We start from the raw sequence: 71,866 nt of genomic DNA, 5'->3' as shown, positions 1-71,866 counted from the left end.
TTCAGAGAAGCTGATCCGAGTTAGATCAATCAACTCTGAGTGGACTGATTCGGAGGTGAGCGTGAGCACCGCGACTATAAGAAGCCATTATCAATGGAGCGCAGATATCACGAGTCACCATGGCAACCGTGAAAAAAAGAGGTCTGCATATTTTTCGCCAGCTGAACTTGACGTGCTGCTGCAGAGTTACAGTGAATATGAGCACATATTCCAGAAGAAAAGCAACACCGCTGCATCTGCAAGACAGAGACAGTTAGCGTGGAAAACATAGCTGCTCAAGTTAATGCCTAAGTTTGCATTTATATCATTGTTATAAAATATTGTCTGTAATAACTTTCTAAATAGCGTAAGGAGTGAAATAAAAAATGGTGATATTTAGGAGTACTTTTGAAGTGTTATTCCTGGTGTAAATGCATGAAATGCTGCATAGTATACAGAACCAATCTGGGGGCAAATGCATTTAACGTCGGTAATGTTAAGAGGACTTTTTTGTTAACCTTCCCCTCTTGCAAACGTTGGTCAGTTTAATATTAATACATTCAATTGTAGCCGGCCTCACAAGGTTCGGTGTCGGTAGATGTGAATGAAATTATGGCGCTCAGACACACACGTCTGTTCACTCCACAGTAGAGGGCTGCATTGGGTTGGGTCCCGCCGGGTCCCGCGGGACCCAACCCAAATCTCGCGGGATTGGGCGGTTTGAATTGTGCTGCGGGCGGGAGCGGGCGGCAAAAAATAAACCCCGCGGGATCAGTGCTGCCATGAATATCTCATGAATATATATTAGCGGACTACGTTAGGCTGTGCGGCTGTTGGATTCTTAGGTACTGAAGCTCCGTGAAGGCACCAGGTAGTGACACCCAATGGCCTCTGTCATCTAACCTGATGTTGGGGGTGCGCCCCGCCCCGCCTCTTACTAAGAGCGCGCTTCAGGCCGTCTGTCTGCGCGCGCACACACGCACACTTTTAACCGAACAGGATTTGTGAAAATATATTTAATAATTAAGTTGCACATTACACAAAAGAGGAATGCATGAAAAGAGGAGGCTGGAGGAGGGACATGAATCTCTTTAGTAATAATATCAATACAAATACGTGTTTTTTTCCTGCGGGACGGGAGACGATACAAAATCAATGCATCTCTATTACTGTGCGGGACTAAATTCTATGAGTTTTGCGGGTGCGGGCGGGAGTGGACATACATATTGCGGGAGCGGGCGGGAGTGTAACGCATACGTTGCGGGAGCGGGCGGGATTGGTCAAAAATTCAGCGGGCGCGGGCGGGAGCGGGATGAAGAAAATAGTCCCGCGCAGGGCTCTACTCCACAGGTTTCTTCATTATAAATCTTGCACAGCAGAACACATGCCCCCTACAGTCCCACTACCGTAACTGCAGCAGTAAATGCATGAACATGAGACACTGCATGGGCTGCTACAGAATTGTGTTTTTAAAAGTAAGCTTTTGTCTACCCTTGTATTGATCAACTGGTATAGGTTTATATGGGATTAAGAAAGTAAGCAGTACTAGCAAATTGTGTTTCCAAAAAGTAATTGTTACATTAATCTAATTCAATGTCCCTGATTTCATTTTCATGTAGATGCAATCCTGCAGGAATTAAAAGAACATGGCAGCAGCTAAAAATGAAGTATAAAAACATAATTCAATCAGGTAAATGTGAGCATGTCATGGATGTAGGCTTTGTTGACAATATTTGACATATGAAACATCTACATAGCTATACATATCTAATGTTGCTTTCATTGTATATGTAATTGCAACGAAAAACGGTAACGCTCAAACAAAAACGTATGGGGAAATGACAAAAAAACGAGCCTAGGTATCAAAATCCTCGTACGACGTAAATGTAATTCTCTATGAATTAATGCAGCCTCCTCGTCTATTGGGTCCTCCAAAAAAGGACAAGCCATTCTTGTCACTTAGACCGTCTATGTGTGACGGAAATTTGGGCAATGAAGGTTAAAGCGAAAAATACAGCTTCGTCTTTAAAAAGGGGAGGGGACCGGCAGAAACCTTGAGTTTAGAGAATAAAACCTGCTCCCGACCAGGTTAGGTTCACAGCATAAGTAACCATGGACACTGACTCCGAGTAGAAGTTACCTCTCTTTCAGAAACGGGTTTGACTTACTCTGCTTTCCCTGGTTTAACAAACCTCCCATTCTGAAACGGAAAACCCAGGGTTTCCCTGATTTCAGGGTTAACGCAATCAGAGTTTACACTTAACCTCCTTTCTGAAACAGGCCCCAGACCAACGTTTTCAAACCATTTCCTTTCTATCAACAAACATTTGATTCACTTTGAGACATAAATATGACATTTCAAATGGCAGAAATACAATATTTATTAGGAATTTTCTTCTTTACAACTTAAATTTAGGACATTTTTTATAACTTCTGAATGAGTCCAAAGATTTCCTTATTTTAAAAAGCTGAAAATTAAAGTTTTTTTATGACCTACTCAAATATTACCTTCTATTTCTGCTTCCATGTTTTAATCATTTATCCAAATCCTTTTTTATGACTTACTTTTTCCAAATATGAAGCTTTGGAAAGAAAAGATGTCAAAATATCCACCAACCTGCACAAGTTTGTAGTGAGCCCCAAAAACTCTGTAAAGTAGAAACTTGGAGTATTTTTGTTTGTTTTAGACCCAAATATTTTCATCTCTGTCACAGACTTCATGTTTTGATTCTGTTGGTATTTTTGACAGTAGAAGTTTTTTTCTCAGCTATGAATCAGTAAATGTGCTTTTCTGGACTCTAAAATGATCATTGCTGCTTTTTCTGCAGTGATGTGATGCAGACAGAACAGCTCAGTGTTAGTGACTTGATCTACAGGCAGAAGGGTGAGGGTTCAAATCCCACTGAGAGTCTTTGTTCAGAAGATCATCATTTTTTCTCCGAGTGGAACATCTTCACCTCATCAGAACCACCAGCTGCAGGTCTGGTTCAGACAATAGGATTCAGGAAAAACACAGCTGACCATTAAACACCAGCTTGATGGTTCAAATCCCAACTTTCATCTAAAACATTTCTCAGAGTGTGGAACATCTTCTCTCATCAGAACCACCAGCCGCTCCTCTAAGACAGACTGATGGCTTCAGGGAAATGATGCCTGACCTCAATTCCCAACTGTGAGGGTTCAAATCCCACTGAGTATCTCTGTCATTTTCTTCAAAGTGGAGAACATCTTCACCTTAAATGAGAGACCAGCTGCTGATTTGACACAAGCAGAACAGCTCAGCGTTGTAGAGTTGATCTAACAAGCAGATGAGTGAGGGTTCAAATCCCACCGCATGGATTTGGAAAGAAACTCTCCAAGTTTTTTCAGAGAGTCTGACATCTTCACCTCATCAGAACGAGGAGCTGCAGTTCTGGTCTAGGAAGTATAGCACAGTGGTAGAGAAGAGGCTATTATGGGTGGGAGTGCAGGGTTCAATTCCACTGACCACATTTGTGTTCTTCCTCTCATTTCCTCCTTTGTGGCCAGTTTCCACCCCCCTTCCATTAACCCCCCCTCCACTGACTTACCAATGAATCCTATCATCTGTTTCTTCCTGTTGAATTCTCTTTAGTTCTTGTTTCTAGATGACAGAGGTAAGTTACTGCCTCTGTCTCCAGCTGGGAATTGAACCCTTTTCCTAGTTAATAACCTGCTCTCTACCACTGAGCTATTCTACCTAGACTGGAGCTGCAGCTCCTCGTTCTGATGAGGTGAAGACAGTCTACATTGTGGAAAAACTAGGAGTTTCTTTCCAAAGATACTTAGCAGGATTTGAACCCTCAACCTTTTGCATTGGTGGTCTGATGTGTTTCCACTGAGCCCTCATGGCTGGAACAGAGCAGTAGCTGGTCGTTCTGATGAGGTGAAGACGTTCCAGACTCTGAAAAAACTGTTGATGGATTTAGAAAGACATTAGGAGGGAATTGAACCCTCAGTCTTCTGCTCCCAGGATCAAGTGGTTCCCACTGAGCTGATCTGTCTGCAGCAGATCAGCAGCTGGTCTCTGTTTTGAAGTGAAGATGTTCCACACTCTATTCAAAAAACAGTTTTTTGGACCATACTTTGTGGGATTTGAACCCTCTCTCTTTGATTGAAAGGTCAGCCGTGCCTCCATTGAGCCGTTGTGTCTGCAGCACAGCAGCAGATGGACTCCTAGTTTCTTTTTGTGAACTTGTCCAACAGCTGAGCAAACAGATGAATCTGGGTCAGGAATCTTTAGACACACTAGGTGGAGATTTGAAGAAACTCCTTTTGGAATTTAGACTCAACTTTATTCATCTGACTTCTATTTGGAACATTTTTTTGTTGGAGCGGATGGAAAAGAAAAGGAGGGAAGAAGACAGAGGAGGGGGGGGGGGTAAAACCATGAAGCAGCAGCATGTCTACACTCAAAAAAAGGAAATTACCAGCCAATTAAGTTAACGAAAAAGTAACTTGTCATTTCAACCAGAAAATTTTATGTTTGTAAATCTTACGTGAATGAATCATGTCGATTGTACATAAAAATAATCCATTTAAAAGTTACTAATTTCAATCACGTTGATCCAACATGATACCATTAAATTGGATGCATTAGTAATCGCAAGGAATTGTGGGATACCATTTTCTTTGTCTATCTGGGCAGATTGGGGTATAAGTGTGAGTTTTTGTCCATGGGTTTTATTGTCTAGCTGTTTTACTCTGTTTTAACTAGTGATTTAAAATGTTATGTTTATTTTTTTTTTTGCACCATGAGTTAAAGTTTGGTAGAGGATGATGACCAACCCCCTTGTTTGGCAAACTGTTAATGTTCTAATACTTAACACAGAGTTCGCGGTAATTGAGCTCCTGTCTTGTGATGTGGGACTTTGCTGGGTAATTCATGCCTTTGATGTGAAAATTAAAAGACCCATTGGTTGTAACTTTGGAACAACATATCAATTACAGATGAATAAATAAAATTAAAGAAATAAATAGAAATTCAAGTTAAATAAACTTAATTTACTTAGGTGACCAATTGAAGTGATTCAATTAAATTGGATCAACTTTTTAGAGTGAGCAACAATATCAATTTAAAGTTGGGTGCAACTGCTCTATTTAAATTGAATCAACTTAAATTTATTAGTTTGAACCTAAATACATTAAGTTGAGCCAACCTAAATACATTAAGTTGAGCCAACCTAAATAAATTAAGTAGGACCAACATGATTCATTTTTGTTCAAGTAACGCAATCTAATCATGTGGAAATCCTTTCCATAATTTTTTTATGTTCATTCAAAGTGAACGTTTTTTGAGTGTAGAATCATTACAGTCAGGGTCAGATTAACCCTGGTCTATCCTAGGCACTTTAACGTTGGGAGTGGGTCATCTAGACCCACTAGACAGACGCTGAACCTTTTTTCTTCAATGATTTGTGATCTTCACTGGTGTCCATGGATTCCATGAAATCTTTCCACCTTTATCCACCTTTGTCATGGTAGGGAGAACACCTCAATGGAAGGGGGGGGGGGGGGGGTCATCTAAGATAGCACAAGGGTTAATCCAGATCTAGAAGGGGCGGGGCCTGTCCACACACATACTCAAACGTTGGAAACATACCTGTTGGCTCCAAAAATGTTCACATCCAGACAAGTCTGCATGTCCACCATCCAACTCATGTTCACACACAAACACACAGTTTCAAGGAATTTAGCAACAGTTTCCAGAGAAATTACCCAGAATCCCGTTTGTTTCAGTCCAGATTCTCACTTTCTGACTTTGGACTGAAAAGTTAACAGTTCTGGAAAATAGGAAGAAAGCCTAAAGTCCAGAACTTCATGAGCCGTCTGGCGCCGTTTGGATGGGCCGGCGCTCACCAGTCTGCGGTGGCTGATGGCGTTGAGGCGGTGAGCGATGGCGAGCACCGTGACTCTCTGAACTTCTCCCAGATGCTTTTCTGGATCAGCTGGTCCGTCCTGCGGGGACACAGAGCGCTTACGGTGAGGAGCAGGTGGGCCGCCTTTGGACAAATGGACCCGGAGTCCTGCTGCACCTCGGGTCCACGTTGGCAGCGGCCTGGCCCATGATGACGATGCGGTTCTTCCTCAGACACAGCAGCTGCCTCTGACCTCTGACCTGGTCTAGAGCGTTCCACAGAGCTTCATCTGAGTGTTGGTGGAAAGGATCCAGGTTCTTCCTCATAGTTCCCGTGGAGACAGAAGCTTTTATTTTGGAATTTCTTCATTCAAAGCCTTTCCACATGTTGGATCCTCCCAGGTGTCAATCTTCATCTTCAGTGGATTAACGCCACCATGAAAAACCTCTTCTTTTTGTAAAACAGCAGCTCTGTTTTATTGTTCCAGATTATTCTTCTAATCTCAGATTACCAATGAAATCCAAAAGAAACCAGCACCGGCCGGCTGTCCTCACTGTAGGTGAAGCTGACCTGGTCAAAGGTCACCAAACCTTTGCTTCTGGGTTTCCAGGAGGGGGGCTCGCTCTGGAGATGGGTGTCCTCTTTCCACAGAGGTCATCTGCAAACACAGGCGGAGCCAAACGTCTGCAGCTGCAGCTGCTTGTGCAGCCGTCTGCGCTGCTCCTCACCATGTTCTCCATCTGGGCGCTCTGCCTCACGCCCCACTGGAACACGCCCATCAGCGTGACGGCGTAGGTCAGTGGCACGTCCAGTTCTGAGGAGGAAACAGAAAGGCGGCGTTCAGGAGAAGTTGTGGCGCCCCCTGGTGGAGACCAGCAGTGTTTCTCAGGGTTTGGGAGCAGCAGGACGCCAAAGGTGGTGATGGGGATGAAGATGACGCAGATCCCATGGAGCCGGACGGCAAACCAGCGGGAGGTGGTGAGGAAGAGGAACCACGCTCCTGTGCAGAATCCCAAAAACTCATTTCCAACTATCACAAGTCTGTTTGGTTCTTCTTCCTGACTTTATCCACAAACATGACACAGCAAAATGTTGGGAAAGTCTTCAATATTGACAATTAGGAGCAGTTTTATTCTTCATTTTTGTTTGGGAGTCAACCCCCACAACAATATTGTGCACAAAGCAGCAAAGTGTGTGGGTGACCTGCTGGATGCTCACGTTCTAAGTGTGGTCAACCACAGTTTATCAAAGATTTTTCTCTGCAATGTCTTTCTAATTTTGGTTTAAATAATCTCATTTTCACTATATTCATTTTCTACATTTTGCTATTTTTTTTGGTCTAAGTTTTTTCTCATTTTCACTATTATTTCTGATTTCTGTTGTGTTTTTTTCTGAACTTGCTATCAAATTCAAATTTGGAAGTGTGATCCAATGAGAACTTCATAAAGACACTTTTTTGTTGTATTTGGAACAATATCACAAATCTGAACAAAAATATCTACAAATGAGGCTTTTCACAGCAAATATGAGGTTAGATTCCAAACAGATGAAATCATTCTAGGTCCTGATTAATAAATGGATGGCATGACAGCACTAGTATCAATATGTGGTTTGAATTAGCAGCAGCGTCTCCAACAGTCTGCATGAAATGAGTTTCTTTTTAGATTGGGAAATTCAGTGGCAGCTTATGGAAAACCATTGCTAAATCAGTGTTCAAACCCTAGTAAAGGCTTTTTGGATGAACATTGGAGACACTGATGGGATTTGAACCAGACAACACTTTGTATTGATGCACAAATACAGCAACGTGTTTCCATGGTGATGAGTCACCACCAATTGAAAAGAAAAAAACAACATAGAGACGGGAAAAACAGAAGACATTTGGAAAAAAAATGCATCCAGACAATAAAAGGCAGCAATTTCTCTACTGCCTTTGGTCTGAATGAATTGTTAAATTCCACTGTTGGTTTTTAGAGAACACTTGACATCAGATGGTTCCAAAAACTGAGTGGAACCTGGTGAACGCGTCCTGAGCCGACTCGTCTACATCCTGGATCTCCAGAGGGGAACTGGTTTGGGACTGGATGAGAAGGAGGGTCAAAGGTCACTTTAGTCTGTTCCATTTAGTTTAGCCATTACCTATTGAATTGGATGACTTCATGTACTTTAGGATTTTGTGTTTATTCTACAATTACCGGTAGAATTGAGACGACTGTTGTTGGAATATTGGACTACATCAATCAAAGTGAATAGAATTGAAAGAAGGGGGGTTCATTGACTCTATTGAGTTTCTATTTGGTACATTAGAGTTTCTGGGATTTGGTAAACATTTAATAATAGAATGAATTCAGTTTCTGTTTTGGTTTTTGTTCCCAATAGTACCGTCCTTCCACAAAGAACGTCCCTAAGATTCCCAGTTAAGAAAGGAATAAAGTAGGTTTGTTTCAGAAATGTCATTTAGAAACTCTAAAAGAATTCAATGAAAGCGACTTGCTGATGTCACAGTCTTTAATGAAAACGGTAACCAACTTCCTCAAATGTTTCCAACAACAGTTGTTTTCATTGAAAGCCTTGGGTCTAAAATGAAAGCTGTGAAGACAACAGTTCAACATTTGGAGAAACATCAACCAAAGGACATGGATCAGTTCACTGATCTCAGGATCTGGAAAAAGTCTCAAGTCAATGGAAACTTAACCCTAGCTGGTTCAATGTTTCTGACAGAAAAGGATTTCTGCTTTGACCCAAAGGCAAAAGAGACACAGCCAGTAGAAGCATCTACCAAGCAAGAAGAATCATTCAACAAACATGAGATTTTGGTTTATTCATCTTCACATTCAGCACATTTTTCATCCAGAAAAACAGATTTTTTCATGTTTTTTTTTCCCTTTTATAACAAATGGTATAGATTTTTGTAATGTATGAAAAAAAAACACCTTTTTTAAACGGGTTTCCCTTTGTGATGTCACATTTTCAAGACATTTTTGTTTCTTTCTCTATGAACTCATCAAGCGGCTGTTGATCAAAGTTCTTTGTGTTTGGAAGCCTGTCAATCAAAAGTATTCAAGAGAAAAAACACGCTCAGCCATCACTGACGTGCTTGAAAACATCAATATTCAGGATTTACACCATTTCCAACCAGGAATTTAAGAAAATCAATCTATTTTCTAAAAATATCCATTTTTAACAGATGTTTATCAGACATGACTATAATTTATAGAAAACATTCAAAAAATGAAAACATTTGAAGAGACGGATAAAAACGTGGTAAAAAAAAACCTACAAACTTTGGTCTCAAGTCTTTTCAAAGGTTTCACTGACTTTTCCAACCTTATCTTTAATATTGTTAATAAATACTTCAATATCTTCTCTAAATCCTCTTTAGTGTTAGGTTTCTGACAGAATTTTGTGACATATTGAGAATCCGTTTTGTATTTTCACTTATTGAATTATCAATTTTAATTTGATCCAGACAGGAAGTTACAAGGAGATTAAAACTGCAGGTATACAGGTGACAGCGCCCTCTAGCGGCTGATGTCTCTCACTGCAGAGTCCTTTGGCTTTGGAGACAAACATCATTTCATACAGTTAGAGAGAATCTGGGCTTTCAAAGGTTTGTGGAATTTTGTGGAATAAATATTTCTGTAATTAATAAAAATTAAATGAGGACACTTGGATGAGAAATGTTTCAGAAGCTGCCATGATTCAACGGGACGAAGGAGAAGCTTCATCGTCTCTTTTCAGAAGCATTCTCTGTAAAAGCATGGTGGTGGTGCTATCATGGTGTGTATTCTCCTTTATGTTTTAGCTTTAGAAGGCTTGTGTGGTTTATTAAAATAACACTGACTGTGTTTGAGAATAAAAGAGTGATTGCTGAGCTTAAAAACACTGAAATATTCAGAAATAGAAACGTTCTACCAAAATCTGCTTTGGAATCCCACGTCAAAAAGTCTCCTCTTTTCAGTTTGCTTATTATGGGTAATGTCTGCCACCTGCTGCTGTGATCTGCTGCTGCAGTTTATCAGAGATTTAACCATTTTTGGAGGAAACTTGTTCTCCAAATCAGAAGGAATTTCAACATTAATATATCCGTGACAATCTCTCTACATTAATCCAAAGAATTAAAAAAAAATACTCAATTATTTATACATTTATTTGGAGAAATAAGACCCATTTCATCAGAAAATCTCCACTAATTCAGGAATATTATTAGGGAGGTGTGAAGACGAATGATTTAGAATCAATGGTTGGAACTTTCAGAATCAAATGTTTCAAGACTTTCTAGCTAATCCTGACTCATTCTGGTTTCATTTTCCCAAAAACATCTTCAAAAAAGTCGCTGGATTAGATTTTTGGTTGATGTGACTTTGAAATTTCCAAACTTCCTCTAAAGATTTCAGAATTTCCCCAACAAGTACTTTTCCAGTGGAAAATGCTATGTAGTCCTAGTTTTGGCCTCACTGCGCCCCCCTGTGGAACAACAGAGTAATGACCACAAACAGGAAGACAATGTTTCATCAGAATTGGTTTGACCTCAAGATCATTTTGGAAACGATGTTCTGGATTCAAATGGAGAAATTCTTCAATGAAGAGACTTCAAAAGAAAATTTGATATTTAATGTTCAACCAAGGAATTTCAGAAAACCTGCAGAGAAATTCCAATTGCTTTAATCCATTTAATAAGAAATAGAATATTGTCTTCCAATGTTCAAATTAAACTACCAAATTTGGTCATAGATAAAATAAAACTCACTGAAAAAATGTGATGATAAATATGTAAACAAATCCTTTAAAGGTCAATTCTACCATGACTTTAACAGTAAAGTATCATCAATCTAAAATAACAGACACATCAGGTGATCAACTATGGAACTTCATCAAATGGCCCGTAGTCCCCAAAATGAAAGAAATGCATCCAAATGAAAACAGATCATCTGAATTGACTGTTTGAAATTGAAGTCAGACTGTATTTCTCCTCATTGAATGGATTCAGAACTCAAATCCTTTATTGATGACATTTGGAAATCTGCTACAGAATAGTTACTGATCTAGAGTCCAGATTGTTAAATGCCTTGAAATGTCATTGATGCTGAAAGATTTCTAGATTTTAGACATGTAGACGTTGTTTTGTGTGTGTAGAGCTGTGCCTTGCATCATTGTGTGGTTGTGTCTGAGAGTTTGTAATGATTATATTTCAATAATAATCAAATATAAAAAGAGGGCGTCAGCAGCTTTAGCATCACCCACCAAGCTTTAGTTTGATGTTTTCTACTGGATTTATTTCCTTTTTTGTGAAATAAAGTTGTTTTTAAAACATGATGGCGCTGAAACCAGGGAATTCTGGGATATGTTGGCATGTATAAATGCATACAAACATCCTTCAGACAGAACTCTGTGTTGATTATTTATTTATTCAATCATTCAAACTTTATTGCACATGATGTCATTTTCCAAGGATTCACTTTCAGGTTTGCAATAAGAACATCATTGTAAATAACAAATACACACATGTATAAATCTACTTTAAATGAAACCAAGTCATTATAATTTTCAAAATAAAAGCACGTTGTCCAACAGAGTTGTACTTTTCTAGCTGCAGACGTTTTTCCCGTTTGAAAAAGTTCTCATCTGCTCCAAAACAGCCACCAAAGTGTATTTTGGAGATGTAGCTTCCAGCCTTAAAGGAGGCGGCGCTGTCATGGTGTGGGCTTTCCACTCTGGGATCTGTTTGTTCCCAAAAAGCATCTCAAAGCCATGAGGACTTTTCTGAACTTCCAGTCCCACACAGACACATGAGTTGGTTTGGTTCTCCTGTGTTCTGCAGCAGAGACGTTTTCCTAAACTTGTTGATGACTAAAGTTCTGCTGGGATTTTTCCTCTTCCAAACAGAACCAGAACCTTTTGTAGAGCTGCTTGCTTCAGTGTGTAGAGGAGTGTTTGATTCTCACATCTGGATCTATTTTGGCTAAAGGTGCTGTTTGCTGGTAACCCCCCCGCTGAGGATGTCTTTCTGTATTTGTGCTTCTGTTCATCACTGATTCAATCAACTTTTCCTCTTTTCACGTTGGTGACTCCTTCATTTAACGCAGAAAAACATCATTCAAACTAGTTTTTATGTCTATTTCAGATACATTTGTACATTTTTATTGTTTGATTCTGTGGGTTTTTGTGGATTTCTGGTTTATATCCATCAGATTTAGTAGCTGCAGCGTCACATGACTTTAGAAAACGTAAATAAGTGAAATTATTCAGATAAATGTGTAGAAAAAAACAAAGAAGTGGAGATAAAGAATAACTGGAATTTATTCTAGGAGCATCTTAAATTCAGGGAGAGCCAAGGCGAACACAACAAACAGAACACACCTCTAGTAAACGCAGAAAACAAACTTCCCTCAGATCCTACAAAATAAAAGTCCCAAACCTACATGCTGGCTGTCTGACCACTAAAAGAAACAGGAGAACAAGGATTTGACAGAAAATGGCAGCTCTCCCCTACAAAGTTGACAGTTTCTCTCTCTTCCAAATCAGCCCATGAGCCCAGCCTGATGTCACCACTGTTAGACTGCAGACTGGGGCTGCTATGCTGCTCCAACTCTTCTATCTGATCCTCAATCATCAATACAACCACTGGCACCTGGTCAGGGGCGTGTCCAACCTGAGAGGTAACCATCCATGACAATCCCCTTCACGTTGTAGCAGTGTTTCCAGCTAGAGCTAGGGCCTCCATCCACATCAGTTTAGAGAAACCGTCCAGGTTTACTTTGAACCAAGAGGAAACTTTTTTATTTAAAATGGAAACTAACTGGAGCCAGGTTAGTTTACCAGCTATTTACTGGTTTTTGTTACTAATTCATATCAGAGTTTATTTGCAGGAAACAACCAAACTTCACAACAGAGATAAAAACTGAAGTGAAAAATGTGAATTTGTATTTCAAATATAAATGTTGTGATCCAGAGTTCTGGTTCTGGTGTCTTTTCCTGTTCCAGAGTGTGGAGGTGAACAGGGGATCCATGGTGCTCTTTTGATTATGCATTGACTTGATTCTATATATGCATGAATATTCTATTGTGAAATATGCTGGTTTCCTGCCTGCAGTAACAGATGAGATGTGCCGAGGTCAGCAGCTATTTTATTTACACATTTTCCAGAATTTCTTCAGGTTTATAATGTGAACTTTAGAGTTTAAAACTGTTTTCAAATGTTCAATCTGGTTTTTCGTTCACTTTAAGATGATCCTAACTTGACCCCATAGTGACGTTTCAGAAGTTAGAATTAGAGGAAGTGCAGTTCTCCATCAGTCCACTGGGGGAGCTGCAGCACCATAACTGAGAGACAGTGGAGCTGATCTCAGATCAGTTCCTGCTGCAGCTCTGACACTCATCTCCACTTCCTCTGATTCCTCCATCACTCTGCTCTCCACCTCCCAGGAACACCGTCCAGTCACCACATCTCTGCAGACCAGCTGCTGCTGCTGCTCCTCTCTGCTCCTCCAGGAGGAACATCAGATTCAGAAGCTGCAGAAAGTAGAGAGACAGAGATGAAGGAGTGTCTCCTGATCCTGGTCTGTCAGTCAGTGATGCAGCACAGCAGCAGAAAGAGCAGCAGGAGCTTCAGTCCTGTTCAGAGCAGCAGCTTCCTGTCATCTTCACCTGTTGGAGCTTCTGCTGCTCTGATTGGCTGACTGTTGTCCTGAAGCCTGTCATCATTCTCCTCAGAGCTTCACTGAGAAGCTGCAGCTTCACAGGAAACTCTGCATCTTTGCTGTCAGACTAACTTTAGGACCAAACATCTGGAAGCAGCTGGACTGACTCCAACCCTCTACTGACCTCAGAGTCTGCAGTTTGGAGTTTGGACTCTCCACCAGATCCTGGAGCTGCTGAACATCTGAAGAATGAAGGTTGTTCCAGCTCAGGTCCAGTTCTGTCAGGTGGGACGGGTTGGACTTCAGAGCTGAGACCAGAGCAGCACAGCTGGTCTTTGACAAACTGCAATCCCACAACCTGAATCCAGGATTAAGATTTGAGTTTAAAGACAAAGTTCCTGTTTTTCATCCTTCACTTCTTCTGAAGAGTTCAGAGATGAAGAAGATCAGAAAGTTTAGAAAAAGTCCAAAGATGTGAAGCAACAGCAGCAGATCAGAAGAGTCCAACAGAAGCAGAGAAGAAGAACATTCAGGAACATTCAGGACAACATGCAGCTGCTTCAGGAAAGAAGTCCAGATGTGTGAAAGTCAAACATCAGCCTGTGGCTGCATCCAAACCAACTGATGTTTCTGCAGCAACAGCAGAAAAAGTCCACTTCCTCTTTCTGCTCAGCTCTTTTCCAAACAGCACTGAATCATGGGAGAATTTCAGCAGCAGGATGCTGGAAAGTCTTCCTCCCAGTTTTCAGGAGATGATCTTCCAGTCCTTCTCTGCTGCAGCCCTTCAAGCAGAGACTTTCAGCTCCAACAGATCAAAGCAGAGAGAAGAAGGAAGTGATGAGGAAGAGTCAGCAGCAAATGTTGGACATTGATCCCTGATCAAGCATGACTTCAGCTCTGAATGAAGAGTCAGAAGCTGCTGGGAGCTTTGATGGATGATGTGATGATGTTTGTGGATGAAAAGGTGAGGATGTTTGTGGAGGATGTGTCTGTCAGAGCAGCATCCAGCTGCAGCAGGACTCTGTCACCCTAACCCTTTGGACTCTCAGCTGCATCTGCTGAAACACAGCAGGACTCAGAGTGCATGTGAGCGTGCACGTGAGGCTGCTGCTTCTGCACGCGCTTTAAAGGAGTCTCTTGGACCAAAGACACAGAGCAGAGCTGATGAGCCTCATGGCTGCAGTTCAGTCCTAACACAACTTTGTCATCATATGGATGTGAACACAACTGAAACATGGAGTCTGACCTCAGAGTCTGCAGTCTGCAGTCTGGACTCTCCAGAAAACCACACAGATGAAGAACTCCTGGATCCTGCAGGTTGTTCCAGCTCAGGTTCAGTTCTGTCAGATTGGACGGGTTTTTCTTCAGAGCTGAGACCAGAACTTCACAGCTGATCTCTGACAAACTGCAGTCCTTCAACCTGCAATGAGACAGAAAAGTGTGTTCAGGAGCAGAGATGCAGCTGGAGGTCCAGGAACTTGGTCCATTCAGTCAGGTGGGACCCGCCCTGATGAGACACTGACAGATGACATTTCAGGAGAGATTCTGGAGGAAAAATCATGAAGACCTGGAAATGAAAATGAATTATGCGGGGGCGGGGGGGCTGTTTAGCAATTTATTTTATGACTTAGACCCAAAAACGTGAAGGTGAATGAAAATGCAGTAGATTTACTATAACTTTAAAATGAAATGGAAATGAGAGTTGAAAATGTTTTTTCATCTGAATTATGGAACCAGAAATAACAAGACAGTTTAAAATCCAATAATTTTCAAAGCTTTGATTTCTAAAATTTCAGATTAAATAGTTTTTCTTCATCTTGAATCCTAAATGGCTGGCTTCTGGTTCCGGGTTACAGCAGCAGGACGCGTGGCGTGCCTCTCTGCAAATACAACTATCTTCAAATTACTTAAAAGGTTGATTTTCAAAAAAGAGAGCTGACCATGCCCCCGAAGAAACCCCAGGAATACGAAGACCTCATAAAGTCTCTTGACATTATTCAAGAGACGCTGAAAAGTTTTATGGAACAAGTGTCGGCTAAGTTAACGCCACTTTGGGAGATGATGGAAGAGTTCCGAAGATTTCGGGCTCAAAACGAGCAGCGAGAAAACCGGGTCGAGATTCTGGAGAAAAGACTGGATGATGTGGAACAGCAAGTAAGGATGAATAATGTCATTCTCACTGGATTACCAATCAAGCCTCAAGCGAAGCTGAATGCAGCTGGAGCAAGCACTGCTAATGCTAGCGCAAGCGTAGCTAGCAGTGCTAATACGGAGATCGGGGCAGAGTCTTTGATACAGAAAATACATTCATTTCTCACATCTAAAGGGATTTCCCTGGATCTCAATACCATCGAGACCTGCCACCTGCTCCCCAGGAGAAAGGAGACGGATAAACCAGCGATCCTCATCAGGTTTGTGAATCACAAACAAGCTAGCTTTGATGACCCAAAGGAAACAACTGAAAGGTTCGGCTGCTTATCTGAACGACCATCTGACCAGAAGGAATGCTGAAATCTCCAAACATGCACGGCTTCTCAGGAAGCAGAAGCAGATTGAGAAAACTTGGGTTAAAGGCTGCAGGATTTACGTCAAACCGCTCGGTCCAGAGGACCGGTCCAAGGTTCTGGTTGTGAACACCATGAAGGACTTTGAGAAGTGTTTGATCACGGTCGTCTGAAACAACATGGAGTAATAAACCAAAGAGCCAAATAATTTCAAGAAATATGACGCCTGGATTCCTCACTTTCTCTGTATGTCTGACGTCACCTGAATGACAGCAGAGTTCTGACCTGCAGACAACTTGACCTCAACTTTCACCGTCGCTGATATCAGCTGAAGAAAGATATGGACCTGAATCTAATGTCTGCAGACATAACATGGAAGAGAACTATTAACTGTTTTGAACCCAGAAGATCAGCTGTTATCAGTAAAAGAAGAAATACCAACCTTGGACAATTGACAGTTATGGACCCTTTTTATTTTTCCCCTACAGCATTTCTTTATTATATATAAAAAAAAAATACAAAAGAAATATTAAAAAAAGTAAAACAAATGATTAATCACTTATTGAAAATTGTTAAATTGATTGACTTTTAATGATATTACTTCACTTTCTCCAAAACTTGATAAATTGATTCAAAAATCTTTCCTAATGTAGCATAATTTTGCACGTTTTTAACTTTTGATACTTGATGAAATTTTGCTATGAAAATTCCTGAAACAGTGTTGTATCTACTTTACTGATATAGTATTATGTTTTATTCATATGAATGGCTTTTATAAGTAACATAATCTGCATATATTTCAGATGACTGATCTGCATTTGCCATGTTGATTTCTAAAATAGTTATTTTTGACCTAATACTTAAGTAATTCATCTTTGTCATGTGCTTTATCGATATATTATGATTTTTAATTCTGTCTGATAAAAACTGGGAACCGGATATTGATAAATCATGTAATAAAATGGTTACAGTATAACGGGGTGGGATTATATAAGTTCACTTCCTTCCACTCCCTTTCAAGCAATATTTATTAATATGTCTAATTATCCTAAGTTTGATTAGTTACTGTATGAATGTATAACTGATGATTGTATTGTTGTTGTATATTATTTCTACTGAATTTCTTGAAATAAACCATTTCAAATCAAATCAAATCAAATCAAAATAAATTGTAAAATACATTTTCAAATGACATCACTTTGTAAAATGAATTGTTCATTGTGAATTGAAGATCACTTTGAATTATGGGTAAAAAAAAAATTGGTACCAAAAATTTTTTAATGGATTTGACAAATCAAGAGAATATAGAAAGTTTAAACCTCCTGTAGATATTTTACAGAGGAAGGAGAGAAATGACAGAGCAATGCAATATTGGAGTCTGTCTGAAGGTCACACACACAACAAGCTCTGAAGAATTCAACTTCTGTTGTTCTGAGTAAAGTCAGCCTGCCCACTTCTCACAACAACACAGATGAAAATAGCAGCTAGCAAGCTACACAAGCGCACACCATACAACACAACAAAGAATCACTTGGAGGCAGAATTAGGAACAAAGAGCATTTTCTGTCAATCCCTCTTCTGTCAGAGTAGAAGATCCAGAAAGCAGAAGAGATGAAGAATCAGACACTTCATCAGACGCTTTTCAGCCGTGCAGATATGGAAGTGATGTCATTTCCGGGTGAGCTATTCCCAGTGCTAGTCGTGTGTGACTGCTGTCCTCTTGTTTGGCATTAGCCTGACTACTATTGCTTACTCTAAGGGTTATCTGGGTTAATATTCACATCTAGTACCTTTTATTAGCGAATACACTACTGTTAAACCGCTTGCTGTTCACTTTCTCATTTTGCTAAATAAACCACTCGTCTTTACCTAAACACCGCTAGCCTTAGCTTAGAACCTAGCATGGCCACCACTCTTTCCGCCTCTCCCCCTTTCTCCTGCCCCATGTGCCATATGTTTAGTGATGACCCTGCCTCCTTTAGTGAAGATAGCGGTAGGTGTGTTAAGTGTAGTCTTAGACTTGGAGGCCAGGCTGGAGCAGTTAGAAGCGCGGCTCCGCACAGTGGAAGCTAAGCCGGCTAGCCAGGTCGTTACTCGTAGCGCGGGCCGCACTACCAGGGCTAACTTAGTTAGCACCCCAGCGTCCTCCCAACAGCCGGGAGACAGTCAGGGGTTTGCACCGGTTGGGAGGAAACCTAGTGCTAAACGCAAAAACTTAGAGCACTCGTTCTCTTAAACAAGAAACCCGTAAGTTGGAAAGAGAATGGCGCCGCTCCGGTTCAGAGCAGTCTCTGAATACCTGGAAACATAGCCTTTTAAATTATAAAAAAGCCCTGCGTAGAGCTAGAAGCCAGTACTATTCAACCTTAATATCAGAGAATGGAAATTATCCAAGATTTCTTTTTAGCACTATTGCTAAATTAACTGGCAGTCAGAGCTCAGTAGAACCACATGTTCCTGTTTCTCTCAGCTCTGATGATTTTCTTACAGTTTTCGATAGTAAAATCTCAAATATTAGACATAAGTTAAATCAAGTTATTCCTACTATCAGCCCAGAACAGGCTGAAGCGGTAGAAATGAAGGCATCCATAGAAACCTCTGTAACATTAGACTGCTTCATTATTGTGGATCAAGTGGAAATAGCATCAATTATTACGTCCTCCAAATCCTCAACGTGTCTGTTACACCCAATTCCCACTAGACTTTTTAAAGAAACTTTTGCCCTAATTAATGATCCCATATTAACAATGATAAATACCTCTCTGGAAACGGGTTACGTGCCACAGTCTTTTAAATATGCAGTTGTTAAACCTCTTCTGAAAAAGCCCAGTTTGGATCCTAGCATCTTGGCCAACTAGACCGATATCAAACCTGCCCTTTATTTCTAAAATCCTAGAAAGAGTTGTAGTTAAGCAGCTTTACTGCCACCTACAGGACAACAGCCACTTTGAAGACTTTCAGTCGGGGTTTAGACCTCACCACAGTACGGAAACTGCACTAGTTAGAGTCTCTAATGACTTGTTATTGGCCTCAGAAAAGGGACTACTTTCTATTCTGGTCCTGTTGGACCTCAGTGCAGCCTTTGACACTATCGACCACGGTATTTTACTCCATAGATTAGAGCAGGACACAGGGATCAGAGGATCTGCTCTCCAGTGGTTTAAATCCTATCTGTCCGATAGGTATCAGTTCGTTAATGTAAATGGACATTCCTCTCAGTGCACTCAAGTCAACTATGGAGTCCCACAGGGCTCAGTCTTGGGACCGATCCTGTTTACGCTTTATATGCTACCCCTAGGAAACATAATCAGGAAACACAGCATTAATTTTCATTGTTATGCCGACGATACAGAGTTGTATTTATCCATGAAACCTGACCAGAATGACAAGATAGAGAAACTGAACGCCTGCATCAGAGACATCAAGACCTGGATGACAATTAATTACCTCCTCTTGAACCCAGAAAAAAACTGAGGTCATTATACTAGGCCCTAAAAACCTCAGAGATGCTCTGTCTGCTCAGATAGTCTCCCTGGATGGCATAAGTATAGCCCCCAATTCCACAGTTAGAAACCTTGGGGTTTTATTTGACCAGGATTTATCATTTAAGGCTCACATATCTCAGGCGTGTAGAACTGCCTTTATTCACCTGCGGAATATTGCTAAGATCAGAAATATACTTTCTAAGAGTGATGCTGAAAAACTCATCCATGCATTTGTTACGTTGAGGCTGGATTACTGTAACTCCTTGTTAGCAGCGTGTCCTAAGGGTTCCTTAAGAAGTCTCCAGCTTGTTCAGAACGCAGCAGCTAGATCAGGGGTCGGGAACCTATGGCTCGCGAGCCATATATGGCTCTTTTGATGGTCACATGTGGCTCGCAGACAAATCCTTGAAAATCCTTTACTATTATCTATTATTTCACAGAGTTTGTACCACCCGGAAACCTGTGAATTGCCGTGCCTAAAGCTGCGCGCTCCCGTCTCTGAGGAAGAGCGCATAGTTTCGGGGACGGGATGTGTGAGGAAGAAAGCCGGGGGGGGGGGGGGGGGGGGGGGGGGGGACCGGCAGCAGGTGAATCGCGCAGGGATGGTAAAAACGTAAACCCGCTGCCCGTCACTCACTGCAGCGTGTGAGTGAGTGTTTGGTTCCTTGTCCACATCTAAAGAACATTCAGACCTAAGATCCCGTTTAAAGTCTCAACGCCTGCATGAAGCAGAAACTCACCACGTATCAACTAGACTAGACCATCAGCAAAACTACCACGAGAAATACTCATTTATTAGCAACAGCATAATGAAGTTTTTAAAAAGAATCCACAGACCTATTGTACTTTAAAAATGTTGAAATTACATCAAATGCACACATTCATTTGTATATTTAGTTTCAAACATATTGTCGCGGACTGAGTTTAACTTGGCTGTTGGGCCGCGTTAAAAGTTCTGGAGTTCATGGAACGCATCGATCAAGCAGTGATCTGATTGGCTCTCAGTTCTGTCGCTCAGCCTGTTGTTAGGGAGTTTGGACCAATGGGGTTCAGCTATGGGCCGAATAAAGGAAATGGGAGGGCTGGAGCGGGAGGGGGGAATATAAAGTTGGGAGAAGCGCTCTCGTCTCGGCGGGAGAGTATAAGGAGTTGCTGAATTAATTGAACGGCGTTTCTTGCGGTCTACAGTAACCAGAATAAAGAACCTTAAAAGAGGTTAAGTCTCCGTGCCTCAGTGTGGGAAAAGGACACAACATTATTGTATGGCTCTTTCGAAATTACATTTAAAAATATGTGGCGTTTATGGCTCTCTTGGCCAAAAAGGTTCCCGACCCCTGAGCTAGATTGTTAGCAGGAACTAGCAGAAGAGATCACATCACTCCTGTGTTAGTTTCACTTCACTGGATCCCAGTTGATTCTAGAATCAAGTTCAAAATCCTCCTGTTAACCTAGAAGGCCTTACATGGAATGGCCCCGTCCTATATTAAGGACCTCATAGTCCCTTACCATCCAATCAGAACACTTCACTCACTAAATGCAGGACTGCTTGTGGTTCCTAGAATTAGTAAAAGTACGGTTGGAGGTAGAGCGTTTAGCCACCAAGCCCCTGTTTTATGGAATAAACTCCCAGCTCATGGAAGAGAGGCCGACTCAGTTTCTACATTCAAAGCTAGACTGAAAACATTCCTCTGTGGACAGGCTTATTGTCAGACTAGTTAGTATTCAGAGATTATTTAACTTAATGTTAATGTGTTTAAATTAAACTTAATAGTAACTATTTGTTTTAAAAGGCTGCTAGAAGTTGAAGCTGGGGTAACTATGGTGCACTGGGGTTCTGTCCTCTTTTCTCTTCTACTTCTACCCTTCCTCTCCTCTATTCTTGATCATAATTTATCATTTAGTTCTGCATGCCTGTTTGGTGCAGTGATTCATGTATTGTCCCTCTTTTCCTCTCTCCTCCTGGGGAGTGGGAGTGCTTCCAGACTCCAGTTGGCTCATCCGTGCTTCAGTTCCTGACCGTCTACCTCCCCTTTGCTCCTGCTCCTACACCTGGCTGTGGATCCTGCCTCTGGCTCATCTCTGGCTCGTCTCTGCTCTGTACCTGACCGAGTACCTCGCCTCTGCTCCTGCTCCTACACCTGGCTGTGGTTCATGTCTCCGGCTCGACTCGCGCCTTTGACTGTCCCCACAACCACGGCTGGATGAAGCTCATCTGCTGGACTTTTATATATGTAGTTGTAGATTTAGATAAGTTAATTCTTCTCTAAGAGTTCTGGTAACTCGCCTGTCCGTCCTGGGGGAGGATCCCTCCTTCATGTGGACACCCCTGAGGTTTCTTCGTTTTTTCCGGAATCCGGTTTTTTTGGGAGTTTTTCCTTACCGCGAAGGGGGGTCTAAGGGCAAGGATGCCAGTATAGCTTAGTCAGTTTGTTAGTTCATTTTAGTATTTTTCTATTGAACTCTTTGTATTCGTGATCCTTTTGAGTTCATGTTTTACTTCAAAGCCCATCGAGACGACCGTTGTTGTGATTTTGGGCTATACAAATAAAATTGAATTGAATTGAAGTTAACATACTAATGGATTCATTTCAGTGAAATGGTTCATTTTCTTTAGGGGTTCAGATACTTCAGTGTTGTGTTGTGTATTTTGTGCTTTTGTGTAGAAGTTTTATTGTGTTTAAAGTGATGGACTGTTGTCTTTTGCTTTGTCTGCGTTTTAACAAACCATTTGTGGTTGTGTGTGTGAATTGTGTGTTTGTGTTTAGTTGGAGTTGTGTTGGTGACATGGCTAAAGGTAGAAAAAGAGAAGCGGGGTCTCTGGGGACAGCAGGAGGTCAAGGTGATTGGGGAAGCAGTGTATGCAAAAGCAAATGAAACACAGCAAGGAGGATCTGATGACGTCTGACAGGACAGAGCAGTGAAGAAAGACAACGTCTTCCCTCTGGGGGGGTCAGAACAAACAGGACAATGAGATGCACTCAGGACAGGGAGGTGTGACAAAGCAGGTTTGTCTGGGAACTGCTGATAGAACAGGATGGTGGACGCACAGCACACACACACATACTACATAAATAAACACAACAACACAACTATTGTGGATGAACAGAAAGCTGCAGTTTTAGAGGCTCCTGAGTCTCTGATTCTACAACGGATGATGTCATTTCTGCAGAGAAATTTGATATTTGTTAGGAAACTTTTTCTGGAATCACTGCAGAGAAATGCTGTTAGTTCACACCCAGCTTTTCCAGACATACGAATATAAAATAGATTTTCAGGATTGGACAGACGATGTTTCCATTCATTGTGTCCACTGACGATGCATTAGAAACTATAATCAGTCATATTGTTGGACACACATCCTAGAGTTCAGCCTCTCCTCAGCTGCAGGTCTGCAGCCTTGAGTTTCTCATGGAGATGAAGTCAGAGCGCTTTGTTTAGAATTGACTGCAAATGCTGCAGAGGAGTGTGTGTGCAGTGCTGGTGTCTACACAATGTCAGCTACACAACTAATGTTTCTTCAGGCTATGATGATAGGATTGAAACTGACGAACTCAGACTAACAACCAAACTATAACAAATGAACCTGAAAGTGAGAAACAATTGTGGATTAAAGGTTTAATATCAAAAGAAAGAAAATAAATTAGAAGACGTCAATAAATGTTTGAGTTGCAGCTGGCAGAGGCTAGAAAGAGCAATAAATAAATATTTAAATTAAATTAAATATATAAATACAGATTCTACTAAGTAAAGCTTAGTAGTTGAATTTGTCCTAATCCTGCCCTTCACTGCACATCTACACGGCCTCATAAACCACAAGCACTGGTACATTTCCACCATTCTGGGTTACAGTCACTCTACCAGATGGAACTCCACTGCTGAGTGGATGAACTCACTCATGAGACGCAGTTCCTGATTGGTCCAACAGAGGAGCCACTGGCAGACTGGTACTGGGGATTTAGATCCAGAAACCACAGAGCATGAAGGTATTCTGTCAGCTTTTCTGCTGTGGAAACCTTGGATCTCCAGCCTTGAGCCCTACGTCTCCCCGTCTGACCCCCCCTCAGGTGATTTTTCTTTACAGATAGAAATGAGTAAACCTGGTGGGAAGGCCCTAATGTAGCCCCCCTGGTTGAAAAGATGGTTTCTCAGACTGATGGTTCACAAGCCTTTATTTCACCGTGTGTGTGTGAACACACCGTAAAGCTACAAAAAATACAAATGTATTTTACATCTCTTACCATTTATTCACCATTTGTACCCTTTAGTTTTATTCATTACTTTAAACCATTCATTTATTAGATTTTTAACCTTTGATGCTAATCTACTAATGTAACTGTATTTTTAACAGAACTATTTAACAATAAAATGATGTTCCCTTCTGTATAAACATAAAATAAATCCTAATATTAGCATTCATTTCAAACTGACTCAGCATTAGCTTGACATTACAGCGCCACCTAGTGGGCAAATAAAATGTGCTGACAATGTAAAATGATGTGAAAACACAGAACTAAATCACCAAAACATAAAATATTACAAACCTCATCAATCAGGTGCTATGGAATGCTGTAAACTTCGGTTTCTTTTAAATTTTTAACACTTTTTTAACCGTTTTGGCTGACATGAAGCACATGCAGCCTTCACGTTCGCTTGCCTGATGACTAACGGTTTAGCACGTCCTTCAAAATAAAAGCCACAACCACGTTATACAAAAAGAGAAAATTACAAAAATAAAACTGTAATAGGCTGAATCTAGAGGTCATTTACACCTAAAAGAAGGACAGTAACAGGAGAAACTCAGCTCACACCCTCTCACAGGGCGTGGTTTCTGATGAAGGCCTTAATTGACTGACAGCCTCCTCATCTGTGGGCTCAGAGCACCACAGATGATGGGTCGGTACATTACCCACCAATTTACCGCTGTAAATAACATTTTGAGCTGTTCAACCATTTCTGATCCTAATCCATACGTAGCCCTGGCTGAACTGGACCACTCCCACTCCTGGTTTACACGCACTGACCTCACTGATGTTTTCTCTTTTTTCTGTCTGTACAGAGGTCACCAGTAGGCCTGGTTTTGACCTTTGGTCTCTGTTTTCTCTCTGTACTGGAGTGTTTATGGAGCCACGACACCTGCAATGCAGACTAGACACAAACACACCATTCTGATGACGTATTTAGAATGTTTTCATCTTCCCTCACTGAATAAAAAAAAGCTTTGCTTTTTGCCTTGAGGACAGAGAGAGTGGACAGCCACAGAGCCTAAAAGGTCGTGTTTCTCCACCTCTCCCCTTTAGCTAAAGGTTTGAACATTCATGCAGACTCTAGTGTGTCTTTTCATTTCCCAACTGCACATTTCATTTTTGGAAATCCTGAATCTGAGAAGGACGGACTAGACGGAAACAAGAATCACAAAGTGAAGCAAGTTTGATGATGGCAGAGGAGATCAGCGCTTCAGCCAGACCATTTACCCAGAGAGAAGTTCTGAAGAGCTTTGATTTGACCAGGATTTATCATTTAAGGCTCACAGATCTCAGACATGGAAAACTGCATTTTTCACCTGTTCAATATAGCTAAGATCAGAAATCTACTTTCTAAGAGTGATGCTGAAAAACTCATCCATGCATTTGTTACGTCTAGACTGGATTACTGTAACTATTTTTTCACTGGATCCCAGTTGATTCTAGAATCCAGTTCAAGATCCTCCTGTTAACCTAGAAGGCCTTACATGGAATGACCCCATCCTATATCAAAGACCTCATAGTGCCTTACCATCCAATCAGAACACTTCACTCACTAAATGCACACATTTGTGTATCCTGTGGAGTCAAACTCACAATTTCCATATGAGAGAAAACATAAAGTTCAGCTGCTTTAATCTCTAGACAGACGGAGACACGCGGGGGTGGAACAGGTTAAACCCAGACTTTCTGTCTGTTCTGACAAATGTCAACAAGTTTTAAAATGAATACTAAGACTGATCAGCACTACAATAAAAAAAAGAATGACTCTGTCCAGGTGTGGAAAATGTCTCTAACTATATTATAATATAACTATAAATATCAAAATGAGGAAAAAGTAAAAACATGTAATTTTACATGCAATAAAAGCACCATGACAGAATGAACTGAATGTACGTTCATTCTGTCATGGTGCCATGTCTCCACTGTCTCCAGGCTCCGCCCCACCACACAGCCTGCCCTCCTTCTGTTATTTCGAGTGGGGCAGTCGACATATTGGTGAAAGGTGGGCAGAGTGGTTTCCAGGGATACGTGGTTAAAATCCCCAGAAATAATCATGAACGCCCCTGGGTGCTTGGACTGCAGTTCTGTGGTTGTGTTGTAGATTGTCTGGAGAGCCGCCTGTGCTTCCGCTCTCGGAGGAATGTAAACACAGAGCGGTGGTAAAGCCGGGCAGATCCACGTTAAAATCCGGCACATAGCTGGTTAGCCATGCCTCGGTCTCCGTGTAGCAGCGTTGTGTCCTGATCAGCACAGTAAGCTCATCCGTCTTGTTGGACAGGGCGTTAACGTTTCCCATAATGCCGGAGGGGATGAATGGTTTGAAACGCCGCCGGTTAGCCGCCTTAGCCTTCAGCTTCGCCTTGTGTTTACGACCAGCTCGGCATCCCCGGTATTTCCGCCTAAGCTCCCATGGAATAACATGATGGATTCCAGGGGTTTTATGTTTCCTGAGCATCAGTAGTTCATTCCTAAGATAAACCATTCTACTAATGCTGGCTTGCATTAGTAGATCTAAAGGTCTGAAATGCACAAACATTCACACACAGAGCAACGGATGTGCAGCCTCGCGCAGACGCAATCAGCAAATCAGAAAACAGTCACTCAGCATGATCATCTCTCACGGCACACTGGTTGAAAAACACTGTAGAGAATCAACATTTGAATGAAAGCTGACCTGAGAGTCTCCAGTTTACAGTCTGGACTCTCCAGTCCGGCTGACAGTAGCTTCACTCCTGAATCCTGCAGGTTGTTTCCACTCAGGTCCAGAAGTCTGAGTCTGGAGGACTGGGAGCTGAGAACTGAGGACAGAGCTGCACAGCTTCTCTCTGACAGATTACAGCCTATCAGTCTGAAGAAAACAAAGACAGACAGCAGTTATTGAATCTTTCATGTTTCCATCAGATTCATTTGTTCACTGAAGGTGATTTTCATGAGAGTTCTTACACAGCTTTGTTGGAGGCTTTGACCACTGGCAGCAGCCTCAGAAGAGCCTCCTCTGAACCAGAGTATTTCTGCAGGTTAAACTCTTCCAGATCTTCTTCTGATGACAGTAAGATGAAGGCCAGAGCAGACCACTGAGCAGGAGACAGTTCATCTGTGGAGAGATGTCCATACTGAAGGACCTGTTGGATCTCCTCCACTAGAGATCCATCATTCAGTTCATTCAGACAGTGGAACAGGTTGATGCTTCTCTCTGCAGACAGATCCTCACTGATCTTCTTCTTGATGAACTGGACTGTTTCCTGATTGGTCTGTGAGCTACTTCCTGTCTGAGTCAGCAGACCTCGTAGGAGACTCTGATTGGTCTGCAGTGAAAGACCCAGGAGGAAGCGGAGGAACAAGTCCAGGTGTCCGTTTGGACTCTGTAAGGCCTTCTCCACAGCACTCTGGTAGAACTGGACTGGACTGCTCTGTTGAGGCCGAGAGATCTGTGATTGTTCTTCCTCCATGAGGTTGAGTTTGGAGGTGATGAAGGTCAGGTGGACATGAAGAGCAGCCAGAAACTCCTGAACACTCAGATGGATGAAGCAGAAGACCTTGTCCTGGTACAGGCCTCTCTCCTCTCTAAAGACCTGTGTGAACACTCCTGAGTACACTGAGGCTGCTCTGATATCGATGCCACACTCTGTCAGGTCGGATTCATAGAAGATCAGGTTTCCTTTCTGCAGCTGCTCAAAAGCCAGTTTTCCCAGAGACTCCATCATCTTCCTGCTCTCTGGACTCCAGTGAGGATCTGTCTCAGCTCCTCCATCATACTTGACCTTCTGGACTTTGGCCTGAACCACCAGGAAGTGGATGTACATCTCAGTCAGGCTCTTGGGCAGCTCTCCTCTTCCTCTGCTCTTCAGCAGATCCTCCAGAACTGTAGCAGTGATCCAGCAGAAGACTGGGATGTGGCACATGATGTGGAGGCTTCTGGATCTCTGGATGTGGGAGATGATCCTGCTGGCCTGCTCTTCATCTCTGAACCTCTTCCTGAAGTACTCCTCCTTCTGTGGATCATTGAACCCTCTGACCTCTGTCACCATGTCAACACACTCAGCAGGGATCTGATTGGCTGCTGCAGGTCGTGTGGTTATCCAGAGGAGAGCAGAGGGAAGCAGGTTCCCCCTGATGAGGTTTGTCAGCAGATCAGCCACTGAGGTGGACTTTCTAGGGTTCTTCAGGATCCGAGTCTTGTGGAAGTCCAGAGGAAGTCGACTCTCATCCAGACCATCAAAGATGAAGAGGACCTGGAAGTCTTCAAAGCTGCAGATTCCTGCTTGTTTGGTTTCAGGGAAGAAGTGATGAACAAGTTCCACCAAGCTGAACTTCTCCTCTTTCAGCACATTCAGCTCTCTGAAAGTGAATGGAAATGTGAAGTGGAGATTCTGGTGGGCTTTGCCTTCAGCCCAGTCCAGAGTGAACTTCTGTGTTAAGACTGTTTTCCCGATGCCAGCCACTCCCTTAGTCATCACGGTTCTGATTGGTTCTGGTCTTCCAGCTGGGAGTTGGAAGAGCTCTTCTTGTCTGATGCTTGTTTCTGCTCTGTCTGCTTTCCTGGATGCTGCTTCAATCTGTCTGACCTCATGTTCTTCATTCAGCTCTCCTCTTCCTCCCTCTGTGATGAAGAGCTCTGTGTAGATCTCATTCAGAAGGGTTGGGCTTCCTGCTTTAGCCATCCCCTCAAACACACACTGGAACTTCTTCTTCAGACCAGATTGGACTTCATGTCGACAAACTGCAGCAGCAGATCCTGAATGAAGACAACAAACAGTAAATCAAGTCTCTGCAGCCCTGAATGATGAGGGTTTGAATCCCTGTTGAGACATCAGGAAATCTTCATTTCTCAGCAGCTGAAACCTTCAGAGAAATCCTCTTACTGCTCTGCAGTCCATCAGCCAGCTCCTCCTGCTTCATCCTCCTCAGGAAGTTCACTGTGATCTTCATCACTGACTCTCTGCTGCTCCTCTGCTCTTCATCTTCAGCCTCCTCCTCTTCCTCCCTGTGACTCAGAAGCTTCTGGATCTTCTTCAGCTCCTTCTTGACAAAAGTGACAATGTTGTCCTCCAGCTGCTGCAACAGAATTCCAGATGAATGAGCCAATCAGAGTGAAGTCATGGAGCCAAACATCAGCTCCATGTTGGACACTCTGACAATCCACTGGTCTGCAAAGTGCAGCATGGAGACGACTGTGGACAGAATGATGGAAAGTAGTTGTTGTTCATGTACAGACCAGAAAGATGGAGTCCAGCTGTGTTTGATGCTGCTGGACAGACGGACCACTGGGAGTCTCTGAGCTCTGCTGGTCCAGTCTGTGGAGAATCAGCAGCAATCAGCTCCATTCTGTCTGAAACCAAACTAACTAGAGTCATGTCACAGCTAGAATGTTCTAGTTCACAGTTCAGATGGAGAACAGCAAACCAATGGATCATATCAACACCTCTCTGTCCATGTCTACAGAGTCACTGAAGTGTCTAGACTGTCTTGGAGCCAAAGGCTGGATTCATGTCTCTGCTGCCCCCATGTCTGGATTCTGAGCAGTTTTCCTAAAGAGGCAGTCCATCCACAGAGGACTCTGTGACCACAGCCCTCCATGATGCTCTGTCCCACCTAGAGCTAGAGGAGAGCTAACAGGGATGCTCTTTGTGGACTCTAGCTCAGCGTTTAACACCATCCTCCCTAACAAACCAATAGAGACACTTGTGGACTTCTGGCTACTCCAGTCATAGCGAGCTGCCTGAGTCCAGAGAACTCTCTCCCAGGAGAACAGAGGAGCAGAAAAGTGGCTTCAGTACGGTGTTTGAGCTCCAGGGACAGCTTTGGAATGCAGAAATGATGTTTCAAGCATTCCTGTGAAACCGTGGAAACAATCATGTCCAGAAAAAAAGGCTGATGTTATTCACACGTATGTATGTGCAGTCAGAATGTACATTACTGCTTTGTCCACACATATGATCAGAACCAGTGAAGCTCTGCAGCTGCTCAGCGGCTGATGCACGGAGACAAAATACTGTCTGCAAAGCGGGTAAAAGTTCTTCAGAACTTCCCAGCAATAGATTCTAGTTCTGATGGATCACAGCGACGTGTCCAAAGCTCTGAATAAAGACAGTCGTCGTGGTGATGAGCGGTGAAATCCGTGTTTACTTCCACATGTGAGAAAGTGGATCTGCAGCTGCAGAGCAGACTGATGGGAATTAAGCATCTGAGACACTTTAAAGCTCTTCATCCTGTCATGCTGCCTCATCATCATCACTTTATTGTTTCTGGAAATAATTTTTTTTTCTTCATTTTTGAATCACCGTTCAGCCTCCTGAACTGTTTTAAAGTTCTGGAGAATCAACGTTAATGTTGGAATAAACCGAACTTTATTTCCTCGATCGCACACTGAAACATATTTGGAGTGAGGTTTGCTTAAAAAAGTTAGGAGAGTTTTTTCACTCAGAAAATGCATGTAAACCATACTCAGGCAATTTTTAAGTCAAATTTACTTACTAGAACCACGTGTTGTTTATGAAAAATGAACAAGTAAATTTCACTCAGATTGTTGCATCTAATTACAAAACCTAAGTAAATATTACTGATGTTTCTTTGTGGATCTTACTCATTTTTATTTTGTTATAATCTATGTAATTATTAAGTAATAATTATAAATGATATGTTAGTTAATATTTGTAGTAGCTTGTAGGAAAGAATGACAGGATCGTTGTTCTCTTCAAATGTAACTTTATTCTTCAACAATGGCCGGCTCGCGCCGTGTACAACCTGCTGGCAGCTCCCCGTCCAGCTTCACACCTGAACTCCCGGGGTGGCTCAATCCTGCCCCCTCGTGGCCTGAACGGCAACAGCTCCTGTGGCTATACAACAATATTAATTGAATTAAGTACATATTTTTACTATTCCATTAAATATAATTCTATATTTTCCCAAAACACACATTTGCAGTTCAAGGAATATTTGAAAGACATTTTTATTTATCATTAGAAGTTGCATAGATAAAACATCTACATAACATTGCACACAGACACGGCCATAGAATCTCTTGTTAGCAAATTTCAAAATAGTGCAAACATACATAAGTCTAGAAGATGCAAGAAGGAAGAACAGAGATCAGCATCAACCACAAGAGTAAAGCAGTGTAGAATTAAAATAATTATCAATAACAAATTCAAAGGCATATTTCAATGTCATCAGGTAGCTTAACTTGACAGCAGACGTGTAGATGACAGCCAGCGTTTGTCAGACTTCTGCAGTCCACCAGAACTTCTGGAACCTCAATGATGACTGACCCACTCAGGGTCTTGGTCGTCCTGGGTTACATTGGGATGGACCACCACAATCTTGAAGCGATTACTTCAGTCCTCTTTCACTGCTTCCCGGCTGACATCCTGAGGAAAAGAAATAAGCTGTAATTAGAAATGATTAAGAATAGATTCCAAGAAAAACAAACAGCTAAGAGGAAAAATGTTAAAATAAAAAGAAGTACAGGGCTCCAGACTGCGACCAAATAGTCGCATTTTGCATCCAAAATTTGAGAGTGAGCTACCAGTAAATTTGCCTCCCCCACCCATTAAACGTGGAAGGGGCAAGTCAATGATCAATGAAATGAGCAATGAAATAATCAATGAGACGCGAGCGCACACGCACGTTTCATTGAGTGATGCCTGTCTGTGAGGCGGCCAATGCGTGTGAGCAGAACAGGGAAAGTCACTGCAAGTGGCTAAAATGCATGGAGGGGGAGGGGCCTAGAGACCATCGAGCGCGCGTAAACATCTGTGGGAAGGAAACGGAGACAAATATCATCACAATCTGATATGTGCGTCTGAGCCATGAGCAAGCGAACTATTGATTCGTTCTTCCCACCTGCAGCTAGTGTACCAGTGCCAGAGTGTACAGCAGGGGTCTCAAACTCGCAAAGCAAACCACGGCTCTCATGCGCGGCTGTCACTGTAGCACACCGCTCCCGCGGGAGATGGTCAGCTAAGGAGAATAAATGTTCCACACCTACACGCGAGGGCTTGAACTTTAAACACGTGCGAGCAACAACACGATTTAGTCTTAGACACACTTAAAACACGTGAGGAAAATGTAACGATAGACGTGTTTAAGACGCCCAACGATCCAGCGCAGCGACCAGGCCCGGGGGGGCATGAAGGCGAGGCTAAAGTGAGACTGAAGGAGTACAGGAAGTTGTAGTCCTTAACATTCAATTTAATATGCCTCTCCCCCTAAGTATGATCTGTGATATTACATCTTTTGTAATTATTTTAATGTTTTGTAATGTATGTAGCCTTTTTTTTTTTAAATCAGTTGGTATTTTAAATTATTTTAATTGATCACTGAACTACAAAAACCCATCAGGACACATGTCCCATAATGCATTGTTTTGTTGTCTGTAGGGCAGCTTTCAGACAGGTCAGTACTAATTTCCAGCTGCGTTCGCTCAGGTTGGGGTCTTGCTCCCGCCCCTTTCTCGTGATATTTTTGTTTTGATTGACAGGTGATGTTAGAGCAAAAACAAAAATATACATCTCACACCAGGTGATCTGCGCAGCGTTGAGTTCACATGGGTGATCTCAAACACGCTTCTTGTGCATCTTGGCTGCACCTATTTGGTGTCGCCAACATGAATTTCCATCCCCTAATGTTTACATATATTTAAGTATTGTTTGAAACTGTGAAATGACCTAAAGGTTACTACGGTAATCACTTTGTTACTAAAAACTTTTTTTCATTCTAAATGTATGGTATTTTGTTTGCTATTTGTACTGTCATGACAGCGATGATGCTGTCAGTTTACCTTCTTGTTGCATCTTCAAAAGTGCAGAATAAAATGTGACACTGAATTTAAAACGGCACATTGTAATTTCTGCATCTATTATTAAAGTATTTATTAGTAATACAGTGGAAATTAGTAGATTTGGTTAGAATGTTGATTTACGGGATGCGCCCCTAAATTTTCTGGTTGTGCCCCTAAAATTTTCAGTTGGGGCCACAGTGCTCCTAGTGAAAAAAGTTAGTCTGGAGCCCTGAAGTATCCTCAATCTAGTGTAATTTAAACAATATTCATACGGCAATTTTTTTTTTCAAGTTACACAACATTGTTCACAGGGGCTGACCTGAAACAACAACAACTGAGGGATCAAATCAGTAAAAAATGTAGAACTGAAATGCAATTATGCTCCTAAAATAACAGTAATAATTCATCAACAGCTAAAAAAAGGGTAAAAAAAATAAAATGCATATAAGAAATCAGTTAAAATTCTCATATAAAAAATATTTTCTCTTTTAAAAATCACAAGTGTAAAGAATATTTGACCTTGAATAAAACATCACAAGTATAAACTATTTTACAAGGCTAGTCAATTATTGAAATATGGTCATGATGATCAGAAGATACCTCATAATCTTTGATCATCTTCACGTCTCCACATCCATCCATCTCATGTTGTGGCACCTGAAACATAAAAATTAAAATTTAGTGAAACCAAACGAAATGTTGTGACAAATTAAACCAAATCATTTGGTCTTACGTAGCGTCGGGGGGTGGGGGGTCCAGATTAGCAGTCAGAATGTGCCGTGCTCTTGAAAAAAGAAAATGTTTTTCAACTCCTTATTAACTCAAGGATGTAGATGGATATTTCTTTATTTTTGTGTACATATATTACTAATGATGTCCTGTAGTTGTCCAAAGTAGCTGCTTTATGCGCATTCAGGTCTGAATGCTCGTCCGGTTCTGACTTCCTGTTCACGTCTAAAGGAAAACAGAATATGAGGAGCAGCAGAGACTCTCTTAACATTCACATTATTACCATGGCGCCATGGTCAAAACCCGGAAGTTACTTGAGCGCGCTGACCCCCCCGCACAGCCCGCAGACGTTTGGGGTCACCGTGTCAGCTCGGTGTCGCATTGAAACAGGTCGACGTGGAAACTGGAGTGAAACTGAGTGCTGTAGACAAAAACCGCCACGGATTTTTTCTAAAATAAATTAATGGGCAAAAACGAAACATTTCAAATCACACTTCGGTCATTTATGGGTCAGCATCAAGCTAAAACGGCGGCGGAGGCGAGACAACATGACGGGCAGCACATCTTTTTCTTTCTAAACGTGTATCATGAAATTCACTCCTTCCAGCATGAACTTCACCACAGGTTTTTTTGGTAAAAACACGCCTCAACTAAAATGGCGCAATTCCAGGCTAAATATAGCAAAGTTAGCTTGGCCGTTAGCTTAGCTAGCTAGAAAATACACCATGACCATAAGTGAGGACTAACTTAATCAGGTGAGCCAACAGGAAAGTAGAAAGTTTGTTTCACTTCAAACTTACCTTTGTGATCCACGTCAACAAAGCCCGCCAACATTTGAAATGTGGAGCATGCGCACCTGTCTGTCTCTGTCTGACGAAAGACCGCTCAAATGAGGGGCGGGGCTTAGACGTTGTGCTCCCAGAACAGAATTACTGATGTTATTCATTTACAATTACTTGGAAATATCAACTAAATAACTGGTTTAGTAAATATTACTTGGATTGAAGGATGAAATTTACATACAAAACAGGATTTATAATCACAATAAATTACCAAGTAATGCACTACATGAAAACAAGCTTTTTTAAGTAAAAGCACAGAATTGGTATTATTTTGTAGGATTTAGATATATAACTGAAATAATATTTACAAGGCCAAAAAAATCATTTTTTCAGTGCACCTTTAGAACATTATTGGATAAGAAACATTCATTTAATTATTTTCTTACACTGAAAAATATTTTTTTGTGGAAATCAGACAATGGTGACTGTTCCCTTTCTATATTGTAAGTTACCAAAATAAAAGCACCATGAATTTGCTTTAGTGAAATAAACTTCTAGATGAGATACAGTTGCAGTGCTTAACATTGTGATCACTAAATAAACTGAATTTTACCATTTTATTACAGTGGAAGACGTATTGATATTCAGGTAGAGTTTTTTCTGAGTCATATTTAAAAGGGAAAAAAAGTGTTCTGGTACAATATTAGGATACGTATAATATTGCCAGACTCTTGCTAATACACCCCCATACTTCATATAATGAAGATACATCGACTGACAGATTACAATATTCAGGATGGATTTTAGTAAAGAACTCTATTCAAGTGTGGTTGACGGCTGGGGGGCCGATGAGCCAGAGGCGAGGTCCAATAGTCTCACAATTATTGAAATGAAGATCACCTGAGTGGTGTGGGTGTGTCCAGAGTGACTGAGTTATAAAACAGCAGTCTATGAAGGGTCCAGATACTGGTGGAGCGGTATTCCTGGCTACCATGAAGACAGAGGAACACTCCAAGCAACTCAGAGAAATGGTTGCTGAAAGGTACAAGTCCAGAGATGGATACAAAAAACTGTCCAAGGCATTGAACATCCCCCAGTAAAATCAGTCATCAAGCAATGGAAGGAATACGGCACATGTGTGAATCTGGATCTTCAGATCAGGCCTCAACTCTGGCTGAAGTCCGCCTGAACTTGCTTACTCTGGGTATGTCGGTTCCAAAAGACCGGATATGAGTTGGCGTAATTACGCTCGACTTGGTAACCCTGGGTTAATGCGGGTACACGTCAAGTACATAAAGACATTCTCAATGGATCGCCGATTTCCGGAGTCACCATGGAAACGCTTGGTGAAAAAAAGTGAGCGCTATATTTCATTGAGATGGAGTCGGAGATTAATGACGGCTATGAAGATTATACGTCCATAAAAAAGTAAAACGGCTACATCCGCAAAAGAAAGAGTTTCTGCTTGTAGTAAAAGAACAGACAAAGTAAACGTACGAGTTTCTGATCTTATTTCCATTTTCCTTGTGAAGCATATATATATATATTAAAAAAAAAAAAACGCCCCTCTCACCCTCCGCGGGTGGTTTCTCCTCCAAGCTCGGGTCCTCTACCAGAGGCCTGGGAGCTTGAGGGTCCTGCGCAGTATCTTAGCTGTTCCTAGCACTGCGCTTTTCTGGACTGAGAGGTCTGAGGTCTTTCCAGGTATCTGTTGTAGCCACTCCTCCAGCTTGGGGGTTACTGCCCCGAGTGCTCCAATTACCACAGGCACCACTGTCACCTTCACTTTCCAGGCTTTCTCCAGTTCTTCTCTGAGTCCCTGGTATTTCTCCAGTTTCTCATGTTCCTTCTTCCTGATGTTCCCATCTCTTGGCACTGCCACATCCACCACAATGGCTTTCCTCTGTTCTTTATCCACCACTACAATGTCTGGTTGGTTCGCCATTACCATCCTATCAGTCTGGATCTGGAAGTCCCACAGGATCTTTGCCCTCTCATTCTCTACCACCTTCGGAGGTGTTTCCCATTTTGACCTTGGGGTTTCCAGTTCATATTCTGCACACATGTTCCTGTATATTATTCCAGCCACTTGATTGTGGCGCTCCATTTATGCTTTACCTGCCAGCATCTTACATCCTGCAGTTATGTGCTGGATTGTTTCAGGGGCCTCTTTGCACAGCCTACACCTTGGGTCTTGTCTGGTGTGGTAGATCTGAGCCTCTATTGCTCTGGTGCTCAGGGCTTGTTCCTGGGCTGCCAGGATGAGCGCTTCGGTGCTGTCCTGTAGGCCAGCCCTCTCTAGCCATTGGCAGGACTTCTTGATATCAGCCACTTCAGTTATGGTCCGGTGGTACATCCCATGCAGGGGTTTGTCCTCCCATGAGGATCTGTCCTCCAGCACTGTATCCTCTGCTCTCCATTGCCTGAGACATTCACTGAGCACACTGTCAGTTGGGGCCTTGAGCTTGATGTACTCATGGATCTTTGATGTTTCATCCTGGATAGTGGCTTCTACGCTCACTAGTCCTCGGCCTCCTTCCTTGGGGCTAGCATACAGTCTCAGGGTGCTGGATTTGGGATGGAACCCTCCATGCATGGTGAGGAGCTTTCGTGTTTTAACATCCGTGGTCTGTATTAGAGGGCTGCATTGGGATCGGGTCCCGCCGGGTCCCGCGGGACCCAACCCAAATCTCGCGGGATTGGGCGGTTTGAATTGTGCTGCGGGCGGGAACGGGCGGCAAAAAAAAAAACCCGCGGGATCAGTGCTGGCATGAATATCTCATGAATATAAATTAGCGGACTACGTTAGGCTGTGCGGCTGTTTGATTCTTATGTACTGAAGCTCCGTGAAGGCACCAGGTAGAGACGCCCAATGGCCTCTGTCATCTAACCTGTTGTTGGGGGTGCGCCCCGCCCCGCCTCTTACTAAGAGCGCGCTTCAGGCCGTCTGTCTGCGCGCGCACACACACACAGTTTTAACAGAACAGGATTTGTAAAAATATATTTAATAATTAAGTTGCACATTACACAAGAGGAATGCATGAAAAGATGAGGCTGGAGGAGGGACATGAATCTCTTTAATAATATCAATACAAATACGTGTTTTTTTCCTGCGGGACGGGAGACGATACAAAATCAATGCATCTCTATTACTGTGCGGGACTAAATTCTATGAGTTTTGCGGGAGCGGGCGGGAGTGGACATACATATTGCGGGAGCGGGCGGGAGTGTAACGCATACGTTGCGGGAGCGGGCGGGATTGGTCAAAAATTCAGCGGGCGCGGGCGGGAGCGGGATGAAGAAAATAGTCCCGCGCAGGGCTCTAGTCTGTATCTCTTCCTTTGGTCATCTTATTATTCCTGCAGGGTATCTGATAACTGGCAGTGCGTAGCTGTTTATTGCCCGGGTCTTATTTTGCCATTGAGCTGGCTTCTCAGGACTTGCCTTACTCGTTGGAGGTATTTAGCTGTTGCAGCTTTCCTTGTTGCCTGTTCCAGGTTGCCATTTGCCTGTGGAATTCCAAGGTACTTGTAACTGTCCTTGATGTCTGCTATTGTTCCTTCTGGGAGTGAGACCCCCCCTGTGTGGACTACCTTGCCTCTCTTTGTCACCATCCGGCTGCATTTCTCGAGCCCGAATGACATCCCAATGTCAGTACTGTAGATCCTGGTGGTGTGGATCAGGGAGTCATCAGGAAAGAGCATCACCTTGGTATATCCCACATTTGATGGACACTTATGCAAGTGGCTTCCCATTGGCTTCAAGGGTGGTTTTCCACAGCTTCATTGAGTTTCCTATGAAGGCTCTTAGAGTCCTGTTGATGTTGTACAGCTCCATCATTCAGTGATCCATGTGTGTGGCATCGAGTCATAGGCCTTCTTGTAATCAATCCAGGCTGTGCACAGGTTGGTGTGTCGTGACTTGCAGTCTTGAGCGACTGCTCTGTCGACCAGGAGTTGGTGTTTGGCTCCTATGTATATATATATATATATATATATATATATATATATATATATATATATATATATATAACTGATACAATTTTGCCAACTTAAATGAATTACTTCTATTGGTAACAAGTAATTGCGTTAATTTTATTCAACCTAATTTCTTACGTCTATATAACTTAATTAGTGTTTATTCAACTCAAATTTACATATTTATTTAACTAAATGTCATATTACTCCAATTAATTCAATTATTATTTTTTCCATCTTAATGAATTATAAGTCTAGAACTCTCAAATGTCTAAGTTTGAGCCGGCAGATATACTCATTCTTTTAACAATAAAAAGAGCAAAATGAAATATATTTTGAAGATTACATCCATGTTAGAGTTTTCCGACACCATCATTACATAATTTGGCTGTAGAAATAGAAATAGAAATATCTTTATAGTCATTGTACATGTACAACGAAATTACAGTGCAATTTTTCCGGTGGAATAAAAAGTCAAAGTAAGAATAAAAAATAAATAAATAAATAAAAAACTAAACTGCCAAATAAGACAATATAAGACAGATATGTTAAAATTATATACAAAAAAGGGGTGCTATATAAACTCATCATCCTCTCCTTTCTTCTCACTCATGGTGCAGAGACTTAAGCAAAGTAGGACAAAATAACTCGGCAACATACAGTAAAACAGCTAAACAACTAAACACATTTGGTCAAAAAGCCACACTTAAACCCAAATGCGTCCAGACAGGCCAAGGGAATGGTATCCCACAATCCCTTGCGGTGCCGATCTAACAGCAGCACCAAAGTTACCCCTACTTAATTGAATTAATTTGAATGAAAGTAAAATAACTGTCTGATAAATATGTGTTATTTCTAAGCTGACTTAACAAAAAAAGGATTTTTAATTATCTTAACTGAAGCAAATAATTAAGTTATATCAACAAAGTTTATCTTTCCAACATCCATATGTGGTCTTATCACCCTGTCACGCTGGAAAAAGTATTATCTGAGCTTCTTCATCCACTAAATCATCTTCAAATGGACACGCCATGCTGCTTCAAACAAACTAACCTTCAACTAAACCTGCTCCGGACCAGGTTATGTTCAGAGCATGAGTTGCCATGGCAACTTGACATACCCTGAAACATACCTCCATTTCTGGAACCGAAAGCTGAGGTTATCCACTTCCTTAGCCTCAAACTTACCGTGGGAGCTAGCAAAACCTGCTTTCTGGAATACCCTGAAGGGTGAATAATTATACAAACAATTATATATCTTTTTTTGTTTCATCAACAATACTTTATAGAAATCTGTTTTCAACATTGAAGTTTTTTTCTAGTAAATTATTGTGTATAATGTTATCCTATATGTTACTTCCAGAAAAGTTGTTTCTGTTCTAACTTTGTTCAGTTCATCATCAGAATGAGGTTTTTCCAAAGCAGACTAGATCTAGATCCAGAAAGGTTAGATTTAGTCTGAAACATCTGAACACTTGATCTAATTCATGGAGATCAACACGGTTTAGCTGTTGGAGCACAGCAGCTACATTGATGAGGATGTTTTTCTACAGAGAAAAAAAAGATTCTTCAAGCATTTCTGGACTGAGGAGAACATGTTCATCTGAATCTTCTCCAGAAAAAGAAACCAGTGGAATTGTCAGACTTGGAGAAATCAGCCACACTATGAAACCAAAGTCAGACATTTCCACCAAGAAAATCTAGCAAAGCAGAGAAAACTGGAACTTTTCTCCTGATTTGGTTGGAATCAGACTGGAGCTGCTGTCAGTCAGAGTCAGCAGTCAACATGTTTTCTTCTCCAACATCTCTGATGTCTCTCAGAGACTCTCAGAAGACTCAACTGAAAAGATCTCATCACACACATGATGCTCCAAGTGAGTCTGATCAGAGAGATCCAGAACTGAACCAGACCTCAAGTCCTTCATCTGAAAACTACAGATCATCTGAACTAGAATCCAGAATCCTTTAACTCTGACAAACACTTACTGTTCCACTCCTGGATGGATGTCCTTAAAGTCTGGATTAAGACCCTTTGATCTGTCACTCTTGAAGGACACACTGCTGGATCCAGATCCAGGTCTAAGTTGAATCCTGATGGAAAAACAATGGTTTTCTTAGAAACTCATCTCTTCTGTTCATCAGATTCTCTTCATGTTGAACTATTAAACTCAGATCATGAACAGACTGATCTGCAGTGAGACAGTCTGTTCAAACGCCCCCTTCTGACAGCTGTGTGACACTGCATGCATGGAGTGATATTCCTGCCACTACGTTGCACACAAAACTTTCTAAGTTGCAAATGAAAGTACTAATTATTTGCTTTTCAATTATATATTTTTTTGCTTTCAAAAACTTTTTTTGCATTTGCAAAACACGTTTCGGCATGCGTTGTGTGTCATCTCACTATTTTCCTATCTTTGATTTTGCTGACAGTTTCAGTTTATTATGCAGGTATTGTAACTGGAATAATTTGTGGTTTTGGAAGAAAAATCGATTCAGTGATGTATCACGATAGTTCATTTGGCGAATCCAGTCTCTGACAAACACTTACTGTTCCACTCCTGAATGGATGTCCTTGAAGTTAGGATTAAGACCCTTTGACGCATCACTCCTGACGGACACAGTGCTGGATCCAGAATCAGATCCAAGTCCAGGTCCAGGTTGGTTCCTGTGAAGAATTCAGGTTGCTGGTGTGAGTCCTGAGCTCTGACATGGAGAAGATCATGGACAGTTGGAGATGTTCATCTCACCTCTGAGCTTTACTCTGGTTGTCATGGTTACCATCTCTGCTTTTAGAGGGAGGGGCTCCCTCCTGTGGCTCCTCCCACTGATCCATGCTGCTGGATTCACTGGATCCACATCAGCTCACACACACCTTCACCTGCAGAGGAAACCCTCATCATCATCATCATCATCATCGTCAGCAGCACATCAACATCAAGTTTCTGCTTTGGAGCTCCATCTTCAATCCTCAACAGCTTCATCAAACCTTTGTTTGCTGCAGCAGAAAAGTCTTTCTCCTTTCATTCAGATGAAGATTCAAATGTTCTGAGAAGTTCTGTCTGCAGCAGGATCAGGACTCTGATCCCTGCAGGACTCTGTGGATCGGAAACAACTTCTCTCTTCTACTGTTTTTCTGGACTAAAACTAAACATCTGGATGAACTCAGTTTCTTCACTGACATTTGTCCTGTTTTCCTTCATGTCCAGAATCCAGTAGATCTGCTCTGAGGAAAATCCATGAAAGGAGTTGAAATCCAAACGTATTGAAGCAGAATTGAAGCAACGTCAGAGCAAAAGCAGCAGAAAATGATCAAAGCTGTTCAGATGTTCTTCCTCACATGAGAGCCTCTCATTTCAAGATCAAACATGTCCTCCATTCAGACATCAAGTTGCACTTCCCATTCTGCCCTGCAGAGGTCAGTGTTTGAAGATCCCCAAAGCCTCCGTCTGTTTGCAGATGATATCATGGTCTGTACCTGCAGAGGTGAAGATCTTTACTTTGTTTCTTTGTTTGGTTGAAGGATGAAGAAAGAAGTAAAGAAAGAAAAACCACAACCAGATGAAATGGGACTGAAAAAGCTGAAGCACAGATGATTGATCCTCATTTCTACTCCTCCAAATCCTTTCATCACTTCCTGATCCAGAACTCCAAACTAATGCTGGATCAGTCTGATCTGATCTCAGCCAGGATCCTTTAGGATTCCAACAAAGAGGCTCCCAGCTGAGTCCTAACATTCAAGAACCTCTTCTGAAAGCCTTTGAAATGCAAACATCCACATTCTTTCCATCCCAGCTGTTCCATCAACTCACCCCTCTGACACTAATGCATCTGTTCTTTCTTTGACTTCTTCCTCTGGATCTTTGGAACCGCTTTGTGTCCCTGAAGTCCAACCAGCTCAAATTTCAAACCGGTTCTGAATACAGCCAGGAAGCAGATTCCTGTGGACTTTGGACCTGAAGGACATGGTCTGATACTGAAGCAGATCATAAAGTTGATAAATCTGTTCTGCAGTCGACAGATGATTGGTTGATGTGTAATCATTGACTGGATTTATGGTTTGATTGTTTTCTTGTGTAAAACATCAACAGATTTGGAGTTTTTCTCTTTCTGTTTCTCCAAACATCACACGATGATGGAAGTCTGAGGGAAACTGGATAAACTCTTTCTCCATTTACCATCACTTCTCCTTTCTTCTCATTTTTCTTTTGACCCTAAACTCCTCAAACAGGATTCTTGAAGCCTCTCTGAAAATCAGATGGTTGGGAGTCTCTGTCAGTGTTTGTGAAAAAGACCTTCAGGATTTCAGATCTGGTTCTGGACTCTTTTGTCTGATGAAGATCTGACAGACAAACCATGCAGGAAGAAACCAGCTGCATTTGCAGCTTAGTGCTCCAAAGTCTGTTTCCACGGCAACAGCAGGTCATCAGCTGGTCCCACCCAACTGAGGAACAGTTGTTTCCCCAGAGTCGTCACCTTTGCACCTGTATCTAACAGACTACACTGTAAATACTTTCCAACTCCAATTTTAAGCAAGGTTTTAGAAAAACGTGTTTTTATTCAGCTGAATGAGTTTCTCTAACTAAAGAACATTTTTGAGATAAACTAATCTGGTTTTTGAACGAACCACAGTACTGAGACAGCCGTGTAAAAAATCGTTAATGATTTCCGGTTCAAGTCAGATCTAAGTACTAGTTCTACTAGATCTAAGTGCAGCTTCTGATACTGTTGATCACCTGATCCTTGTAAACAGACTTAAAAGTCCTTCAGGAACTGTTCTCAAGTGGTTCGAATCGTACTTCATGGAGAGAAACTTCTTGGTAAGCATGGACTTTTCAGGGGTCCATGAAATTAAATGTGGTGTGCCTCAAGGTTCCATCCTCGGCCCCTTGCTTTTTAACATTTACATGCTTCCTCCTGGGAATGTCATCAGGAGCCACAACATCAGTTTTCATAGCTATGCTGATGATACCCAGCTGTACATAGCTATGTCTCCTGATTACACAAGACCAATAGAAGAACTTTGTAACTGTATTTTAGATATGAAATTATGGATGACAAATTATTTTCTGTAGCTCAACCAGGAAAAAAACTTAAAATTTTGTTATCAGTCCTGAAGCCAAGAGAGAGAAACCGTTTCTGATGGTAAAGGAACCTTTATTAAGCCATTCAGAAACAGTCAGAAACCTGGGTGTTATCTTTGACTCTAAGCTAACTTAAAAAAGATGGTTAAAACTGTTTTTTATCATCTTAGAAATCTAGCTAGGGTCCACCCACTGCTCTCTCTTGCTAATATGGAGATGCAAATGCATGTTTTTAAAACTGATTACTGCAATGCCGTGCTTGCTGGTATTCCAAAAAGTAACATTAAGAACCTTCAGCTCCTCCAGAACACTGCTGCACGAGTTCTCACCAAAACCTGACAACCTTACCTAAAACTACAGATCATCTGAACTAGAATCCAGCCTCCTTTCACTCTGACAAACACTTCCTGTTCCAGTCCTGAATGGATGTCTTTGAAGTCTGGATTTGTATCCTTAGATCTGTCACTCCTGGAGCAAACACTGTTGGATCCAAGTCCAGGTCCAGGTTGGTTCCTGTGGACAATGCAGGTTGCTGGTGTGAGTCCTGAGCTCTGACATGGAGAAGACGTCATGACGTCATCGCGCTTTTTCACTGGCTGCTTTGTTCGCAAAGGATTGTGGGAATGCAGGTGTGCTGGAATTTCTGGGTGACAAGCGCTTGTTTCCTCCGGTGAGGATAGTAAATGAAGAGACATAAGATATTCTTGTCAAAGAGAACATTGACTCAGTTCAAGTTTTCCTTCAAGACCAGAAGTCAAACGAAAGTCCCGTGACGTCACAAACCGGATCGGCCACATTCGGAGAAGATCGGGTATTTCCGTGGAGCTGAACATCCAGCAGCTTCAGCTCTGCAGTCTGCCAGCAGAGGGCGCCCTTCCTGAAACTCTAATGCACCAGGTATGGAACATTGATGTTAAAACACGGAATGATGAACTAAAATACCAGAGTATGAATGAAAAAAACACACAATGAGGATTTAAAACCACATCAAACATCACGGATTTAACATTGAAACAGTTTGATGTTGAGAACAAATTCATGGACTTTAGAGCTTTTTGTTTTTCTACATTTAGTCTGACATCCACAAAATAAAGAAACATGTGGGATTTAGTTAGAAAATGGACATTTATGGACATAAATGAGCAAAGAGTAGGAATACGTTTCTGAAACATTTGAAGGACATTTCTTTCTGTTGGTGGAAGTCAAACATGTTTCCATCAGAAAAGGAAAGTTTCCATTAGAAATGACAGGATTGTAATCTGTTAGTGGGAGTGAGGTCATTCTAAGCCTCCACAGCTTTCTGCAGAGTTTAAAGGTTTAGACTCATTCCTGCAGGTTTATTGATCCATCATTGGGACCATAGATACTGGCTCTACAGAAGTCCTAGTTCTGAACTGATCAGGATTCCAAATGTGGGTCAATAACTGAGTCCTTGTGAGTCAACTTGATACTTTTATTGATGAAAGCAGAACTCCTCTTTGTTTGGAGTTGGAGCAAGCAGAGTACAGGAATGCAAACTGTGAGCAGCACAGAACAGGATCAGCTGATCTAGATAAGCGGCTCTGCTGCAGTAAAGCCAGATGTTCAGTGGGATTCAGAGAAGGTCAGCAGGACATTTCACTGTCGCCTCAGGAATCCAGACATCAGAAACCAGGCTCTGCTATGTAACCACCAAAGTGAACAGGCCGGTTGTTGTTGTCACACTGGACCAACAGCTTCCTGTTAGTCAGGAGAATGCCTTCATATTGGCAGTTGGGTTTCTTGGCATTGTTGTCCTTCAGTTTGCAGTTGATGAGTGTGAACATTTTCTTGCTCTCCATCATTTGACTTTGACTGTTTAGGGTTCCCTCACTTGTACAGATTTTTTCGACTTCAGCCAGGTCAGAGGCAATGAAAGTGTTGATTCTTTTACAGTTGTTGTTGTCGTAAATGTTCTTGTCTTTTATCACTGAGTCACATTTGTTGTTTACCATTGTTACCATGTCTGTCATGTCTTTGTCTATGTGCTTCCTGCAAAAACTTTCATATGTAGCCAGTGATGAGCCAGCAAAGAGCATGAAGATCAGCAAACAGCTCAGCAGGATCTTCATGGTCACCTGGAAGCAGAAACAACAACATCTGTTGGTTTTTCAGCTTTTCTACCAAAGCAGCTGCAGATCCTCAACACTTTCTTCCAGAAAGCGTTTAGCAGAAACCAACACGTCTAGAGATCCTAATGGGACCAGGATCACAGTGATGGATGGCGTTTCTGCAGAAACCATGACATTCCTGGAATTCCCTGTTTCATCCCCAAAGAAGGACCAGGACCTTCTGTTCTAAACGTCTGTCTGTCTCCGTTCAGAAGAAGGAACCAGCAGATAAAGCAGTTTTCTAAGGACACTTTCAAAGTCCCTCAAACTGAAAGGTCTGAAAGGAACTCCAGACTTTCTGGAGAGTGAACTGATGGCTGATGGTCTCACCCACAGTCTCTGGTTCTTCAGGAGCTTCAGAACGGGATGCTGGACCCACGCTGGTTCAGGCAGGAGGACCTCTGAGGCGTCAGCTGCTGAAGGTCTTCAGTCTCTGAAGATCTCACAGGCTCTTTATAGAGAGCAGACGGACAGGAAACGTCTGCAGGGACAGATGCAGATCAGAGAAAGGGAAGTGAAGATGAGGAAGAAGTTCCACATTCAGGAGAAAAGTTTCTCAGATAAACTGTTTCCTTCAGGTTTCCTCTCTTCAGCCTGACTGTTAGAAATGAAGAATCATGTTCAGACTGACAGTCATGTCAGATTTAGCAACAGAGGTGGTTTCTAGATGTTCATCAGAGGTTAGGTTAGAGGTGTTTCCCATTTAGACTTTGGGGTTTCCAGTTATCTGACGATGTTGAAACCTTGGCATGTGCCGAGCAGAGACAGCAGAACCCTGTGTTGGTCATCTTATCGCTTCAAGGAAAATCACATGACCAGAACAGTCCATGTATCAGAACCAAGTAACCAATACCAACTGATCCAGGGACTCCATGGACGCAGGAACTGCAGCCGATGAGGTGGAGGAACAACCCAAGTCTGAACACAGCTGAGGTTCTGGTGGTCGGCATCATCAGGCGCTGGGATTTAAAGACATCTGATTGGTCAACAGAAATGGACAAAAAATGGACATTTAAAGACCAAAGAGGAAGATTTCTTCCTCCTCTTCCTCCTCGCTCTTCATCCTTCATCTCTGGTCTCTGTCTGACTGTAACTGAGCTTCCAGAGGAGCCTGTGAGGTGATACCATGAACCGCGTAAAGCAGGGGTTTGAACTCATTTTGGTTCAGGGCCACATTCTGATCTCAAGTGAGCCGAACCGTAACATTAAAGCCAAATAACTTCTGGTCAGCTGGTTATCTGTGGCTTTGTTTCTGGGTTTGTTCATCTCAGTTGGAAAAATACCAACATGGTACCTAATTACTTATTATGACTCATTCATTCACAGAGGCCAATGGATCTAAATAAAATACATTTCACTTTAAAAACTGGTTTACTTTTTCTGGAACTTCAGACACCTTTCCTGCCATTTTCCTCCTTTCAAAGTACAAGTTCTACTAACTAATGTCAACTCATGTTTAGAACTTGTATTTCTCCAGGTGGGAGACTCCTTCAGGACCACGGCCAGCAGCTTCATCCCTGAGGGGGTCGCTGCCATCTGGGACGGCCTGGTGGGGGACTTGATGGCTGCACCTCCTGCAAAAGACTGGAGCTCCACAGCAGAGGACGTCCATCAGAGGAGGACGTCAATCAGAGGAGGACGTCCGTCAGAGGAGGACGTCCATCAGAGGAGGACGTCCATCAGAGGAGGACGTCCATCAGAGGAGGATGTCCTCTGAATGCTGTGGATCCACGGATGACAGGTACGTGGGACGTTGTCCAGAGAGACCCTCCAACTAAATGTTGATGGATGGATGATGGATGGATTGATGGATGGATTGATGGATGGATGGATGAATAAACTTTATTGATAATTTTAAATAATAATACAATAATTCCTAAAACAAATAAAAACAGCATAAATAAAGTAGATAAAGTACTTTGATGGTATTTGGAATATTTGAGGTTCTTGCGTGTTTTAATGCTACCACATGTGGAACCACTCAGTGCTCACATGTCCCAAGTCAGGATAAATGCCGGCTTGTTGGATGGACATCCCACAGAAAAAGCAATTAAAAAACAAAACATTAAACACAATTAAAGACAAAAAATGTAAAACAATATATAAGTAGTAGTACGAAAAGTTTTCCCAGAGAGGAGAACCAAGGAGGGGGGAGGACAGGGGGGCTAATCTGCAGTATGTGTGCAGAATCTACTGATCCTTGTACTTCTTTTTATTTTATGAACATATTGATAAATGATCCAGCTGAGAGATACTTTGAACCATTTGTCTGTAGATGATTCAAAATTAAGATAATGAACAAACCACCCACCCTCCCCCGCCCCATCCCAGCATGAAAACCAGAAAGAGAATAAAAATAATATTGACATAGATCAGAAGACCACAGACACTAACTCAACCTGGTAATCTGTCTGCAGAGATCCTCAGATCTCCTCCTCCCCTTTAATCCCACGTCTGTCCTGCTTGACACATGTAGCGTGTCTCTCATGAGGACTCGGTCAGAGAACTGGCTACATTGCACGTCTGTCTTTTCTCCACACCTTCTCTCTGCAGAGATCCTTAGATCTCCTCCTCCGTTCTCCAGTTTCTCCTGATTTCTTCCCAAACTCTTGGTTGGAGCCCGGCTGGGTTTAAAGGAGAACATGCAGTGGGAGCTGTCCGGATGGTGGTGCTGAAACCTTCAGGGGGGTATTCCAGAAAGCAGGTTCTGCTAGCTCCCACGGTAAGTTTGAGGCTAAGAAAGTTGATAACCTCAGCTTTCAGTTCCAGAAATGGAGGTATGTTTCAGAGTATGTCAAGTTGCCATAGCAACTCATGCTCTGAACATAGCCTGGTCTGGAGCAGGTTTAGTTGAAGGTTAGTTTGTTTTCAGAGAGGTGAAGCAGCATGGCGTGTCCATTTGAAGATGACTTAGTGGATGAAAAAGCTCAGATAATACTTTTTCCACCATGAGAGGGTGATAAGACCACATATGGATGCTGGAAAGAGAAACTTTTTACTTAGATCTAACTTCATTATTTGCTTCAGTTAAGATAAATCAGTTTTTTGTTCAGTCAGCTTTAAAATAGCACATAGTTGTCAGACAGTTATTTTACTTTCATTCAAATTAATTCAATTAAGTAGGTGTAACTTTGGTGCTGCTGTTAGATCGGCACCGCAAGGAATTGTGGGATATCATTCCCTTTGCCTGTCTGGACAGATTTGGGTTTAAGTGTGGGTTTTTGACCAAATGTTTTTAGTTGTTTTGCTGTTTTACTGTATTTTGCTGAGTTATTTTGTCCTACTGTGCTTACGTCTCTGCACCATGAGTGAGAGTGAAGGAGAGGATGATGAGTTTATATAGCACCCCTACCATCTAATGCTGTAATGACAATGATGGTAAATTCTTCAATGCTTTTTTGCACTCCGTGCATTATTTTCCCGTCCTTTTTGTTGTCATAAAAATGAGAATATCTGCCGGCTAAAACTTAGACATATGAGAGGTTAAGAAATATAATAAATTAAGATGGAAAAAAGATTAATTGAATTGGAGTAATATGACATTTAGTTAGATAAATATGTGAATCTGAGTTGTATAAATAATTATTGAGTTTTATAAACGTAAAGGCCCGTACACACCGGGACGAATATTCGCCAGGCGTTATTCGCCAGCGTTTTTCGCTACGTTTCTTGTGTTCACACCCAAGCGATTTTCGCTGACGATGAGCCGAGTGAACATGCAATTTCATTCCCTGACATTAGATGGCTCTTAATGTAAAACAGAAATACTCTTGTACACAAGGTGGCCCTGCGCAACTTTATGCTTCTTAAAGTCGCTTTTCACTCAGAAGAAGAGAGCAAGTATTTACGTGCTTGTCAGAATCATACAAAGAAAACATGAATATTTCCAGCACCAGTAGCTCTAGCTCCAGTTCCAGAGATGAAGAAATTATTTTTCTGTTGAATGATGAAAGACAGCGGAAAAGACGCAGATTTTGGGTACATCCCATAGTTACGAGAAGAGAAGAACATGGGGAGTTTTATCGACTGGTACAAGAGCTGAAAATGTATCATGAGCGTTTTCGGGGATATTTTAGAATGTCCGTCCTTATTTCTTTGCGGCAGTGTAGACGCTACTTGGCGTCTATCTTCTTCGCTGGTATGTGTGCTCAGAAAGGCAGTTTTGTGTTTGACCGCCCCCAAGTTGTGTTTCTACTGTAACTTCAGAAGCTCCAGACACGTGTGCAAAACGTATAGTTTTTGACGCAGCGCGTCAAACCAAAAAAAGGAACCCGAGTTGTTTTTTAAAAAGTGACACTTTGACGCGTGGCGTTTTTTCGCGTCGGTGTGCACACTCACATTGGTGCCCTTTGTTTAGTCACGAGGCGTTAAACGTCGGCGAATATCGCGCGAAATTCGTCCCAGTGTGTACGGACCTTAAGAAATAAGGTTGAATACATTTAACTCAATTACTTGTTACCAATAGAAGTAATTCATTTAAGGCGGCAAAATTGGATAAGTTATATATATATATATATATATATATATATATATATATATATATATATATATATATATATATATATATATATATATATATATATATATATATATATCATCTTCCCTTCTTTCCTTTTCCGTCCGGTCCAACACCAAAGATTTTCAAACATGGTTGAAATTAATAAAGTTTGGCCTCCATTCCAAAAGGGGTTTATTCAGTCATACCTTTGGTTTGTCAGAAGATTAATAACCCCTCTTGTTAAAGTAAAATATGTCCAACACAAGAGGCCCTCAGCTCTCATCTGCCTGCCTAGCTGTTGGACAGGACAAGTTAAAAAAAATAAAATAAAATAAATAAAAAGAAAGTGATCATAAGCCACTAGAAGTGATTCAAAGTCACTCCTCAGTGCTCCAGCTAGACTGCAATGAATGCTCATGAGGCTGCAAAAGTACAGTCTGGAGGTTAAATACAAACCAGGAAAGGAGATGCATGTTGCAGATGCACTAAGCAGAGCGTGTCTAAATGAACACAAAGAAACACTCATAGATGAAGAGATGGATAAGAATGTTTTCGCTTTCGTCCATTTTGCGCTGGTCCAAGAATTTCACCTCTAGCGGCACAATACGAATGCCCCCGGCCGTCCCTCTTAATCATGGCCCCAGTTCAGAAGAAAAACCCACAAAATAGAACCGGAGTCCTATTCCATTATTCTAATTTTTTCAAAGTAAACGCTTCGGACCCCGCGGGACACTCAGCTAAGAGCATCGAGGGGGCGCCGAGAGGCAGGGGCTGGAACAGGCGGTAGCAGAGACAATTTCCAGACAAGATCGAGCAATACTGGACATTTAGAGAAGAACTGTCTTATGAGGATGGACTCATATTCAAGAACTCAAGGTTGGTAGTACCACGCAGAATGAGAAGTGAAATGCTCAGAAAAGTCCATGAATCACACTTGGGAATAGTTAAATGTAAGGAAAGAGCCCGAGATTTACTGTTCTGGCCAGGTATGGCTAAGCAGATAGAGGAAGTTGTGGCTCATTGTGTCTGTATGTAACACACACAGACACAATAATCCCAAAGAGCCACTTATGCCACATCCAGTTCCTGAAAGAGCATGGGAAAAAGTAGGTGTGGTTTGTTTCACTTCAATGATACTGAGTTCTTACTGTGTGTGGATTATTTTTCAAAGTTCCCAAAGATCATCAAACTGAGTGGAACCACAAGCAAACACATCAGCATTGCACTCAAGTCCATTTTTGCAAGACTTGGGGTGCCTGATGAGTTATTCTCAGACAATGGCAGACAGCTGGTGAGCCAGGAGATGGAGGATTTCAGCACTGTATGGGATTTCAAACACACCACCTCCAGTCCCACTTTCCCACAATCAAATGGACAGGCTGAGAGGGCGGTCCAGACAGTAACAAACCTGTTGAAGAAAGCACAAGACAGTGGTGGTGATCCATACTTAGCCTTGCTGTAATACCGGAATACGCCACTAGATGGGATTGGCCTTTCACCGGCACAATTACTCCTTGGGAGAAGACTTAAGTCAAAACTACCTTTGTCAAAGGCAATGTTACAACCTACTCTTCATGAAAATGCCAGGAGTGACCTTGAAAGGAGACAGGAAAGACAGAAACAATCCTTTGATCAAAGAACCAGGATGCTGTCTGAACTCCAAGATGGGGAAAATGTGAGGATTAGGCAAGGCAGCAAGTGGGAAGCAGCCACTGTGATAAATAAACACAATCTGCCAAGATCCTACATAGTAAAAACACCAAGAGGACAAGTGTACAGGTGGAACCACAGACACTTGCTTCAAACCAAAGAGACTTCATTTCCCAGGACATCACAGGATACTTTGTTAGAGAACACCTGTGAGGTGGAATCAGAGACAGTTCCAAGTGTTGACTCACCCTGCTCAACTCAAGATGGTTTCACTGGACCACAGAGGCAAGAAACAATGACTGGCAACACTGAATGTGTCAACAGCCCTGTGAAAACAACACACCGTGGTCGGCCTGTAGGAATGCCGCAGCGTTATCTGGACTGAAACGCATATGTTGAGAGGTGAACCCAGGGTTACCAAGTGGAGCGTAATTACGCCAACTCATATCCGGTCTCTTGGAACCGACATACCCAGAGTAAACAAGTTCAGGCGGATTTCAGCCAGAGTTCAGGCTTAAAGTCAGGCTAGTTTAAACATGCTTCCTGGAATACCAGGAAGGCTGAGACACAAAGACATCAGCTTGAAATGTTGAGCATGAAATCAGAAATCAAGGAATGGATGACAGAGAAAGACGTTCAACATGAAGGACATGGACATTTCTGAAATAAAGTTTAACGATCAGACATTAAAAAGGATGTTGGTCAGGACTTTCACATTAAAACAAATAATTAAGAAGCATGTCTGTTTTTTCAAAATAAAATAGTTTCCAGATCAACACGCTGCAGAAAAATCCTCTCAGATTGTGTGAGGCAGAAAGGAGAGAGAGAGAGAGAGAGAGGGAGAGAGAGAGAGAGAGAGAGAGAGATTTATGTTGGTTATGTTAAACACACAAACTTTAAACATCAACATAAACAGTGAACAACATGAACAGAAAAAGGTGTCTGGTGAAGCCAAGGCTTCTATCTACCTGCAAATTGATAGAACCTAAATAAAAAAAGTAGAAAAAAGAAAACACTCTTCTTGTCGGTCGTTGAATGGAAAGTGTTGACGTTTGTTCCAGGCACCAGATTTGAATATGCAGCTGTTTGGGGCCCTCTCGTGGCAGTCACTGGCAACTGCAGCTGCTGTGCCTCCTGCAGGTTTGATTCCACATTAATCCAAAGAATTTAAAGAATTACTCAATTATTTATACATTTATTTGGAGAAGTAAGACCCATTTCATCAGAAAATCTCCACTAATTCAGGAATATAATTATGGAGGTGTGAAGACGATTGGTTTAGAATCAATGGTTGGAACTTTCAGAATCAAATGTTACAAGACTTTCTAGCTAATCCTGACTCATTCTGGTTTCATTTTCCCAAAAACATCTTCAAAAAAGTCGCTGGATTTGATTTTTTGTTGATGTGACTTTGAAATTTCCAAACTTCCTCTAAAGATTTCAGAATTTCACCAACAAGTACTTTTCCAGCGGAAAATGCTGTGTAGTCCTAGTTTTGGCCTCACTGCGCCCCCCTGTGGAACAACAGAGTAATGACCACAAACAGGAAGACAATGTTTCATCAGAATTGGTTTGACCTCAAGATCATTTTGGAAACGAGGTTCTTGATTCAAATGGAGAAATTCTTCAATGAAGAGACTTCAAAAGTCAATTTGATATTTAATGTTCAACCAAGGAATTTCAGAAAACCTGCAGAGAAATTCCAATTGCTTTAATCCATTTAATAAGAAATAGAAGATTGTCTTCCAGTGTTCAAATTAAACTACCACATTTAGTCATAGATGAAATAAAACTCACTGAAAAATGTGATGATAAATATGTAAACAAATCCTTTAAAGGTCAATTCTACCATGACTTTAACAGTAAAGGATCATCAATCTAAAATAACAGACACATCAGGTGATCAACTATGGAAATTCATCAAATGGCCCGTAGTCCCCAAAATGAAAGAAATGCATCCAAATGAAAACAGATCATCTGAATTGACTGTGTTTGAAATTGAAGTCAGACTGTATTTCTCCTCATTGAATGGATTCAGAACTCAAATCCTTTATTTTAGAACATTTGAAATCTGCTACAGAATAGTTACTGATCTAGAGTCCAGATTGTTAAATGCCTTGAAATGTCATTGATGCTGAAAGATTTCTAGATTTTTAGACATGTAGACGTTGTTTTGTGTGTGTAGAGCTGTGCCTTGCATCATTGTGTGGTTGTGTCTGAGAGTTTGTAATGATTATATTTCAATGATAATCAAATATAAAAAGAGGGCGTCAGCAGCTTTAGCATCACCCACCAAGCTTTAGTTTGATGTTTTCTACTGGATTTATTTCCTTTTTGTGGAATAAAGTTATTTTTAAAACATGATGGCGCTGAAACCAGGGAATTCTGGGATATGTTGGCGTGTATAAATGCACACAAACATCCCACCGACAGCGCTATGTGTTGATTATTTATTGATTTATTCAAACTTTATTTCACATGATGCCATTTTCCAAGGATTCACTTTCAGGTTTGCAATAAGAACATCATTGTAAATAACAAATACACACATGTATAAATCTACTTTAAATGAAACCAAGTCATTGTAATTTTCAAAATAAAAGCACGTTGTTCAACAGAGTTGTACTTTTCCAGCTGCAGACGTTTTTACCGTTTGAAAAAGTTCTCATCTGCTCCAAAACAGCCACCAAAGTCTATTTTGGAGATGTAGCTTCCAGCCTTAAAGGAGGCGGCGCTGTCATGGTGTGGGCTTTCCACTCTGGGATCTGTTTGTTCCCAAAAAGCATCTCAAAGCCATGAGGACTTTTCTGAACTTCCAGTCCCACACAGACACATGAGTTGGTTTGGTTCTCCTGTGTTCTGCAGCAGAGACGTTTTCCTAAACTTGTTGATGACTAAAGTTCTGCTGGGAATTTTCCTCTTCCAAACAGAACCAGAACCCAGACAGTTCTGCCTTTTGTAGAGCTGCTTGCTTCAGTGTGTAGAGGAGTCTTTGATTCTCACATCTGGATCTATTTTGGCTAAAGGTGCTGTTTGCTGGTAACCCCCCCGCTGAGGATGTCTTTCTGTATTTGTGCTTCTGTTCATCACTGATTCAATCAACTTTTCCTCTTTTCACGTTGGTGAATAAGTGAAATAATTCAGATAAATGTGTAGAAAAAACAAAGAAGTGGAGATAAAGAATAACTGGAATTTATTCTAGGAGCATCTTAAATTCAGGGAGAGCCAAGGCGAACACAACAAACAGAACACACCTCTAGTAAACGCAGAAAACAAACTTCCCTCAGATCCTACAAAATAAAAGTCCCAAACCTACATGCTGACTGTCTGACCACTTAAAGAAACAGGAGAACAAGGATTTGATGCAGCTCTCCCCTACAAAGTTGACAGTTTCTCTCTCTTCCAAATCAGCCCATGAGCCCAGCCTGATGTCACCACTGTTAGACTGCAGACTGGGGCTGCTATGCTGCTCCAACTCTTCTATCTGATCCTCAATCATCAATACAACCACTGGCACCTGGTCAGGGGCGTGTCCAACCTGAGAGGTAACCATCCATGACAATCCCCTTCACGTTGTAGCAGTGTTTCCAGCTAGAGCTAGGGCCTCCATCCACATCCGTTTAGAGAAACCGTCCAGGTTTACTTTGAACCAAGAGGAAACTTTTTTATTTAAAATGGAAACTAACTGGAGCCAGGTTAGTTTACCAGCTATTTACTGGTTGTTGTTACAAATTCATATCAGAGTTTATTTGCAGGAAACGACCAAACTTCACAATTTGACCCCATAGTGACGTTTGAGAAGTTAGAATTAGAGGAAGTGCAGTTCTCCATCAGTCCACTGGGGGAGCTGCAGCCCCATAACTGAGAGACAGTGGAGCTGATCTCAGATCAGTTCCTGCTGCAGCTCTGACACTCATCTCCACTTCCTCTGATTCCTCCATCACTCTGCTCTCCACCTCCCAGGAACACCGTCCAGTCACCACATCTCTGCAGACCAGCTGCTGCTGCTGCTCCTCTCTGCTCCTCCAGGAGGAACATCAGACTCTTTAACTCCAGCTGAAGAGAGAAAGTAGAGAGACAGAGATGAAGGAGTGTCTCCTGATCCTGGTCTGTCAGTCAGTGATGCAGCACAGCAGCAGAAAGAGCAGCAGGAGCTTCAGTCCTGTTCAGAGCAGCAGCTTCCTGTCATCTTCACCTGTTGGAGCTTCTGCTGCTCTGATTGGCTGACTGTTGTCCTGAAGCCTGTCATCATTCTCCTCAGAGCTTCACTGAGAAGCTGCAGCTTCACAGGAAACTCTGCATCTTTGCTCTCAGACTAACTTTAGGACCAAACATCTGGAAGCAGCTGGACTGACTCCAACCCTCTACTGACCTCAGAGTCTGTAGTTTGGAGTTTGGACTCTCCACCAGATCCTGGAGCTGCTGAACATCTGAAGACCGAAGGTTGTTGTAACTCAGATCCAGTTCTGTCAGGTGGGACGGGTTGAACTTCAGAGCTGAGACCAGAGCAGCACAGCTGGTCTTTGACAAACTGCAGCCATATAACCTGAATCCAGAAGAAAGAGTTGAGTTTAAAGACAAAGTTCCTGTTTTTCATCCTTCACTTCTTCTAAAGAGATCAGAGCTGAAGAAGATCAGAAAGTTTAGAAAAAGTCCAAAGATGTGAAGCAATAGCAGCAGATCAGAAGAGTCCAGCAGAAGCAGAGAAGAAGAACATTCAGGAACATTCAGGACAACATGCAGCTGCTTCAGGAAAGAAGTCCAGATGTGTGAAAGTCAAACATCAGCCTGTGGCTGCATCCAAACCAACTGAAGTTTCTGCAGCAACAGCAGAAAAAGTCCACTTCCTCTTTCTGCTCAGCTCTTCTCCAAACAGCACTGAATCATGGGAGAATTTCAGCAGCAGGATGCTGGAAAGTCTTCCTCCCAGTTTTCAGGAGATGATCTTCCAGTCCTTCTCTGCTGCAGCCCTTCAAGCAGAGACTTTCAGCTCCAACAGATCAAAGCAGAGAGAAGAAGGAAGTGATGAGGAAGAGTCAGCAGCAAATGTTGGACATTGATCCCTGATCAAGCATGACTTCAGCTCTGAATGAAGAGTCAGAAGCTGCTGGGAGCTTTGATGGATGATGTGATGATGTTTGTGGATGAAAAGGTGAGGATGTTTGTGGAGGATGTGTCTGTCAGAGCAGCATCCAGCTGCAGCAGGACTCTGTCACCCTAACCCTTTGGACTCTCAGCTGCATCTGCTGAAACACAGCAGAACTCAGAGTGCATGTGAGCGTGCACGTGAGGCTGCTGCTTCTGCAGGCGCTTTAAAGGAGTCTCTTGGACCAAAGACACAGAGCAGAGCTGATGAGCCTCATGTCTGCAGTTCAGTCCTAACACAACTTTGTCATCATATTGATGTGAACACAACTGAAACATGGAGTCTGACCTCAGAGTCTGCAGTCTGCAGCCTGGACTCTCCAGAAAACCACACAGATGAAGAACTCCTGGATCCTGCAGGTTGTTCCAGCTCAGGTCCAGTTCTGTCAGATTGGACGGGTTTTTCTTCAGAGCTGAGACCAGAACTTCACAGCTGATCTCTGACAAACTGCAGTCCTTCAACCTGCAATCAGACAGAAAAGTGTGTTCAGGAGCAGTGATGCAGCTGGAGGTCCAGGAACTTGGTCCATTCAGTCAGGTGGGACCCGCCCTGATGAGACACTGACAGATGACATTTTCAGGAGAGATTTTAGATGAAAAATCATGAAGACCTGGAAATGAATTATGCATGGGGGGGGGGGGGGATTTAGCAATTTATTTTATGACTTTGACCCAAAAACATGAATGTGAATGAAAATGCAGTAGATTTAATATAACTTTAATATAAAATGGAAATGAGAGTTGAAAATGTTTTTTCATCTGAATTATGGAACCAGAAATAAGACAGTTTAAAATCTAATAATTTTAAAAGCTTTGATTTCTAAAATTTTAGATTAAATAGTTTTTCTTCATCTTGAATCCTAAATTGTAAAATACATTTTCAAATGACATCATCACTTTGTAAAATGAATTGTTCATTGAGAATTGAAGATCACTTTGAATTATGGGTAAAAAAAATCTTCAGTAGGAAAATCTTGATCACATTTTAATGGATCTGACACAAATCAAGAGAATATAAAAAAGTTTAAACCGCCTGCAGATATTTTACAGAGGAAGGAGAGAAATGACAGAGCAATGCAATATTGGAGTGTGTCTGAAGGTCACACACACAACAAGCTCTAAGAATTCAACTTCTATTGTTCTGAGTAAAGTCAGCCTGCCCACTTCTCACAACAACACAGATGAAAATAGCAGCTAGCAAGCTACACAAGCGCACACCATACAACACCACAAAGAATCACTTGGAGGCAGAATTAGGAACAAAGAGCATTTTCTGTCAATCCCTCTTCTGTCAGAGTAGAAGATCCAGAAATCAGAAGAGATGAAGAATCAGACACTTCATCAGACGCTTTTCAGCCGTGCAGATATGGAGGTGAACATACTAATGGATTCATTTCAGTGAAATGCTTTATTTGTTTAGGGGTTAAGATATTTAAGTGTTGCGTTGTGTATTTTGTGCTTTTGTGTAGAAGTTTTTATTGTGTTAACAGTGATGGACTGTTGTCCTTTGCTTTGTCTGCGTTTTAACAAACCATTTGTGGTTGTGTGTGTGAATTGTGTGTTTGTGTTTAGTTGGAGTTGTGTTGGTGACATGGCTAAAGGTAGAAAAAGAGAAGCGGGGTCTCTGGGGACAGCTGGAGGTCAAGGGGATTGGGGAACCAGTGTATGCAAAAGCAAATGAAACGCAGCAAGGAGGATCTGATGACGTCTGACAGGACAGAGACGTCTTCCCTCTGGGGGGGTCAGAACAAACAGGAAGATGAGATGCACTTAGGACAGGGAGGTGTGACAAAGCAGGTTTGTCTGGGAACTGCTGATAGAACAGGATGGTGGACGTACAGCACACACACACACTACATAAATAAACACAAAAACACAACTATTGTGGATGAACAGAAAGCTGCAGTTTTAGAGGCTCCTGAATCTCTGATTCTACAACGGATGATGTCATTTCTGCAGAGAAATGTTATATTTGTTAGGAAACTTTATCTGGAATCACTGCAGAGAAATGCTGTTAGTTCACACCCAGCTTTTCCAGACATACGAAGAGTTATGATAAGACTAAAATAATGGACAATAGGACAGACAATGTTTCCATTCATTCTGTCCACTGACGATGCATTCAGAAACTATAATCAGTCATATTGTTGGACACACATCCTAGAGTTCAGCCTCTCCTCAGCTGCAGGTCTGCAGCCTTGAGTTTCTCATGGAGATGAAGTCAGAGCGCTTTGTTTAGAATTGACTGCAAATGCTGCAGAGGAGTGTGTGTGCATGCTGGTGTCTACACAATGTCAGCTACACAACTAATGTTTCTTCAGACTATGATGATAGGATTGAAACTGACAAACTCAGACTAACAACCAAACTACAACAAATGAACCTGAAAGTGAGAAACAATTGTGGATTAAAGGTTTAATATCAAAAGGAAGAAAATAAAATGGAAGACGTCAATAAACGTTTGAGTTACAGCTGGCAGAGGCTGGAAAGAAAGCAATAAATAAATATTTAAATTAAATTAAATATATAAATACAGATTCTACCAAGTAAAGCTTAGTAGTTGAATTTGTCCTAATACTGCCCTTCACTGAGCACATTAAATTAAATATATAAATACAATTTCTCCTAAGTGTAGCTTAGTGGTTGAATTTGTCCTAATCCTGCCCTTCACTGTGCACATCTACACGGCCTCATAAACCACAAGCACTGGTACATTTCCACCATTCTGGGTTACAGTCACTCTACCAGATGGAACTCCACTGCTGAGTGGATGAACTCACTCATGAGACGCAGTTCCTGATTGGTCCAACAGAGGAGCCACTGGCAGACTGGTACTGGGGATTACTAGATCCAGAAACCACAGAGCATGAAGGTATTCTGTCAGCTTTTCTGCTGTGGAAACCTTGGATCTCCAGCCTTGAGCCCTACGTCTCCCCGTCTGACCCCCCCTCAGGTGATTTTTATTACAGATAGAAATGAGTAAACCTGGTAGGAAGGCCCTAATGTAGCCTCCCCGGTTGAAAAGATGGTTTCTCAGACTGATGGTTCACAAGCCTTTATTTCACCGTGTGTGTGTGAACACACCATAAAGCTACAAAAAATACAAATGTATTTTACATCTCTTACCATTTATTCACCATTTCAAGCCTTTAGTTTTATTCATTACTTTAAACCATTAATTGGTTGAATGCTGTAAAGCATTCAACCCTTTGTTTTCCTCTTCTGCCATCTTCCGCCGTTTTTCGGCACTCATCTCCTTCTACAATTTTCAACCTATTTTAACCATTCAACTACTAAAACGTTCAGCTCTTTCAGCTTATTCCTGCTGTGACTTTTGGCTTTTCAAATCCTTCAACTTTTTAAGATATTCCCGGATTTTCCAGGATTTCTTCTCCATTGAAATACATGGAGAATTTTTTGTGCAGAAGTTCACAGTTAAAGTACTTCTACAATTTGATTTGATTTGATTTGAAATGGTTTATTTCAAGCAATCAAATAGAAGTTATACACAAAAGCAATATAAACATCAGTTATACATTCATACAGTAACTAATCAAACTTAGGATAATTAGACATAATTAATAAATATTGCTTGAAAGGGAGTGGAAGGAAGCGAACTTATATAATCCCACCCCGTTATACTATAACCATTTTATTACATGATTTATCAATATCCGGTTCCTAGGTTTTATCAGACAGAATTAAAAATCATAAGGTATCAATAAGGCACATGCCAAAGATGAATTACTTAAGTACTACGTCAAAAATAACTTTTAGAAATTAACATGGCAAATGCAGCATCTGAAATATATGCAAATTATGTTACTTTTAAAAGTCATTCATATGCTTTAAAAAATAATACTATACCAGTAAAATAGACACAACACTGTTTCAGGAATTTTCAAAGCATAATTTCATTAAGTATCAAAAGTTAAAAACATGTGCAAAATTATGCTACATTAGGAAAGATTTTTGAATCAATTTATCAATTTTAGGAGCTAGTAAAGTAATATCATCAAAAGTCAATCAATTTAACAATTTTCAAAAGTGATTAATCATTTGTTTTACTCTTTATATATATATATATATTTATTTATTTTTTTTATTTTTTTTTTATAATAAAGTAATGCTGTTGGGGAAAAATAAAAAGGGTCCATAAGTGTCGATTGTCCAAGGTTGGTATTTCTTCTTTTACTGATAACAGCTGATCTCCTGGGTTCAAAACAGAGTTTATAGTTCTCTTCCATGTTATGTCTGCAGACATTAGATTCAGGTCCATATCCTTCTTCAGCTGATATCAGCTGCGGTGAAAGTTGAGGTCAAGTTGTCTGCAGGTCAGAACCCTGCTGTTATTCAGGTGACGTCAGACATACAGAGAAAGTGATGATTCCTGGTGTCATATTTCTTGAAATTATTTGGCTCTTTGGTTTATTACTCCACGTTGTTTCAGACAACCGTAATCAAGCACTTCTCAAAGTCCTTCATGGTGTTCACCACCAGAACCTTGGTCCGGTCCTCTGGACAGTGGTTTGACGTAAATCCTTCAGCCTTTAACCCAAGTGTTCTCAATCTGCTTACGCTTCCTGAGAAGCCGTGCATGTTTTGAGATTTCAGCATTCCTTCTGGTCAGATGGTCATTCAGATAAGCAGCCGAACCTTTCAGTTGTTTCCTTTGGGTCATCAAAGCTAGCTTGTGTTTGTGATTCACAAACCTGATGAGGATCGCTGGTTTATCCGTCTCCTTTCTCCTGGGGAGCAGGTGGCAGGTCTCAATGGTATTGAGATCCAGGGAAATCCCTTTAGATGTAAGAAATGAATGTATTTGCTGTATCAAAGACTCTGCACCGATCTCCGTATTAGCACTGCCAGCTACGCTAGCATTAGCAGTGCTAGCTCCAGCTGTATTCAGCTTCGCTCGAGGCTTGATTGGTACTCCAGTGAGAATGACATTATTCATCCTTACTTGCTGTTCCACATCGTCCATGTGGTCCAGGTCGAGATTCTTCAAGTCCAGGTCCATCGTCCAGGTCGAGATTCTTTTCTCCAGAATCTCGACCTGGTTTTCTCGCTGCTCGTTTTGAGCCCGAAATCTTCGGAACTCTTCCATCATATCCCACAGTGGCGTTAGCTTTGCCGACACTTGATCCATAAAACTTTTCAGCGTTTCTTGAATAATGTCAAGAGACTTTTTGAGTTCTTCATATTCCTTGGGTTTCTTCGGGGCCTGGTCAGCTCTCTTTTTTGGAGAAAAATCAACTTTTTAAGTAATTTGAAGATAGTTGTAATCGCAGAGAGGCACGCCACGCGTCCTGTTGTGTAACCCGGAACCGGAATGAATGAAAAATGAATTTTTCACCTATTTTGACCATTCAACTATTAAAATTTTCTGCTCTTTCATCTTAATCCAGCTATGATATTTTGTCCTTCAAATCCTTGAACCTTTCCAGATATTCCCGGATTTTCCAATCTTTTTGCTCCATTGACCACACCTTTGCTTCTTTAAACAATTGTAACTTTAACATTCTTTTGGTTAGAGACACCGTTCAAACATTTAAATGTTCACAAGGCTTTGGACTTCAACATAAGGCTCAAAACTATTATGGAATGGCAACACCACCTACAGCTTGGCGGCCATTTTGTGCCATAAATGTGAGGTAATTTTAAACTTCTTCAAACTTTCACCTATTTTAACCATTCTACTATTACAATGTTCAACCCTTTCAGCTTATTCCTTACAGCTACAACTTTTGTTCTTTCAAATCTTTGAACTTTAAGATATTCCAAGATTTTCCAGGATTTTCCAAGATTTTGGTTTCATTTATATACATGGAGAATTCTTGAAAACCTTTGTTTCTTTCAAGCATTATAACTTCAACATGCTTTTGGCTAGAGACACTGTTCAAACATTGAAATGCTCACAAGGTTTTGGACTTCGACATACATTTTGAAATTATTATGGGATGCCAAAACAACCTACAGTTTGGCGGCCATTTTGTGCCTAAATGTGATTTTAACCTTCGGTTTTTAACCTATTTTAACCATTCTACTATTGAAATGTTCAACTCTTATAGCTTATTCCTTTCAGCTATCAATTTCGGTCCTTCATATCCTTGAACTTTTCAAGATATTCCAGGATTTATGCTCCATTTAAATACAAGGATAATCCTTGAAAACCTTTGTTTCTTTTAACCATTGTAACTTCAACATGCTTTCAGCTAGAGACACCGTTCAAACATTTAAATGTTCACAAGGCTTTGGACTTCAGAGGTTTTGAAATTATTATGGGATGGCAACACTACCTATGGTTTGAAGGCCATGTTTTGTTGCCAAAATGTGAGGCAATTTTTAACTCCTTCAAACTTTCACCTATTTTAACCATTCTACTATTACAATGTTCAGCTCTTTCAGCTTATTCCTTTCAACTATTACTTTTGGTCCTTCAAATCCTTGAATCTTTCAAGATATTCCAGGATTTTCCAAGATTTTCGCTACATTTAAATACATTGAGAATCCTTAAAAACCTTTGTTTCTTTTAAGCATTATAACTTCAACATGCCTTTACCTAGAGACAACGTTCAAATGTTAAATTGATCATAAGGCTTTGGACTATAATATAGGTTTAGAAATCATTATGGGATGTTGACACAACCTACTGTTTGATGGCCATTTTCTGACCAAATCTGAAGCAAATATTGCAATAAATTCATCCATGGCTGGAACTGAACAAATTGAAATTTCACTGGATCTGGACATATAAGAAATGTGGGCGTGGTTAGCAAACAAACTTCGTTACTAAGGAGGTCCAAAGGTTTACTTTTTCCGATTTGTCTGAAACTGAGGTCGATTTGTTCGTCATCCCCAGGCGACACAAAAATAAAATGGTTGCTATGGAGATAAAATTAATAGAAAAGCCACCGTTTTGAAAAAAAAATGGATTTTCTATCAACTTTTAGAACATGTAGCTTTTACCAATATGGTACTCTCAATATGTTTTTTTGAGTCAGTTGATGATGCTGATTCCAATGCTAGCACTTTTGGCCATTTAGCATCTTCAAATTTTCAACAGTACATCCATTTTTTCAACAATTTCAGCTTTCATGCTTAACTCCTTCTACAAATTTTGACCTTTTTTGGTCATTCTATGTTTACAATGTTCACCTTTGACTTTTGGTCCTTTAACTTTTCAAAATATTCCAAGATTTTCCAGGACAGTTCAGCCATTTTTTCAACAATTTCAGCTTTCATGCTTAACTCCTTCTACAATGTTTTTTCATCATATTTCTGCTTTTATTCAGCAATACAGCATTCAACCCTGCATTTTCTTCTGGAAATGCAGCTCCTTCTAGTTGGTTGAATGCTGTAAAGCATTCAACCCTTTGTTTTCCTGTTTCTCTTTATTTATTACGCTCATCTTCCGCCGTTTTTTGACACTTAACTACTTCTACAATTTTTAACCCATTTTAAACATTCAACTTTTAAAATGTTCAGCTCTTTCGGCTTATGGGTGCTATGACTTTTGGTACTTCTAATCCTTGTCCTTTTTAAGATATTCCAGTTTTTCTGGAAATTTTTGCCCTATTAAAATGCATTGGGAAGTTATGTTGCACGAGGTTCGAAACCCTGTTCGGACCCTTAAAAATTTTTTCTGCCATTTTAATTTTAAAATGTTGAGCTCTTTCAACTTATTACAGTTATTACTTTTGGTCATTCAAATCATTGAACTTTTTAAGATATTCCAGGATTTTCCAGGATTTTTTGCTCCATTAAAATACATAGAGAATCTTTGTGCTTAACTTCTTTTACATGTTTTTACTTACTTTAACCATTGTATGAAACAGTTCAGCTCATTCCTTTCCTTCAAATCTTCAAATTTTCATTAATTCAGCCATTTTTTCAACAATTTCGGGCCTTGTTTAACTCCTACAATTTTTTTACCTCCAAAATCTTTTTTTTTTTTTACCACATTTGGTCCTTCAAATCCTGCGACTTTTCAAAAGTGAAAACTTATGTTCGTTTTTTCCACGTAAAAAACGAACTGTGGCATGAAATTGTTTCAACTCGGCTTCTCCTAATAAGATAATGCATGATGATACAAAAGTGTTAGCTCAGTGGCTTGGTAAGCAGGTTTATAATACTGAGGTTCTGAGTTCGAGGCTGGCTTCTGACTGCTGCTGCACTCTTTTTTACCTTGCCTTTTTTGATAAAATTCAGTTCCACTAACTCAATTATATTTCGTTACATGGAAGAATTTTCTTTCAGATGGGGTTACTCATAAGCTTTGACTTTTTATCCTTTAACTTTTCAAGATTTTCCAGGATAGTTCAGCCAATTCATCAGCAAGTTCAGCTTTCATTAAGCAGTACAGCATTCAATCTTTGACAACCTTTGAATCTTCCAACACTTACAACTTCCACACAATTTTAGCTAGAGACACCATTCAAACGTTAAAATGATCAGAGCAGCTTAAAGCACACACACAAACACTCAATGTATGTTAGAAAAAACAGTGGGAGCAAATCTAAGTTAGTTCTGATGTATTTTTTATTTTCCTCCTCGTAGCTGGAAGATGCAGTTCAAACATGTGCTCCAGCCATCTTGTGGACAAGCGTCGGGACCCGGGCCTTAGCCCCGCCCACGGCCGCTAAGGCTCATGGGAAGTGTTGATTCCCAAACCATGAGTTAGGTGGCTGTTACGAGAAGTCACTATCATGTTGTTACACCACATAGGTTAGTGGTTAAATGACAATATGATGCTGTGTCATTCAACTAGTTAGCTGATGATCACTATATTTCTCCATTATACATGAATGAGTGTGCTAAGATTAATGGCACATGCATGGATGAGAGAACTAATCGTGAGGTTCAGCATTTGACAGGATGCCCCCTACTGGAGAATGTGCCTGCACTTTTACTGTCAAATGATGAGTGCTTTGCATTACGACATCGAGACTTGAAATCACAATGGGATGGAGACTGTTTGGCAGCCATTTTGTATTTTTATAAATTTGAAACCTTTCTTTCAACCAATGTAACATCAAGATACTACGACGGAGTTTTAGGGCCACGGTGAGGAAAAAAAAATTCTGGCCAACAAGACGAGATTAAAGTCGTTATGTCGACTTTAATCTCGTCATGACGAGAAAAAAACTTGACACAAAAAAAATGTCGAGAAAAAACTCGTGTTGAGATAAAAGTCGAAATAAAGTTTCAAGATTAAAGTCGCAATGTTGTGCTAGAGCAGTGAAGCTGAGTCTTTCAGGAGTATTCAGTGTTATGGCTAATGTTAGTGAGTTAGTGGCTTTGTACTTCAGAGTTTACGACAGAGTTTTATGGCCACCAAAAACAAGTAATTTTATTAGGAGATAAAAACTCGTAAATTTACGGGAAAAAATTCATAGATTAACAAGGAGAAAACACCGAAGTTGTCTGTTTATCTTTTGGCTGACATGAAGCACATGCAGCCTTCACGTTCGCTTGCCTGACGACTTCCGGTTCAGCACGTCCTTCAAAATAAAAGCCACAACCACGTTATACAATAAGAGAGAATTACAAAAATAAAACTGTAATAGGCCGAATCTAGGTCATTTACACCTAAAAGAAGGACAGTAATAGGAGAAACTCAGCTCACACCCTGTCACAGGGCGTGGTTTCTGATGAAGGCCTTAATTGACTGACAGCCACCTCATCTGTGAGCTCAGAGCACCACATATGATGGGTCGGTACATTACCCACCAATTTCCCGCTGTAAATAACATCTTGAGCTCTTCTACCGTTTCTGATCCTAATCCATACGTAGCCCTGGCTGAACTGGACCACTCCCACTCCTGGTTTAAACGCATTGACCTCAGTGATGTTTTCTCTTTTTTCTGTCTGTACAGAGGTCACCAATAGGCCTGTCTTTGACCTTTGGTCTCTGTTTTCTTTCTGTACTGGAGTGTTTATGGAGCCACGACACCTGCAATGCAGACTAGACAAAAGCACACCATTCTGCTGACGTATCTAGTATGTTTTCATCTTCCCTCATTGAATAAAAAAAGCTTGGCGTTTTGCTTTGAGGACAGAGAGAGTGGACAGCCACAAAGCTGGTCGTGTTTCTCCACCTCCCCCCTTTGGCTAAAGGTTTGAACGTTCATGCAGACTCTAGTGTGTCTTTTCATTTCCCAACTGCACATTTCATTTTTGGACGTCCTGAACTACCTGAATCGGAGAAGGCCGGACGAGACGGAAACAAGAATCACAAAGTGAAGCAAGTTTGATCATGGCAGAGGAGATCAGCGCTTCAGCCAGACCATTTACTCAGAGAGAAGTTCTGAAGAGCTTTGATTTGACCAGGATTTAGCATTTAAGGCTCACAGATCTCAGACGTGGAAAACTGCATTTTTCACCTGTGGAATATTGCTAAGATCAGAAATCTACTTTCTAAGAGTGATGCTGAAAAACTCATCCATGCATTTGTTACGTCTAGACTGGATTACTGTAACTCCTTGTTAGCAGCGTGTCCTAAGAGTTCCTTAAGAAGTCTCCAGCTTGTTCAGAACGCAGCAGCTAGATTGTTAGCTGGAACCAGCAGAAGAGATCACATCACTCCTGTGTTGGTTTCACTTCACTGGATCCCAGTTGATTCTAGAATCAAGTTCAAGATCCTCCTGTTAACCTATAAGGCCTTACATGGAATGGCCCCATCCTGTATCAAAGACCTCATAGTGCCTTACCATCCAATCAGAACACTTCACTCACTAAATGCACACATTTGTGTATCTTGTGGAGTCAAACTCACAATTTCCATATGAGAGAAAACATAAAGTTCAGCTGCTTTAATCTCTAGACAGACGGAGACACGCGGGGGGGGGGGGGGGGGGGGGGGGGGGACAGGTTAAACCCAGACTTTCTGTCTGTTCTGACAAATGTCAACAAGTTTTAAAATGAATACTAAGACTGATCAGCACTACAATAAAAAAAAAGAATGACTCTGTCCAGGTGTGGAAAAGGTCTCTAACTATATTATAATATAACTATAAATATCAAACTGAGGAAAAAGTAAAACATGTAATTTTTCATGCAATAAAAGCACCATGACAGAAGAACTGAATGTACGTTCATTCTGTCGTCGCCCCACCACACAGCCTGCCCTCCTGATCAGACGATTCAGTTTTTTTATGTCCTTTTTGTTCGCTAGGCTGCAGGTGTATCAGGTTCTGGTCAGATTTTCCAAGGGGGCGGGGGAGGGGCAGTCGAGTATGCTTCCAGAGTGTTTGCATACAGAAGATCAATAGTTCTGTTATTTCGAGTGGGGCAGTCGACATATTGGTGAAAGGTGGGCAAAGTGGTTTCCAGGGACACGTGGTTAAAATCCCCAGTAATAATCATGAACGCCCCTGGGTGCTTGGACTGCAGTTCTGTGGTTGTGTTGTAGATTGTCTGGAGAGCCGCCTGTGCTTCCGCTCTCAGAGGAATGGAAACACAGAGCGGTGGTAAAGCCGGGCAGATCCACGTTAAAATCCAGCACATAGCTGGTTGGCCATGTCTCGGTGAAGATGAGGAGGCTGCTCTCCATATAGCAGCGCTGTGTCCTTATCAGTCCAGTCAGCTCGTCCGTCTTGTTGGACAGGGCGTTAACGTTTCCCATAATGACGGAGGGGATAAATGGTTTGAAACGCCGCCGGTTAGCCGCCTCAGCCTTCAGCTTCGCCTTGTGTTTACGACCAGCTCGGCATCCCCGGTATTTCCGCCTAAGCTCCGATGAAATAACATGACGGATTCCAGGGGTTTTTATGTTCCCTGAGCATCAGTAGTTCATTCCTAAGATAAACCATTCTACTAATGCTGGCTTGCATTAGTAGATCTAAAGGTCTGAAATGCACAAACATTCACACACAGAGCAACGGATGTACAGCCTCACGCAGGCGCAATCAGCAAATCAGAAAAAAGTCATTCTCTCACGCCTGATCATCTCTCACAGCACACTGGTTGAAAAACACTGTAGAGAATCAACATTTGAATGAAAGCTGACCTGAGAGTCTCCAGTTTACAGTCTGGACTCTCCAGTCCGGCTGACAGTAGCTTCACTCCTGAATCCTGCAGGTTGTTGGAACTCAGGTCCAGAAGTCTGAGTCTGGAGGACTGAGAGCTGAGAACTGAGGACAGAGCTGCACAGCTTCTCTCTGACAGATTACAGCTATACAGTCTGCAGAAAACAAAGACAGACAGCAGTTATTGAATCTTTCATGTTTCCATCAGATTCATTTGTTCACTGAAGGTGATTTTCATGAGAGTTCTTACAGAGCTTTGTTGGAGGCTTTGACCACTGGCAGCAGCCTCAGAAGACCCTCCTCTGAACGAGAGTATTTCTGCAGGTCAAACACTTCCAGATCTTCTTCTGATGACAGTAAGATGAAGACCAGAGCAGACCACTGAGCAGGAGACAGTTTATCTATGGAGAGACGTCCTGACCTCAGGACCTGTTGGATCTCCTCCACTAGAGATCCATCATTCAGTTCATTCAGACAGTGGAACAGGTTGATGCTTCTCTCTGTAGACAGATCCTCACTGATCTTCTTCTTGATGAACTGGACTGTTTCCTGATTGGTCTGTGAGCTACTTCCTGTCTGAGTCACTAGACCTCGTAGGAGACTCTGATTGGTCTGCAGTGAAAGACCCAGGAGGAAGCGGAGGAACAAGTCCAGGTGTCCGTTTGGACTCTGTAAGGCCTTCTCCACAGCACTCTGGTAGAACTGGACTGGACGTCTCTTTTTAGGCTGAGAGATCTGTGATTGTTTTTCCTCCATGAGGTTGAGTCCAGAGGTGATGAAGGTCAGGTGGACATGAAGAGCAGCCAGAAACTCCTGAACACTCAGATGGATGAAGCAGAAGACCTTGTCCTGGTACAGGCCTCTCTCCTCTCTAAAGACCTGTGTGAACACTCCTGAGTACACTGAGGCTGCTCTGATATCGATGCCACACTCTGTCAGGTCGGATTCATAGAAGATCAGGTTTCCTTTCTGCAGCTGCTCAAAAGCCAGTTTTCCCAGAGACTCCATCATCTTCCTGCTCTCTGGACTCCAGTGAGGATCTGTCTCAGCTCCTCCATCATACTTGACCTTCTGGACTTTGGCCTGAACCACCAGGAAGTGGATGTACATCTCAGTCAGGCTCTTGGGCAGCTCTCCTCTTCCTCTGCTCTTCAGCAGATCCTCCAGAACTGTAGCAGTGATCCAGCAGAAGACTGGGATGTGGCACATGATGTGGAGGCTTCTGGATCTCTGGATGTGGGAGATGATCCTGCTGGCCTGCTCTTCATCTCTGAACCTCTTCCTGAAGTACTCCTCCTTCTGTGGATCATTGAACCCTCTGACCTCTGTCACCATGTCAACACACTCAGCAGGGATCTGATTGGCTGCTGCAGGTCATGTGGTTATCCAGAGGAGAGCAGAGGGAAGCAGGTTCCCCCTGATGAGGTTTGTCAGCAGATCAGCCACTGAGGTGGACTTTCTAGGGTCCTTCAGGATCTGAGTCTTGTGGAAGTCCAGAGGAAGTCGACTCTCATCCAGACCATCAAAGATGAAGAGGACCTGGAAGTCTTCAAAGCTGCAGATTCCTGCTTGTTTGGTTTCAGGGAAGAAGTGATGAACAAGTTCCACCAAGCTGAACTTCTCCTCTTTCAGCACATTCAGCTCTCTGAAAGTGAATGGAAATGTGAAGTGGAGGTTCTGGTGGGCTTTGCCTTCAGCCCAGTCCAGAGTGAACTTCTGTGTTAAGACTGTTTTCCTGATGCCAGCCACTCCCTTAGTCATCACGGTTCTGATTGGTTCTGGTCTTCCAGCTGGGAGTTGGAAGAGCTCTTCTTGTCTGATGCTTGTTTCTGCTCTGTCTGCTTTCCTGGATGCTGCTTCAATCTGTCTGACCTCATGTTCTTCATTCAGCTCTCCTCTTCCTCCCTCTGTGATGAAGAGCTCTGTGTAGATCTCATTCAGAAGGGTTGGGCTTCCTGCTTTAGCCATCCCCTCAAACACACACTGGAACTTCTTCTTCAGACCAGATTGGACTTCATGTCGACAAGCTAAAGCAGTCAAACCTGAATGAAGACAACAAACAGTAAATCAAGTCTCTGCAGCCCTGAATGATGAGGGTTTGAATCCCTGTTGAGACATCAGGAAATCTTCATTTCTCAGCAGCTGAAACCTTCAGAGAAATCCTCTTACTGCTCTGCAGTCCATCAGCCAGCTCCTCCTGCTTCATTCTCCTTAGGAAGTTCACTGTGATCTTCATCACTGACTCTCTGCTGCTCCTCTGCTCTTCATCTTCAGCCTCCAGCTCCTCCTCTTCCTCCCTGTGACTCAGAAGCTTCTGGATCTTCTTCAGCTCCTTCTTGACAAAAGTGACAATGTTGTCCTCCAGCAGCTGCAACAGAATTCCAGATGAATGAGCCAATCAGAGTGAAGTCATGGAGCCAAACATCAGCTCCATGTTGGACACTCTGACAATCCACTGGTCTGCAAAGTGCAGCATGGAGACGACTGTGGACAGAATGATGGGAAAGTAGTTGTTGTTCATGTACAGACCAGAAAGATGGAGTCCAGCTGTGTTTGATGCTGCTGGACAGACGGACCACTGGGAGTCTCTGAGCTCTGCTGGTCCAGTCTGTGGAGAATCAGCAGCAATCAGCTCCATTCTGTCTGTACTGGTAGGTTGAAACCAAACTAACTAGAGTCATGTCACAGCTAGAATGTTCTAGTTCACAGTTCAGATGGAGAACAACAAACCAATGGATCATATCAACACCTCTCTGTCCATGTCTACAGAGTCACTGAAGTGTCTAGACTGTCTTGGAGCCAAAGGCTGGATTCATGTCTCTGCTGCCCCCATGTCTGGATTCTGAGCAGTTTTCCTAAAGAGGCAGTCCATCCACAGAGGACTCTGTGACCACAGCCCTCCATGATGCTCTGTCCCACCTAGAGCTAGAGGAGAGCTAACAGGGATGCTCTTTGTGGACTGTAGCTCAGCGTTTAACACCATCCTCCCTAACAAACCAATAGAGACACTTGTGGACTTCTGGCTACTCCAGTCATAGCGAGCTGCCTGAGTCCAGAGAACTCTCTCCCAGGAGAACAGAGGAGCAGAAAAGTGGCTTCAGTACGGTGTTTGAGCTCCGGGGACGGCTTTAGAATGCAGAAATGATGTTTCAAGCATTCCTGTGAAACCATGGAAACAATCATGTCCAGAAAAAAAAGCTGATGTTATTCACACGTATGTATGTGCAGTCAGAATGTACATTAGTGCTTTATCGACACGTAAATATTGAGAATATTGGACTTTTTTTTTTAAATTCAAATTGGCTCCATAAACCCACCAGCTGCAGACATGTACATG

The 71,866-nt window shown here is 41.7% G+C and overlaps 2 protein-coding genes and 2 long non-coding RNA genes across 9 annotated transcripts in view; all 4 read right to left on the bottom strand.

The window, feature by feature from the left end:
• Window positions 1–12,131: 12,131 nt before the first annotated feature.
• LOC144983606 (NLR family CARD domain-containing protein 3-like) lies at window positions 12,132–41,963 on the bottom strand. Of its 5 annotated transcripts, none has more exons than XM_078930477.1 (11): window positions 41,807–41,963; window positions 40,745–40,875; window positions 40,546–40,662; window positions 39,981–40,085; window positions 28,944–29,022; window positions 28,591–28,783; window positions 26,672–28,463; window positions 26,403–26,576; window positions 14,742–14,915; window positions 13,680–13,853; window positions 12,132–13,367 (listed from the first exon to the last, which is right to left on the bottom strand). In XM_078930477.1, the coding sequence occupies exons 2-11, from the start codon at window positions 40,828–40,830 to the stop codon at window positions 13,361–13,363; spliced, it is 2,901 nt and encodes a 966-aa protein (XP_078786603.1). In that variant the 5' UTR covers window positions 40,831–40,875; window positions 41,807–41,963; the 3' UTR covers window positions 12,132–13,360. The 5 variants fall into 5 exon arrangements, with proteins under 5 accessions (XP_078786603.1, XP_078786590.1, XP_078786598.1 ...); XM_078930464.1 differs by lacking the exon at window positions 12,132–13,367 and adding exons at window positions 40,984–41,092; window positions 41,177–41,472 and having other exon boundaries at window positions 13,715–14,915; XM_078930472.1 differs by lacking the exon at window positions 12,132–13,367 and adding an exon at window positions 40,984–41,472 and having other exon boundaries at window positions 13,715–14,915; window positions 41,816–41,963.
• LOC144983651 (uncharacterized) lies at window positions 30,662–39,959 on the bottom strand. The gene is made up of 5 exons (XR_013647412.1): window positions 34,037–39,959; window positions 33,376–33,461; window positions 33,241–33,291; window positions 33,108–33,164; window positions 30,662–31,095 (listed from the first exon to the last, which is right to left on the bottom strand). It is a non-coding gene; the product is annotated as an uncharacterized LOC144983651 (long non-coding RNA).
• Window positions 41,964–44,517: 2,554 nt separating the features above from the next.
• Window positions 44,518–46,913, bottom strand: LOC144983659 (uncharacterized). The gene is made up of 2 exons (XR_013647422.1): window positions 45,538–46,913; window positions 44,518–45,174 (listed from the first exon to the last, which is right to left on the bottom strand). It is a non-coding gene; the product is annotated as an uncharacterized LOC144983659 (long non-coding RNA).
• Window positions 46,914–69,580: 22,667 nt separating this feature from the next.
• Window positions 69,581–71,866, bottom strand: part of LOC144983634 (NLR family CARD domain-containing protein 3-like) — a 2,869-nt gene continuing 583 nt past the window's right edge. The window contains exons 1-3 of one of the 2 annotated variants that reach the window (XM_078930593.1): window positions 71,059–71,866; window positions 70,699–70,897; window positions 69,581–70,571 (exon numbers count right to left, since the gene is read on the bottom strand). The exon at window positions 71,059–71,866 is cut by the window's right edge and continues 583 nt beyond it. In XM_078930593.1, the coding sequence (XP_078786719.1) occupies window positions 69,904–70,571; window positions 70,699–70,765 (735 nt within the window). In that variant the 5' untranslated portion in view covers window positions 70,766–70,897; window positions 71,059–71,866 and the 3' untranslated portion in view covers window positions 69,581–69,903. The other variant, XM_078930589.1, reaches the window with a different exon arrangement.

This window comes from Oryzias latipes, chromosome 2 (genome assembly GCF_053564925.1).
Source record: "Oryzias latipes strain Hd-rR chromosome 2, Olatipes_Hd-rR_3.1".
NCBI lineage: Eukaryota > Metazoa > Chordata > Actinopteri > Beloniformes > Adrianichthyidae > Oryzias > Oryzias latipes.
The sequence above is the reverse complement of the archived record's forward strand: the minus strand, read 5'-3'. Positions and strand labels throughout refer to the sequence as shown.

Excerpts from the sequence above, each read along its gene's own strand:
- LOC144983606 (XM_078930464.1), bottom strand. The coding sequence starts at position 40,830 with ATGGATCAGTGGGAGGAGCCACAGGAGGGAGCCCCTCCCTCTAAAAGC. Across the intron at positions 29,023-39,980 it reads ATCCATCCAGGAGTGGAACA|ACTGGACCAGCAGAGCTCAG; the intron begins GTAAGTGTTTGT and ends GATTCTCCACAG. Across the intron at positions 28,784-28,943 it reads AGCTGGACTCCATCTTTCTG|CAGCTGGAGGACAACATTGT; the intron begins GTCTGTACATGA and ends ATTCTGTTGCAG.